At 42.0% G+C, this 72,089-nt stretch overlaps 1 protein-coding gene across 1 annotated transcript; it reads left to right on the forward strand.

Moving 5' to 3' along the window:
* Window positions 1-8,970: 8,970 nt before the first annotated feature.
* On the forward strand, window positions 8,971-48,932 carry CDH20 (cadherin 20; the record flags this gene model as incomplete). The annotated part of the gene is made up of 10 exons (XM_079783480.1): window positions 8,971-9,265; window positions 9,792-9,911; window positions 12,741-12,908; window positions 14,649-14,836; window positions 21,811-22,064; window positions 30,528-30,664; window positions 33,695-33,816; window positions 38,563-38,680; window positions 42,449-42,700; window positions 48,427-48,932. Exons 1-10 carry the CDS (start codon window positions 8,983-8,985, stop codon window positions 48,930-48,932), a joined length of 2,148 nt encoding a protein of 715 aa, XP_079639606.1. The 5' UTR covers window positions 8,971-8,982.
* Between the last annotated feature and the right edge of the window lie 23,157 nt (window positions 48,933-72,089).

Below are 72,089 nucleotides of genomic sequence, written 5' to 3' on the forward strand. Positions count from 1 at the left end.
TGTAATGCTGGATCCAGTTTGCTAGAATTTTGTTGAGGATTTTAGCATCTATGTTCATCAGGGATATTGACCTGTAATTCTCTTTCTTTTTAGTGTCTTTATCTGGTTTTCGGATTAGGGTAGTGCTGGCTTCATAGAAAGAGCTTGGAAGTGTTCCTTCCTCTTGAATTTTTGGGAATAGTCTAAGGAGGGTAGGTTTTAGTTCTTCTCTGAATGTTTGGTAAAACTCCCCGGTGAAGCCATCCAGCCCAGGGCTTTTGTTTGCTGGAAGTTTTTTTTTTTTATTACTGCTTCAATTTCCTCCACAGTTATCAGCCTATTCATATTTTTTTATTCTTCCTGATTGAGTTTTGGAAGATTGTATTTTTCTAGGAATATGTCCATTTCTTCTAGGTTGTACAGTTTGTTTGAATAGAGTTGTTCATAGTATATTTTTACAATCCTTTATATTTCTGTGGGGTCATCTGTTACATCATGTCTTTCATTTCTGATTTTGTTTATTTGGGTCCTCTCCCTTTGCTTATTGGTGAGCCTGGCTAGAGGTTCATCAATCTTATTTATCCTTTCAAAAAACCAGCTCTTGGTTTTACTGATCTTTTGTATTGTTTTTTTTTGTTTCCTTTTTTTTTTTTTTTTTTTTTTGGTCTCTATGTCATTTATTTCTGCTCTCTTTTTTTTAATATATTTTATTGATTTTTTACAGAGAGGAAGGGAGAGTGATAGAGAGTTAGAAGCATCGATGAGAGAGAAACATCGATCAGCTTCCTCCTGCACACCCCTACTGGGGGATGTGTCCGCAACCAAGGTACATGCCCTTGACTGGAATCGAACTTGGGACCTTTCAGTCCACAGGCCAACGCTCTATCCACTGAGCCAAACCAGTTTCGGCTCTGCTCTGATATTTATTATTTCCTTCCTTCTGCTTACTGTGGGCTTTTCTTGTTGCACTCTTTCTAATTCTTTGAGTTGTAGAGTTAGGAAATATATTACAGTTTTTCTTGTTGTTGTTGTTGTTGTTTTTTTGTTGTTTTTTTTTTAGGTAGGTCTGTAATGTTATGAACTTCCCTCTCAGGACTGCTTTCACTGTGACCCATAGATTTTGGTTTGTTGTGTTTCCATTGTCATTTGTTTCCTGGATGTTTTTTATTTCTTCTTTGATATCTTTGGTAACCCAATCATTGTTTAAGAACATGCTATTTAGCCTCCAAGTCCTTGATTTTTTATTGTAGTTGATTTCTAATTTTATGCCATTGTGATCTGAAAAGATGCTTGATATGTTTTCAATCTTCTTGAATTTGTAGACACTTAGCCTGTGTCCTAATATGTGGTCTATCTTTGAAAATGTCCCATGTGTACTTGATAAGAATGTATATTCCATAGTTTTGGGGTGAAATGTTCTTAAGATGTCCATTAAGTCCATCTGATCTAGTAAGTAGTTTAGGGTTGCTGTTTTTTTGTTGATTTTTTGTCTAGAAGATTTATCCAGTGATGTCAATGTGGTATTAAAGTCCCCTACTATGATTGTATTGTTGTCTATCTCTCCCTTGATATCTTCCAGAAGTTTTTTTATGTATTGGGGTGCTGCTGCATTGTGTGCATATATGTTCACCAGGGTTATATCCTCTTGTTGTATCAATCCCTTTAGTATAATGAAGTAGCCCTCCTTATCTCTTGTTATGGCCTTCACTTTGAGGTCTATTTTTTCAGATATAAGTATTGCTACTCCAGCAATTTCTACACCAGAAATTTTTAATTTCCTTTTGTCTGAAAAATATTTTTCCATCCCTTTATTTTCAGTCTGTGTATGTCCCTTGTTCTAAGGTGGGTTTCTTGTTGACAGAATATATATGGGTCATGTTTTCTTATCCATTCAGCCACCCTATGTCTTTTGATTGGAGCACTTAACCCATTTATGTTTAAGGTTATTATTGATAAGTACTTGTTTGTAGCCATTTTTATTCTTTATGCCTATGTTTCTTCTTCCCTTTATATTTCTTCTTGTTACAACAGTCCCTTTAGCATTTCTTGCATTGATGGCTTGATAGTAATAAACTCCCTTAAGACTTTTTTTTTTTTTTTTTTTTGTCTACAAAGCTCCTGATTTCCCCTTCAATTTTGAATGATATCCTTGCTGGTTAGAGTGTTCTTGGATTCAGTCCCTTATTTTGCATCACTTTGCATACTTCATTCCATTCCCTTCTGGCATGATGAGTTTCTGTTGAGAAATAATTTAGTAATCTAATGGGAGATCCCTTGTAGGTAACTCTTTGTCTCTCTCTTGCAGCCCTTAATATTCTCTCTGTGTTGTTAACGATTGCTGTTGTAATTACGACATGTCTTGGTGTGGGTCTTTTGGGGTTCATCTTGCTTGAGACTCTCTGTGCTTGTGTGACTTTTTTCTTCCCCAAATAAGGGAAGGTTTCTGTCATTATTTCTTCAAGTAGGTTTTCTAATCCTTGCTCCTCTTCTTGTCCTTCTGGCACCCCTATTATATGGATGTTGCTTTGTTTCATGTTGTCCCAAAGCTCTCTTAAGCTCTCCTCCTGCTTTCTAATTTTTTCCCCAATTGCAGTTCAGATTGGGTGTGTTTTTCTACCCTGTCTTCTAACTCACTGATTTGGTCTTATAGTCCACTATTGAAACCTTCCATTGTGTTTTTTATTGTAGCTATATCATTCTTCATTTCCTCTTGATTCTCACATATGTTGGTAATTTTCTCTTCCAGCTGGTTTAGGAATTGTATGACCCTTACTCTGAATTCTTTCTCTGACATATTGCTTTCCTCCATTTCATTTTGTTCCTTTTCTGGCACTTCCTCCTTTTCTTTCCTTGGGGGTTTGTTTCTTTGTCTACCCATTTTTCTTTCTCTTTCTGGCCTTGGGCTCCCTTCTTCTGGTCCAAGAGGTTGAAGCCCCTAGTGGTTGAATGATCCAGGTCTTGCCAGACTGTAGGTTGGGTCTGCCTTGGGTTTCACACCTTTATTGTTTCTGCTCTGAGTTGTACCCCTTCCCCCAAGGTTCTGGTCCCTCAGTTGTCCACTTCAGATTCTCGGGTTCTGAGGGGACACATGCACAGTTCCTCTGGTGTGCGACTCCCTGTGAGGGCCCATAGCCCTCTGGCATTCACTGTGCGGCCCTGGCACCCAAATCAGGATGATGCCCTATGACCTTCTGGCAGTGCACATGCAGTGTGGTCCTGTGCCCTGTGGATGGGAACACCAGGTCACACCAGCAGCTCTGACCTGGGCCATGGGTAGGGTGTGCACCAGGTGACATCCTTCAGTGTCTTTCCATTGTACTTTGAATCATCCAGACCCCCCACACACACACCTTACAAGGCCATTCCTCCCTGACCCAGTCTGCCTCTTGGCCTCCCACATCACATGCTATTCTTTCCCTCACTCTAATGTTCCAGGGGCATAGCCTGTGTCAGTTCCTATAACTTGTCAAGCTTTGCCTTATTGTTAACTCATAATGAAATGCTCTTCCCCTGGCTTCTCTCATGGCTGCCTCCTCTTCACTCAGATTTGGGTCTTTCTATACCATTCCCTAATGTAGGCCCTTCTGTTAGACTCTCTCACTACCCTTTTTTTTTTTTCACAGTTCTAATCACAACCTACAACTTATGTGTTTATTTACATGTATATTGTCTGAAGTCCCAGACTAGACTATAAAATCAGTGAGGACAAGGATATTGCTCCCATTTTATTCTCAATTCCCAAAAAGAACCTATCCTACCTAATAACAGACAAATATGCAAATTGACCACACCTTCGCTACGCCCAAGGCACACCCACCAGCCAAGCCACGCCCACCAACCAATCAGGACGAGTATGCAAATTACCCCAACAAAGATGGAGGCTAATTTGCATATCAAGACAGCGTAGTAAGAAGCCAAGAGCTGCAGAAGGGAGCAAAGCTGCGGAGAAGCAAGCAAGCCAGGGGGAGGAGAAGGGAGGAGCGGAGGCGGGGCCGGGGCCGGGGGAGAAGGGAAAAGCAGGTGGGCTAGCGGAGAAGGCGGGGCGGGGGAGAAGGGAGGAGCGGAGGCGGGGCCAGGGGAGAAGGGAAAAGCAGGCGGGCTGGCGGACAAGGCGGGCCGGGGGAGAAAGGAGGAGCCGAGGCGGGGCCGGGGGAGAAGGGAAAAGCAGGCGGGCTGGCGGACAAGGCGGGCCGGAGGAGAAGGGAGGAGCTGAGGCGGGGCCAGGGGAGAAGGGAAAAGCAGGCGGGCTGGCGGACAAGGTGGGCCGGGGGAGAAGGGAGGAGCGGAGGCGGGGCCGGGGGAGAAGGGAAAAGCAGGCAGGCTGGCGGAGAAGGCGGGCCGGGGGACAAGGGAGGAGAGCAGGCAGGGCGGGGTAGAGTGCAGCAGGAAACCCTATTGCAGGATTTTTCCTGCAATGGGAACGCTAGTTATATAAAAGATGCTTAAAAATGATGTAGTTAAGAATTAAATAAGCTGACACATGGAAAACTGTTAGCACAGTATCTAGTTTGGAGGAAAATCTTAATTGTTATCCTGCAGTAGTAGTGGTGGTGGCAGTAACAGTTATAGTGCTAATAGTGGTAGTAGTTTTCCTTGACTTCTCCCTTTCCTTGTCTTCTTTCTTCACGCACAGCCAGTCACCACATCCTGTCCATATTCCTTGCCAGTTTTTCTCAGATTCACCTCATCCTCTCCAATCTCTGTCATTACTGTGGTCCTTCTGTTCTTCATGATTAGATTCACTAAGCAGGCACTGCCTGCCTCCCTGTGGAGAGACTCATCCATCCCTCGCCCCAGGACTCAGAACATTTATCTCCTTAAAGCACCCTTTCCATCACATTGCTCCTCTGATTAAGAAAGCACTGGAGAACTCTTAGCATACAGTTTGAGGACTTTCAGGAAATAACTCCTCCTCCCTTAACCAGCCCTCCCTACAATTTCTCAAATCTAGCCCTGATCCCAACTGAGCTGGGTCTCCTTACTGGCCCTGACACACATACCACATTTGTCCTTCCCCCAGAAGTATGCCCATGCTACTGCCCTGCCCAAGACATGCAGTCACCTACTCTCTGTTCAATCACATTCAAATTCCTTAGGCCCAGTTTAAAAGCCATTTCCAGCATGAACACACCTTCTATCTACTCAGAATTCCAAAGATTTCCAGTTACTCGATATCTGTAAAACGTTTCTTCCAACTAGATACACTAGTACATGGCTACTGATAAATTACTTTAAGAAAAAAAATTTTGTATTCAGTAACTGCTTTGTATGAATGGACAATTTAGAGCCTTCTTCTCTTCTCCCAAGGAGAGAAACTGAAACATCACTCCGAGCCTTCCCTACACCTCTCCAACACTGAAAACCCAGCACAGCACTGCAGAAAGACAAGGGTACCTAACATTTTATTGGGCTACTACAGTACTATGTGTCAGTCAGTCACATTCACACAGAGATCATTTCATTGCCATAACAATGCTTTGAGGTAAGTACAGTTCACCACTTTTAGGTAATTAGCCCAGAAAACTTAGCTTACAGAGGTCATTGTCATTGCTCAAAGTTACACAAAAGGTAACAGTAAAAGTCCAGATAAAATATACCTACACCAAAATCTGACACTTAAGCAATTGGCTTTCCTTTATGTTGCCCTGCATACATGTGGCTCTGACTTTAGACTCAGCCCTGAAAGATACACAGAAGAGTCAATGATATTATGGTAGGGCCAGAAATCTAACCAAGCCTGACTGTCTCCTGATGCTGGAAATACTTAGCTGTGTAGCACTGTCTAGTTCTCATGATTAGTACTTACCCTTTTCTAATTACCCCAACCCAGGACACAGGACACCCCATGCATCCCTAAAGTCATTGTCCAACACCAGCAATTAGTGGGAGTTTCAAGCTGTTCTGGGTGTACCACCCCCACATGAAGAAGACAATTCTCTCTTCACTTACTCAGGCACTTTACCCCCTTAGTTTCTTTTCAAAGAGAATTCATCTACCTTTCATCTCTTTACACTCCAGGGGCATGAGCTTGTCACCTTGAGCTCTGGAAAATGTCTGTTTAGAGAGCCTGCCTGAGTATTTGCTTATTTCAGAAAGGATTATTGCAACAATTATCAGTTGTAATTGGTGTGGCCTCATAAAATCCACACTGGGCTTTCCAGAGACAGGCAGTGTCGAGGTAAAGCTAGGTTATATTGGCATATGCAAAGAGAGTGATGCAGAGAGCTCGTGTTTGTGCACAAATCTGTAGTTCCAAGTCATACTGAGGTTAACAACTACACGGAAGCTGTCTAACCACAAATCAAAAGCACTTACTGCACTCCTAGAATGATATGAGGCACTATGAAAGATGGCAAAAGGACTGAAACTCACCCTTGTTTTTAAGATCCTAAATCAACTAAGATTTGTCTTAATCGGTATGTTCCCATCATTCACTACTCCTTTGGCTGAAGATCTTATAGACTAAAGAATTATTAGGTTAAGTAGACTACCTACCCATCTCATTCTGTCTAGGAGATTTGGGGAAGAAAAATATTTGAGATTTGGAGAAGAAAAATGGCTGAATTTAATAAGGATATGTATATAAAACATTTTATTAAAGTGCCAATTTGCTGAGTGACTTAGAAAAGCTGTTAATGCCTCTTTGCAATTTTCCCAACCAAATATGTATCTATGGCTGGCAAACCCTAATGTTGAATGCACATTACTGTGCTGGTCATTAGGCTAGTGTCTCTCTGCTCTATATTCACCTTTCCATACTCCACTTTGTGACGCTGGTGCTGGGACTCTGCAAGCCACAATTTCTCCTCTTCCAACCAGTTCCCTGGTGGGTTCTGAGAGTAGAATGCTCTGGATGGAGAACCACCAAGGCAGGAGAGGGGAGAAGGGACTTGCTACTTTTATCCAGCCAGCAACTGATTCCAGTTTCTGGGTTCATTCCACACTCACAGCACCAGCCTCATCACTATCCCTCACAAATATCAGCACCAGTGGGTGGCATCCCCTTCTCAGAAAGCTCAGTTCTGCAGAAGGCAGCTGCTGGGCACACCTTCTCTAAGCTTCAAAATCCTCAGCCCCAGTGGACAGCACTCCATCTCAGAGGTCTGAGGCCCAGCCTCCTCCAAACATCTAGATTCTAGGAGACCCAACCTCTGCCCTATGCTCCCCAAGCTGTGTCCTGGTGTTACTATCCCTCACAAACCTCTGGGTTCCCTTTTTGCCTTTCATGTTAAATTCTTTGCTAAAATAACTAGTGTAGGTTTGTTCCCTGATTGGATCCTGAACTGTAACAATTATATTCCCCAGAAACCAATTCTCTGTAAGCAGATCCTGCCTTTTCATAGCTGGTACTCTTCCTTTCATGAGAGCAACCCCCTGATTTGCTGCAATCCCTCTCTCTACTCTTCCTTCCCTTGCTCTTACAGATGCAACAGCAAACACACACTCAGAAGCTACTTGAAAGATGCTTGCTAGCTCTTTCAAACACAGGTGAAGTGATTTCACAAACAGCTTTACTAGTAACTATAATCCTACATCTCACACTATTTTTTTCAATAACATTTTATTGAGCATTTACTACATGTGAGGACCCACACTAAGATAAAAGCCACATGGTTTCTGACTTCAATGAGCTCACAGTCTACAGAGTTCTTAAAATCTTCCAGTTCATCCATATTAGATTAAAACAAAGATAACAGATCTGAGGTTCAGCCCAGACTACTGGTATCAGCCAGCCAGATGGCTCTGAGAAGCCAGAACCTCCTCCACAGCAGCAATGATGTTTAGCCTTCAGTTACTTAATAAGCTCTCTCCATGGGCAGAGAACTTAAACTTGGCCTATGATGATCACAACTTTGCTTAGCTTTGCTACTGTTGTTGAACAAAACTATTTAGATGACAAATAGAACATCTCAAAACAATCAGCTTCTATTCTTTCTTTTTCCCCTAAATAATCTGCCAAGCCCTGAATTAACCTGCTTCATTCTAAGTGAAAGTCCTATGCCACATACCTTGAAAAGATATATATCTACATGTATATTTATATTTACATATATATGTAATCACATGCATGCATATTTATTTTTTAATTTTAAAGAAATCCTGAGATCCTTGTCCTCCTCCCAATTCCATTCTGCTGCCTGGGAACAGAGTTCCACATGGAATGGATTTTCATTTCTTTGTGGCCAGATCTGAATAAATGGCTTTCCATTCTACACAATAAGAACTGGGCACCTCTGCTTTTTAACTGCATAAATAGAAGATATGGATTGTGAAAAATAATAATACTGTATATGGAATGAGGAAATGTGAGCACTTCATATTCTAAATAGAATTCTTTCAGTCGAAAAAAATCCCCAGCTATTTTTTCGGTCAATTTTGTTCTCTTATTTCCCTTCCCTAGATAAGACACAGCTGAATTCCTACAGGCAGCAAAATCACTGTCTGCCTGGTTTGGCCGCGAGTCAATCTGAGATCAGCTCAAAGCCACAACCTCCAAACTCATCCTTGTCTGAGGATGTTGTGCATATATTTTCAGGTGTCTTCTTGGTGTCTATACCATTTAATCCTCAGAGTAACACTGTCCCAGCAGTGCTTCAGGCAGCCTTCTGCAGCTTTACCACTGGACTGTGCATTTTAAAAAGCCAACAGGTTTCTGCCATCTCTGCTACATGCCTGAAGGTTTGAAGGGAGCAGAGAAGAGTTGGGCATACTAATACCCTTTTCTTTATGCGCGTATATCATCCTAAAAAAATAGCAGTAAGTTTAGGATACTAAATGCAAAGTAGAAAAACTACTTATTCATCAACCTATATTTGCTCTTTGATACAATCATGTTCAATGAATATTAATTCTTTGTAGGCAGACACTGTAAACATTTGAATGAAAAAAATTTCTATTTGAAAGGAGATCATATGTTAGGACTAAATTGAAAATTTATTTCTGACAACTGTTCATTATCCATAATGAGATTTTGGTGCTTTTCCCTCCTAGCTTCATTCAGACATGGACAGGGGCGATGGATCCATCAAATACATCCTCTCAGGAGAAGGTGCAGGCATCGTGTTTACCATCGACGACACCACTGGGGACATTCATGCCATTCAGAGGCTTGACCGAGAGGAAAGGGCTCAGTACACTTTAAGGGCTCAAGCCCTGGACAGGCGGACAGGCAGGCCAATGGAGCCGGAGTCAGAGTTCATCATCAAAATCCAAGACATCAATGACAATGAGCCCAAGTTTCTGGACGGACCTTATGTTGCCAATGTGCCAGAAATGTCACCAGTGGGTAAGGTGGAGTTCACTGATTCTCATAGAGTGATTCCGCTATAGAAGGTCCTCTTGTCTAAATACAGAAAAGATTGTGCAGAATAGCTCACAAACTATGAAACTGAACCAAAAGTGACAATCAAGTCCATAGGCAGGACACTACCTAAACATTGAAAACAGCCATAATAAAATATAAAATTAATAACAAGGCTAGTGTTGTTATTCAGTTCTAGTTCTTCAAAAACAAAGATGGATGGATGGATGGATGGATAGATGTTTGGTTCATAAAGGAGAAGCATTTTGGTATAATTAAAAGAGTAGTGAAGAACAAAAAAAAACTGAGTTGTCCTTATTGGTTATTAAGAATTTAAAACATAATTACCATCCCTAATTTCCAAAGAGGTACAAGATAGGAGTTATGGAAGCTTGACCTAGAAAAGGAAGCAAACATAACATTAGCAAATGCTTTAAGATTGCCCATTTGGGATTGTGTCCAGCCTTTAGCAATTAAATTTGAACAGATTTCCACTATTTCTCTTCCCCAGGGACCTCTGTTATCCAAGTGACAGCCACCGACGCTGATGACCCAACCTATGGCAACAGTGCCCGGGTAGTATACAGCATTCTCCAGGGCCAACCATACTTTTCTGTGGACTCCAAAACAGGTATTTGATGCAAGTCAAGTCAGGAGTATTTGTTTTATTCCCTAATAATTTATAAATTATTAAATAATAATTTATTCCCTAATAATTTATTATAACATAGTGTACAGAGCATGATTGGAGAGACCAAAAGGCCTGCCTATAGATAATTACCTTCTCATTAGCCTTCAAAAAATCCTATGGTTGTATTTATTCCCAGGGATTAAGGTCTTTTATAACTCTAAGAAGACCTGAGAGGATTGACATATTAACCTGGCTCAATATAGAACCAGGATCACTGATTTTGAAACTAGAAAGAGCCCGTAGAGAATTCATCCAATCTATCACCAATTCACTTACTAGATAAGGAAATTGAGAATTAAGACCTAAAAATGTGCTTCTAGTTGTAGGTATGTCCCCTGACATGTAGTCTGATTTCTTTCGACTGAACCACCCTGTACTAAGCAGAGGAAAAGGCCAGAATGAATGGGCACTGGTACAGACAGGTTTGATAAGGGAAAAGAGTGAAGAGCATAGGATGTTACCCCCTTCCCCCGCCCCCCCCCCAAAAAAAAAGGCATATGCTGAGCAGGAAGCTCTAATAGGAAGAACAGCACAGAGAACTGGGTGGGCAAGGAGCAATGTGGCAAAAAAGGACAAATACATGGAAGCTTGGTTTCGTTTTGTTTTGTTTTGTTTTTTTTCTTCAGTTTTACCTGAGAGCTTTCAATGCAGAATTTGTTTTATCTGTGAAGAAGTCCCTTTAATACTTCTGAGTTGGGCAGAATAATGAGTACATCCTTATTATCTTGCACTTGTGCCAGGCTTTCTCCCTTTTAAAATACTTCCATATCTGAGTCTCCAGATATTCCTGTGAACTTATGAAACATATGGAAGTATTGTTATTCCCATTTACATACAAGAGAATTGAGGCCCTAAGAGTAAATAATTCTTAGGAACTTGAGTAAAGAAACTTATAGCCGCAGAGGTAAAGTCAATGGTCCATGCTCAAAGTCATCTCTTTATTAGAAAGAGAAAAAATGCATTTCTATGAGCAACCTGATACTTTTTTTTCTCCCCAGAAGTCCTAAGGGGAACCAGGCATTCAGAATATCATATCATTAAAGTAAAAAGTGAAGGACTATAAATTAGTAGGAGGAAAGAAAAAAAGATTGTAGTTAAGGACTTCTATAAAGCAGTAACTTTAACAATTCTAAACATGGGGAAGAGTATAAGGGTGCCACAGGGAAGATAAGTACAGACAGGAAGAGGGTAATGTGTCCTTTATATCCTAAGAGGAACCTTACATTAATTTGACAGCTCCCAGGGTGTATCTTTAGTGTCAAGGTCAAAAATACATGAAAAGATAGTTATTGTTGTGCCCATAGGGCATTTAAAAAAAAGAAAGAGCTGCATATTTCACTTTAGAATGTTGTTACTAAATGCAGTATATACATTATAAGAGTTAAACTGCGGACTGGTTTATGGTCCCAATCCCTTCCCTTAGCATGTAAAGGTCTATTTAGCCAAGGGTCATGTTGTAAACCTGCAGTAAACAATTCTTGAATCTTTGCCTAGGGCTTAAAAAAAGGTAGATAAAACATGACCACACATCTTGGCAGGATCAAAACACATTTCACTGGAGTTTGATTTAGACCTGCTTAATGAAACAGTTTTAGCACTGTGCTATGCTCCTTCTTACTGTCTGGGGAAGTTCATTTCTTATGCATGTTCAATATAAACAACTCACAGAGCAACTTTCATGTCCTAGCTCATGGAATTCAGTGAAGCACAGATGCTAGCAGTATATAACAAAACAGAATGAATATACAACAAAAGGAAAATCAAATTAGAATTCCAACCCTGCTTATAGGTATTGGGGAGGCAGGAAAAAGCAGACTAGGAGTGAGTTCCCTAAAGAAGAGTCATTCATTCTACAAGGGCTCTCGGGGATGAAGAAGAATTGATCTAAAATCACAGATTTGTGGAAGAAATCAACCAATGAACTTGTATGCATTATGCATAATCCCTGGACACAGACAATGGGGGGGGGGGGGTGCAGAAGGCTAGAAGAGGTTAATGAGAGGTTAATGGGGGGGGGAAAGGAGGACCTATGTAATACTTTCAACAATAAAATTTTTTTAATTAATTAATTAAATAAAATCATAGATTTGCAGACACATGAAGCTCTGTTTTCTGGGCCCTAAGCCCGTTTCCTTTAGTGAGATGGAGCAGCCTGACAGCGCCATGACTGCTAGCTCAAATCTGACAGAGAACCGTTGCTGCCACCTCCTGTTATATCTCAGTAATGCAGACAGAGGAAATCAGCCCTCTGCTCTTCCCACTGGAACTGCATTTATTCATCATTTGTGTAAGCACAGCACTTTCTTGAAGCTGGGATTCTGACATCAAGTTCAATAAAATACAGGTGACTTGCATATCGACTCTAGATATTAACAGTGCACAAGGGAGAAACCTAGAACCCAATCTTAAAAACTGGACTTGAGGTTTTGTTTTTAAAAACAAAGTCATTTCACCCTGGCTCGTGTTTCTCAGTGGTTACAGCATCAGTCTGCACCCCGAAAGGGTCCCAGGTTTGATTCCCAGTGAAGGGTCCATAGATGGCTGTGGATTCCCTCCCCATCCCTAGTCCAGGCACATGTGGGAGGCAACCAGTCAATGTGTCTCTCACATCGATATCTGTCTCTCTCCCTCTCCCTCTCCCTCTCTCCCTCCCTCTCTTCCTCCCTTCTTCCGTCCCTTCCATTCTCTCTGAAAAGCAAAAAAAATATCCTCAGGTGAGGATTAACAACAAAAAATTAAAAACAAAACAAAATCATTTCTATCCTGCAGGTGTAATTAGGACGGCACTCACGAACATGGACCGAGAAGCCAAAGAATACTATGAAGTGATTATTCAAGCTAAGGACATGGGAGGGCAGCTTGGAGGATTATCTGGGACCACAACGGTCAACATCACCCTCTCAGATGTCAATGACAACCCACCCCGCTTTCCCCAGAGTGAGTATCTAACCAATGAGAGTACAGGTTCTCAGGCCAGAGGGGTCACTTGTTACAGAGATGAAAGAGAAAGACCTGGGTTCCTCTTTAAGTTTAATTATTCATGATTCCTGCCCTACAATTATCATGCAATTCTCACGTAACCATTTCCCTTCTATGTCCCATAGCACTTTTTCACTATCACCTCCCTAGGAGCCCTTTTAGACTTTTTTTTCCTAATTGTCATGCCCTGTCCCTTCATAAAATTAAATATGAAGGAATTAGGTTTTGTTGGGTAATGGTGAGCCATTGTATTACCCAAGGTTTTTTCACCTCTCCCCCAACAAGAACCAATTCCTGTACCCTAGGGGGTGATACTCCCGGGCTGAGAATGCACACAGGACACTAAAGTAGTGACCCACCTCACCACCTAACCAATCAATTCACAAGCAGGTACAAAGTACCTGCTTTGTAAGGGCATTGGGCATGAGGGGCACAAGATACTTGAAACCCAGGCCTGGGTTTCTACACTCATCAAAAATTAACCAAGAAGCAGCATTTGCTGTACCACTTGGTTAGGGCAGAAGGAAGCCTTCACAATAAACTAAGATGAATGAAGGCTTCATAAAAGGATGAGAACTCAACAGGGGGCTGAAGAATATAATGCATGTAAATAGGCAGAAAGGAGAACATTCAGGAAGGGAGAAGCCATTCGTTCAAAATTATTTGGTTTAGGCACTCTTCTTTGTATGGGATATAGAACAATACACAAAACAAATGAAATTTCTGCTCTCCTAGAGCTCATTCAAATAGAAATCTGAATGTAAGGATAGAAATGTATATAAAGACCTGGAAATAAAGTTGCAAGTATAATTTTATGTTTAATGAAATGAAGACCTGTCTTTTGTGTTTCAAATGTGTTCTATGTCCAATGAAAGTCACTGACAAGTTTTTGAGCAAGGATAGACACAAAAGAAAGCCTAGTTAGAGAGCCATGCGTAGGTTGGCAGGGCTGGAAACTAGAAGCAGGAGAGTCCGTTAGGAGTCTTTGAGAGCAATCCAGATGTAAAGCAATAAGGACTTAAGGAAAAGGCAGAAGGAGAGAACTGAGACAAATAAGAAAACACAGATTTCTGCTTCTTGATTTTTCTCTCTTTCTCAGAAGGAATTAACATTTGGGGAAATAGTCCATTAGGAAGAATTGAAAGATTGAAAAGTGAGATACTTCTTGCCACTCTAAAAGGAAGATTCACTGAGATAAGAAATAATTTTGGGCCTGGCCAGCATGGCTCAGTGGTTGAGCTTCGACCTATAAACCAGGAGGTCATGGTTTGACTCCCTGTCAGGGCACATGCCCACATTGTGGGCTTGATCCCCAGTGTGGGTGTGCAGGAGGCAGCTGATCAATGATTCTCTCTCATCACTAATATTTCTATCTCTATCTCCCTCTCCCTTCTCCTCTGAAATCAATAAAAATATTTTTTTAAAAAAAGAAGAAATATTTTTGGTTTTGTCCTAGCCCACTCTTAGGATTACAATCAAGCTACTCTGGCCCCTCCTTACCAAACGTCTAGTACAGTCTGACCTAATACCATTTGCTCAGCCTCTTCGGATCTCAGTTTTCATCTGTAAAACTCAAGTGTTAGTTGTTGAACCAGGAGAAAGATGTTGAGTACAGCATGCCTTATATGATGGGATACTGATGAGGCATTTTTTATAGTGGCAGATTACAAGGCTGCAGGTTCTAACCTTTCTTCACAGAACATTATCAGATGAGTGTACTGGAATCGGCTCCCGTTAGCTCCACTGTGGGGAGAGTGTTTGCCAAGGACTTGGATGAAGGAATCAATGCAGAGATGAAGTACACTATTGTGGATGGAGACGGTGCTGATGCCTTTGACATTAACACAGATCCCAATTTCCAAGTTGGCATCATAACTGTGAAGAAGGTAATCCAAATCATTTTAATGGAGTCTTTGAACTGTATCAGGGCTGTTGTACTATTAAAATGTATTGCTTCAAATACTATGATAAGCACTCTTTTCTACCATTAAAAAAAAAAAAAACTCTTACTCCTTTTGCTTACATGTAAACACTGGCTGTGTCATCATTTTACAGAGAGGATATAAGGTCGTGATAAAAATAAATTATAAATGTCATTTCTCCTAGCTCACTACTTAGTCACTTAAAAAACTGTTATAGCTTAATTCCCTAATGATGTTAATGATTTAATCAATATTTGTATTTGAATGACTTATTTTTTACCACAGTATGCCACAAATACATAAATAATAATAAAGCATTTATAAATCAATAAATAACATGTAGGGATTTTTAATTGCTATTTAAAGATCCACAGACTCTAATTAGACCTGGAAACGCTTTATCAAACATAGCTGCTAAGTGAGATTATCCCTTAAAACTCCTTTGCTTCATGTTAAGTTACCAAGTTTTCTGAGTATAAGCTATCAATTTTTTGTGTGTGTGGTATAAAGCACATATGAATGAATATCTTTAGATGAAAACTAAAACTTTTTTAAAATTAAAGTTTTAACATCTTAGTAAATATATATCTGAGGAAATACATTAATGCAAAAATTCATTGATTTAACCTTCCTTCTCTTCTATTTTAAATACACTCAAAAACCCAAGATATCTTAAATTATTTATTCAACAAATATTTGTTGAGTGTCTACCTATGTGCCAGGTATTACTCTAGGCATTTAATATAGAGAGTAAATAAAATAGCCAAAAATCTCTGCGCTCATGGAAGAGGGAGAAAATACTCAAAATAGCAAGTAAGTCAATAAAGTAATCCTATACAGTAAAAGCCTAATATGCTAAGTGTCTGGCTGTCCATTTAACCAATCAAAGCATAATATGCTAATGATATGCTAAGGACACTCAACCACTTGCTATGATGTGTACTGACCACCAGGGGGTAGATGCTCCGACCGGTAGGTTAGCTTGCGGCTGGGGTCTGGGTGATCATGACTGAGTGAGATGGGCTGGACACGCCCTGGAGCCCTCCTGTGGTCCCTCCCCAGCTGGCCAACCTCCTGCGTTCCTCCCCAGCCCCAATAGTGCACTGGTGGGGTCCCTCGGCCTGGCCTGTGCCCTCTCACAATCTGGGCTGAGAGACCCCCCTCCAAGTGCACGAATTTCGTGCACCGGGCCTGTAGTATATTAGAAAGCGATAAGTGCCAAAGGGAGGGGTAGAATAGAACAAAAGTGGTATCAGAAGAGCCAAAATGACTTCAAATTTAAATCAGGTGATTGGGATTGGCCCCCCAGAGAAGTGATGTTTATGCAAAGACTTACTTATGGGGGAAGAGTGCATCAAGTTGGGCAGGTTGACGATACACAACCCTGGGAGGTGCCCTATAAATGACTTTCCATAAGAACTGTACATGGCAGCCCGGAGATGAGGAAATGGAAATGAAGATATTGAGGAAAGGCGACAACAAATGCAAAGGCCCTGAGGCAGGATTTTGCTTGGTTTATTTCAAGAACAGGGAGTTTGATAAGACTAAGTGGAGGAGAAGACTAGTGGAAAATGAAAAAATTCAGAAAACAAGAGGGCCAGATTGTGTAAGACTTTATAAACCGATGTAAGGACATGGACTCTTACTCTGAGAAAAGTGGAAACAGCTGGAGGATTTTAACAAATGTGTGACATGACTGAACTTCCATCAGAAAAAAATTATTCTGTAGGTTCTGTTGAGTAGACCATAGGGGCAAGGATGGGAACAGAGAGACCAGCTGAAAGGCTACTGCAATGATACACACAGGAGAAGATGGTGGCTAAGCCTTGGATAGTAGGAATGGAGGTGGTGAGAAGTAATAAGAATCTGTATATATTTTGAATGTACAGCCAACAGGATTTCCTAACAGATTGAATGCGGATACAAAAGAAAGAGAGGAGTCAATTGAGCAACAAGAAGAATAAAGTTGCCATTAACTGAGATGGGAAGTCTACAAGTAGAGAAGGAGGCAGGGGGTGGCAAATGTTGGATTAAGTTCTGGACATGTTACATTTGCAATGTCTGTTAGACACCCCATTGGAGATGTGTAGTAGCTGTTGGTTACAGGAGTCTGGATTTTGGAGAAGAGTCTTGGGCTGGAAATATTAAATGTGAGAGTTATAAGCATATAGATGCTACTTAAAGAAAATAATACAGGTTGATATTCCAAGGGACTGAGCACAGATGGAGAAGACAGTGAAATGAGCCCTGCAGCACTGCAGCATGAGGTCAAGGAGAAGAGCAAGGTCAAGCAGGGAGACTGAGGAGACATCAGAGAGGAAGGGTGAAAACCAAGGAAGGGTGGTGTCCTGGAAGGCACGAAGAAACTGTTTTCAAGAATAATCACCTGTGACAAATGCTTCTGCAGGTCATATAAGAACACTAAAATTGACCAGAGACATTAGGAACATGGAGGACCTTGACAAAAGTAGCAAAGTTATAACTTACAATGTAGCACAAGTTAATGTGTTTAATAACTTTATTCTATGTTGTTCCATAGAGTTGAATTAACGCTGTTTTAGAAGGGAAGAGTTTATGTTTGTCCTGTTTTATTTAAGGTACAATAAAATAAAGCAAAAGAACAAATACATCCAGCAAACCACCAACCAGAAATCTTTATAACCAGCACACAATGACCTCAGAACAGTGCAAAATGCTGAGATTAAATAAATCTGGAATCATCAAATAAATGTGGATGTAATTTAAATTTTTATAGTTTCTTATTTTATTCTCATTCTTTGAGAATAGCATATGTTAGAATTATAAAAAGATTTCTGGAAGTAATACCAACTTAGTGCACGACACAGGATTAAGAATATTCCCTAATACATGATATGGCTCAAGTTAACAGTTAATAATACATTACTTATCATGACTGGTAACTGTAAACAAGATAAATGCTCAAATTTTTAATAACGGTGGATCCTTTAAGCAAAATGCCCTTTAAAAACTAAGCAATCAGAAAAAAAAGCTTTTGGAATTCTCAATACATTTCAAATTTTATATTTTAAAATGATATATAAGATAATTCTAAATAACAATGTAACAATATTAATTTATATCAATTTATTATCATACTAGGGGCCTAGTGCACAAATTCATGTACCTTGAAAGGAACTGTGGGACGCGAGGCTGCGGTGGGCACAGGGGCGGGTCTCGGCCCATCCTCCACGCCCCTGCCCAGCCCCTCCCGCCGCAACCCCTGGTCCCCTGTCCTCCAGCAGCCCCGCTCCCACAGCCGCCACTCCCACACTCTGACAGCACCAGCCCTGCTCACATCTGGTGACGGCGCAGAATGATTGGGGCCAGTGCCAGCAGTGGGTGCAAGCAAGGCCGGCGCTGTCAGCGAGTGCAAGTGGCGGCTGCTGCCCCAACTGCCCCTCAGGAACAGGGGGAGGTGGAGAAGCCCTGAGGGGCAATGGGGGCCAGCAGTCACCGCTTGCACCCACTGACAGTGCCGAGCAATCGGGGCTGGCGCCGCTCTGGCACCCACAGCAGGTGCAAGCAGGGCTGGCACTGGCATCAGGTGCAAGCACCCAGTGGGACCACGGCACACAGAAGCAAAGAATTTTCAGTAACCACCAGAGGCTTGCCCCAATGACAGCAACTGGCACCCCGCCTTGGTCTGGCGCCCCGCTCACCTGCTCCACCATCCCACCGTGGCTGATGCCTGCCATGTTCCGCACGCACCCCCTGGTGGTCAGCACATGTCATAGCAACCCGTTGTTCCGCCGTTAGGTCTATTTGCATATTACAATTTTATATATATAGATAGCTTGTACCTTATTATGAGATATTCTTTTAAAAATATTAACTATTACAACTTTGTATCTGAAAGGAACCCCAAAATGTCATTACTCCAGCTCCCTTACCTAGAGAAAAGATTAAACCTCACAAGATAAAGTACTGTCTTTCACTGTCATTACTAAAACATGTTTAATCAAAACAGATATTAGTTTTGCCAAGGTCATTCATATTTCTCTTCTGAACTTATGAGGTGGCAGAAAATGAAATTAAGAAAGAGGTCAATAAGTTGGGTAGATGGACAAGTCAAATATAATAAATAGTTTAAAGGCTACTGACTGTTCAAGCCATTCATTTAGAACAATTCACTCAGATCCCTAATCCACACCCATCTTCCTACTTTGTTACTACTAATCCTATATAATAAAAGGCTAATATGCAAATTGTCCCCTCCAGAGTTCTACGTTCTACCAGGAGACCAGGAGTTCAATCTCTCACTATGATGTGAGCTGACCACTGGGGGGGTGGGGGGAACATGGGGAGGGGCGGGGTGCGGAACATGGCGGGCAACCAGCAGCAGCAGCAGGGTGTTGAGGAAGCGAGGGAAGGAGGAGGCGGGGAGGCCGAGAGACGGGAAACCTGATCAGGCCTGATCGCTGGCCAGGCCTAGGGACCCTACCTCTGTACGAATTTCATGCACTGGGCCTCTAGTGTCTTATAAAATGGGGGGGAAAATTCTGCTTTTGATTAATTTCCCTAAAGCCTATCATTCATCTAAAAAGCACATACTGCCCTAACTGGTTTGGCTCAGTGGATAGAGCATCAGCCTGTGGACTGAAAGGTCCCAGGTTCGATTCTGGTCAAGAGCATGTACCTTGGTTGCAGGTACATCCCCAGTAGGAGGTGTGCAAGAGGCAGCTGATCGATTTTTCTCTCTCATCAATGTTTCTAACTCTCTATCCCTCTCCCTTCCTCTCTGTAAAAAAGCAATAAAATATATTAAAAATAAAAATAAAAACACATACTTATTTTTTAAAAAGAGAAATTAAGCTAAATGGATTGAATTGGATCTTCATAAAACCATTCTGATTACTACCCAGGATCTTGGCTCTTTTGGCTTTTAAGTAGTCAATCAATTGATTTTCAGTCTCTTAACAGCTTGAAAGATAACTTGAAATATATATTTTTAAGAATGTTCTTTATTCTATGAGCATGCTGTTATGTCACTCGTCTTCAGCATCCCTTCCATCTTCCAGCACACAATAAGCAATAGTTTTGAGTCCATTATCCTCTTAGGCAGGCCACAAAGAGCAAAACTCCTATATTTCACCAAACCTAAAATGTACACAAAATGTAAATTCCATTATTGTTTATATCTCTCTTAAAAAAAACTCTTGCCAATTTAAATGATGCAATGCTTTCTTACTCGTTAGCTTATGGTTTTTTAAAAAACTTTTGCAGACACAGACATATTTGCTTCACATTCCTATTTGAACCAAGTAACCTGCCTCCCTAGTTCTTAGTCAAAAGGTAAGGTTTTCATTATGGGTATACAATGTATGGTGCTAAGAAAATAAAGAATAAGTAGAAACCTAATAACAGCAGCAAAACAAACGAAAACATTTTGTTAGAATTTGAAAATAAATTTAGTTAAAGCAACTACTACTGTTTCTCAAAAGCAAAGCAGTTGCTTAAATGGACACATGCCTCTTTCTAACAAGAAATGTGCTTAATTCAGAATATTTTATGGAAAAAAAGCATGAATGAATATTTACTAGTAGCTACAAAATTTTAAATCATCACCAAATGCACATGTGACTTTTAAGCTTTACTAACTGCTTTGCTATCCTCTGTAATTATTTTATAGGACTAACTTTCCATGATATTTTTATTGATGATATTTTGAGGTAACTGTTGCTTAAAACATTTAAATAATGTCAGTGAAAAAGGAAGAAAGGAAGGAAGAAAGAAAGAAAGAAAGAAAGGAAGGAAGGAAGGAAGGAAGGAAGGAAGGAAGGAAGGAAGGAAGGAAGGAAGGAAGGAAGGAAGGAAGGAAATATAAATTGATTATTCTTAAGATATGGCATTCAAGTTCACATTCTGCCATTCTGAAGGTAGGTAGGGCTAGATCGAAAAAAAGGAACCACCAAAAAAATTAGATTTTATGACATGTAGTTTATTTTGTGGGTGATCCCTGGATGAGGCATTTAAAAATCTAGAGCAGCATTTTACTCTGACACTATGTGACCATGTTGGCTCAGTTCAGTCTTTGAATTCTCTTAGTCTGTTTCTTCACCTGGAAAATGTGGCATTGGATTCAATTTTTAAAAGAGATTTTTTAAAAGATCATCTATGCCTTAGCCAGTTTGACTCAGTGGATAGAACGTTGGCCTGCGGATCAAAGGGTCCCGGGTTCTATTCCGGCCAAGGGCTCATACCTGGGTTGCAGGCCCTGGTCAGAGTGCGTGCAGGAGGCAACCAAGAGATGTGTTTCACTCACATCGGTATTTCTCTCTCTATCTTTTCCTCTTTCTTCCACTTTCTCTAAAAAAATCAATGGAAAAATATCCTCGGGTGAGGATTAAAAAAAAAAAGAACTTCCATGATATAAACTAAATACACAAATACTGATCTGACACAGTGCCCTGAGAACTCTTGTTGAAGGTTGTTTATGATAGTTTCTTGGAAAAATCTCTATTGCCTTTGTACTTGGGAATTTTCTTTTTAAGGAAGAAAACAAAAAAAGCTTAGACTTCAGTTGTATGTATAGTCTGAAAGAGAACGTGAACCCTCTCAATTATCATGACATCTTTTCAAGTGAATAAACATCTCTAAAGACAAGGGGACCATGCTGATAAACAGTAGACCTATTTAGAGTCAGCCTTGCTCAGAGCACAGTGGCTTTCTTAATCAGCACACTGGCTTTCTTCACTATCTCTGAAGCATCTAGCATCTTCTTACCTTCTTTACCCAAGTTGTTAGAACTGACATGAAGGCCAAGAACTACAGAACAAAAGAAAAATCCCCTTTACTCTTCCCCTTTTACCATTTTAATGAATTGAGGAATCTACCCACCAGCCATCAATGTCAGTCATCCTTTGGAACCTTGATATATATGCTGCTGGCTAACCAATTTTCCTGCCATTACTTTTCAGCCCCTGAGTTTTGAAAGCAAGAAAAGCTACACCTTAAAAGTGGAGGGAGCCAATCCTCACCTAGAGATGCGGTTTCTGAATCTGGGCCCCTTTCAGGACACAACCACAGTGCACATCAGTGTGGAAGATGTGGATGAGCCCCCTGTATTTGAACCTGGCTTTTATTTTGTGGAGGTACCTGAAGATGTGACTATTGGAACAACCATACAGATCATTTCTGCCAAGGACCCAGATGTGACCAACAACTCAATAAGGTTTTGCCACAGATTATACCTTTCATGGAATCTTCCCTTCCCCAGCATCAAATTTTCTAGCACTTTTCCCCTTTGCTTTTTCTATCTCTGGAGACTCTCCTGATTCTTTAAATTCATTCTGTTTAAATAACATAGTCTTTTCATGTTATTTAGAAGTGAAGTATCATTATATCTACAACTTAGTGTCAAATGGTTCAGCAACACACGCGTGTGCGTGTGCACGCGCGCACACACACACACACACACACACACACACACACACACACACATACACACCTTAGTTCTCAATCCCAGCCCTATTGACATTTTGGGATAGATAATTCTTTGTCATGGGGCTGTCCTGTGCATTATACAATGTTTAGCAGCATCTCTGGCCTCTAACCACTAAATGCCAGTAGGACCCTGAGTTGTAACAACTTAAAATGTCCCCAAATATTGCCAAATGTCCCTGAAGAGAGTGGGTTACAAAATTACCCCAAACTGAGAATTACTAATTCATATAAAGCACAGACAATACATAGGTGTCAAAACATTAAAAACTGTTGAATCTTAGTGGTGAATATAAAGGTAATCATTGCACATTCTTTTGACTTTGATGAACCTTTGACTTTTTTACTTTAAAAAATGAGAAAAAATAACATACAATATATATTTCCAAATACTATAGAAAAAACACACATAGAAACTATTCGTGTTGCCATTGGCTTCAATGCCATGTAGACTAGTCAGATAGGGCTTTCTACTGCAAGCCCACATATCCATCTCTCCAAAATGTGGTTTGAACTTAAAGATTCCAACCAAGATGCTTCCCCCTCAAGAAGGAGCAGGACAGGAGAGCTGCTCTTATAGCCATGGCCATTTCCAACAACCCTGGAACCAAAGTGCAAACAGCTGGTGGACAGGTTGACACCTCAACCTTCCAGAGCAACTGCCAAGCCTCTGAGGCGTGACACAAAAGATCAGGATTCCAAAGCCATTTGAAGCCATCTGTCATGTTAAATGTTGGAAGTCACACAAATGGATCTGAGGCTTTAGTGCAGATAACACATTTTAAACACTCCCTAATGTATTGAATGCCTTTTCTGTCAGCTACTAGTACTTCCCTCACCTGGTGCTATTTTATATGTAAAGAAAATGTGCTTTTGCAGCTTAACAAAGATGGTTCTTCCCTGAGAATAACTAAACTAGGGGAAATTTGCTTCCTCTAACCAATTAGTAAACAATTTACATTTTTCCTTTTTTTGAATTATGGTATTTGATTTTTAGTAAGTAAACTAATATTTATGAGTTATAACAACTTTATATGAGTGATATTTCTACCTTAAGCTTTTTAAATGTACAACAGGATGGGAAGAAGTTAGTGAAACCATATCATCCCTAAAACAATCATAATATAAATGAAACTGATTCTATTATAAATGTATATTTTAAGGAACCAAATACATACATACATACATATATATATATATATATATATATATATATATATATCCTATCTAATAAAAGAGTAATATGCAAATTGACCATCACTCCAAGACACAAGATGGCCGCCCCCATGTGGTCAAAGATGGCTGCCCCCATGTGGACACAAGATGGCCACCACAAGATGGCCTGCAGGGGAGGGCAGTTGTGGGCAGTTAGGGGTGACCAGGCCAGCAGAGGAGGGCAGTTGGGGGAGACCAGGCTGGAGGGGAGGACAGTTAGGGTCGACCACACTGGCAGGGGAGGGCAGGTAGGGGTGACCAGGCTGATAGTGGAGGGCAGTTAGGGGCAATTGGGCCGGCCGAGGAGCAGTTAGTCATCCATCAGCCTGGCAGGGGAGTGGTTAGGTGGTGATCAGGCTGGCAGGCGGAAGTGGTTAGGGGCAATCAGGCAGGCAGGTAGGCAAGCAGTTGGGAACCAGCAGTCCTGGATTGTGAGAGGGATGTCCAAGTGGGACATCCAGAGGGATCGGGCCTAAACGGGCGGTCGGACATCCCTCAAGGGGTCCCAGATTGGAGAGGGTGAAGGCTGGGCTGAGGGACACCCCCCCCATGCACAAATTTTGTGCACCGGGCCTCTAGCATATATATATATATATATATATATATATATATATATATATATATACACACACACACACACACACACACACACACACACATATATATGTGTGTGTATGTATGTATATCCTATCTAATAAAAGAGTAATATGCAAATTGACCATCACTCCAACACACAAAATGGCTGCCGCCATGTGGACACAAGATGGCCACCACAAGATGGCAAGCAGGGGAGGGCAGTTGGGAGGGACCAGGCCTGCAAGGGAGGGCAGTTGGGGTCGATAAAGCCTTTAGAGGAGGGCAGTTAGGGGTGACCAGGCCGGCAGAGGAGGGAAGTTGGGGGCAACTGGGCCTGCAGGGAAGGGCAGTTGGGAGGGACCAGGCCTGCAAGGGAGGGCAGTTGTGGGCGATCAGGCCAGCAGGGGAGGGCAGTTGGGGGGGACCAGGCCTGCAGGGGAGGGCAGTTAGGGGCAAGCAGGCTGGCAGGGGAGCAGTTAGGCATCAATCAGGCTGGCAGGGGAGTGGTTAGGAGGTGATCAGTCTGGCAGGCAGAAGTGGTTAGGGGCAATCAGGAAGGCAGGCAGGCGAGCAGTTGGGAGCCAGCAGTCCTGGATTGTGAGAGGATGTACGACTGCCCGTTTAGGCAGTTGGACATCCCTCAAGGGGTCCCAGATTGGAGAGGGTGCAGGCTGGCTTGAGGGACACAACCCCTCCGTGCACGAATTTCGTGCACCGGGCCTCTAGTGTGTGTGTGTGTGTGTGTGTGTGTATATATATATATATATATATATACACACACACACACACACACACACACACACACACGCACACAAATGCCTTCTGATCAATTAATCTATTCATATCAAAGAAGATACTAGAGGGAAAACTTTAGAGAATAAAACTTCATTGGGGGAGGAGGTTGGAATAAGCACAAGCTTGAAAAAAATCAGATCTCATTACTAAAAGAGTCAACTAGACTATTCAGTGGATATTTCCACATGTTCTTTCCAGATTGACTTTGGACTCCTACATGGTAAGCACTGGAAATATGGTTTTGTTCTGAGTCACATTACTAAATGACAAGAGACTGAATGCTGTCAGGAAATACACACATGCACCAATCCTAGAGTGAATGTGCATTTTTCAGGACTAAAGTTGTTATCTTAAGATATCTAGGAAGGAAAGAGAAACAGCAGGCCTAGATCCACTACTGGTATGGAGCAAATGAGGTACAAAATGAAGGAATCCTACCTGGATAACAAGAGTGCTGCTTCACATGATGGGCCATTGAAAACCACTAGTTGGCCAGCATGACACACAGTTAACATCATGGAAGTCCATAATGAAATGCCTGTCTATTCTAACGGATCCCAATCAGAAAGAATCCAAGAGTGACCAGGCTGGAGGCACAGAGCAGGGTCCATTGAGCTTCTTCCATGGTGGGACTCTAGGTCCTGAGAGAGAAACTGGCAAGAACAAGGCAACAGCCACAGGCTTGGGGTTAATAGACAAGGGTTCAGGCACAGCAGCAAAGCAGATTCCACTTATCAGAACCAGTTGCAAAGAAGGGGCAGAGTTCATATTGCTATATAGAGGGTCCCTGATTCTTTGTACTATCCCCCAGGAACAAAGAATGGTCCCTGAACCCAAGCAGAAAATCAGGGGTCCTGGACTCTCATAGGGAAAAGCACCTAAAAGTCTAATGTCTGGCTATCATTTAATTAAACCATTTGGGAATTACTTTCCTATGTTATCTTTCCCCAAATTGTTCACTTATCCTTATTTTTCTTATAAAAATTATCTTGTTTTGAAATAATTTGCATATGTTATCTGTTGCTTGGCTATCTAATTCATCTTCTGCATTTTTATTACAAACTAGAGGCCCGGTGCACAAATTCGTGCACCCAGTGAGGTCTCTCGGCCTGGCCTGCGGGATGGGGCCAAAACCAGCTCTCCGACATCCCCTGAGGGGTCCCGGATCACTAGAGGGCACAGGCCAGGCTGAGGGACCCCACCGGTGCACAACTGGGGCCAGGAAGGAACGTGGAATGTTGGCCAGCCTGGGAGGGACCACAGGAGGGCTCCAAGGCATATCCGGCCTGTCTCATTCAGTCCCAATCAGCCGGACCCCAGCAGCAAGCTAACCTACCAGTTGGAGCGTCTGCCCCCTGGTGGTCAGTGCACATTATAGCGAGCGGTTGAGCGGCCTTAGCATATCATTAGCATATTACGCTTTGATTGGTTGAACAGACGAACGGACTACTATACAATTAGCATATTAGGCTTTTATTATATAGGATAGATGATATTTATAGTCCTAAAAAGAAAATAAATATCAAATTACCCAAAAACCAACATATTACCTAAGGTTTAAATATTATGAACAAATAGCCATTTAACTTTTTAAAAAGATTATTAGGGCTTTTATAATCTCCTTTTAAAGAAGCCTGTGGTGTGTTCAGGCATATATACTGGTCATTATTTACTAACTAGAGGCCCAGTGCACGAAATTCATGCAGGGGGGGGATGTGTCCCTCAGCCCAGCCTGCACCCTCTCCAATCTTGGACCCTTTGAGGCCTAAACGGGCAGTCGGACATCCCTCTCACAATACAGGACTGCTGGCTCCCAACCGCGCGCCTGCCTGCCTTCCTGATTGCCCCTAACTGCTTCTGCCTGCCAGCCTGATCACCCCCTAACCACTCCCCTGCCAGCCTGATTGCCCCTAACTTCCCTCCCCTGAAGGCCTGGTCACCCCTAACTGCTCTCCCATGCAGGCCTGGTCTCCCTCAACTGCCCTCCCCTGCAGGCCTGATCCCCCCCAACTGCTCTCCCCTGCAGGCCTGGTCCCCCCGCAACTGCCCTCCCTTGCAGGCCTGGCCCCTCCCAACTGCCCTCCCCTGCTGGCCATCTTGTGTCCACATGGGGGCAGCCATCTTTGACCACATGGGGGCAGCCATCTTGTGTGTTGGAGTGATGGTCAATTTGCATATTACTCTTTTATTAGATAGGATAAACCCACAAACTAGTCTCCACATTTAGTTAAATGTACATGAAAAATACAATATTTGGATTTCCTGAGATTTTAGTAATTGCTCAAGGAATTTCTGGCAAGCGGGAAATTGAACCATTTGCAACTGAAATAGGCTTCTGCTGTGTGAGAACAGCCAGCCCTCCAGTGCCATCCTGGAGTGTGTATGGATTAGTGAGCCTGCCCGTGATTCCCTGCCTCCAAACTGCTTCCAAATCCAGTGAATGTCCTGAGCCAAGCAAATAAGCAGGAAGCTAAGAGAACACCAGCCATTGTTCGCTCAAGAGAGTTGTGTATGTGTATGTGGTGCACAGTCTACCCATAATAGGTGAGAATATTATGGTTGGAGAAAGGAAAATCACCTGCATAATTCACCAGTATGTCCCAACTTCCTCATTTTCCATCTGTATCTACACCTTTTGTTTATTCTCCTGTCTCCTGAAATTCAGTCCAGTGTCATATTCAGAGTTAGAGTTATGGATGCCATCACTGCCTCAACTCAGGCCCAGTTGGGGAAGTCAGGAAGGGACCACCCTTAATGAGGGAGCTTCCACTCAGAGTGTCATGAAGCAGGACTGCCATGGGTTCTTTCAGTTAGTTATTTCTGCCATTCCATCTCCCACACCATCTGTGACATTTGCCATGGCTTCGTAAATCTGAGTGCAGAAAGCTGGTCATCAGAGTCTGCTCTCCCTAGGCATCATGCCTACAGCCTGGAGAGCTGCCATGAGGGTTGTGGCTCTGTGAGCCAAATGGCTGCTTTACTCACGTGTGGGGAGTGAAAGAAAAGACTGTCATGAGCCAACCAGTATTTTTTTTCCTAAGACAAATTCAACTCTTAAAATAGCAGGTAAACCTTATTTTATTTATATATATATATATATATATATATATATATATATATATATATATATATATATATATATATATATTTTTTTTTTTTTTTTTTTTTTTTTTTTTTTTACTGAATTTTAGAGAGAGAGGGAGAGGGATAGAGAGATAGAAACATCAATGAGATAGGAAGTCATCGATTGGCTGCCTCGTCCATGACCCCCACTGGGGATTGAGCCTGCAACCTGGGCATGTGCCCTGACCAGGAATTGAACCAACGACCTCTTGGTTTCTGGGTTGACACTCAACCACTGAACCACATCAGCCTGGCAAATTGGTAAACTTTAAAACTAAATCACTAATTATACCTAGAAAAAATGCTCATTTAATTTTAAATGAACTTTGTAGGCATGTGTTTGTTCTTTATTAAAAAGTCAACTGTTTCCTATCATGGCTTAATCTATCCTCAAGAAGAGATCAGGTTGTGTTTCCTCAAACAGTATCATTAGTTCCATGTGCAGGAAGGCACCTTGGCCTGGTAGTTAGAAGTAGGAACCTGAAACTCAACTGCCTACTCTTGATTCCCAGCTGTGAGACCTTGGTCAAGGGACTTAACCTCTCCATTCCTCAGTCTTCTCACCTGTAAAATGGGGATGATTATAGTACCTACCTTGTAGGGTTATTGTAAGGATTAAATGAGTCAATATAAGTAAGGTGTATAGAGTGAATGCCTGACTACAACAGCGTTCATTAAATAGGGTCACAAGCAGAAAGAGATGTTAATTTGCTTCCTTAAATCTCCCAACTCTTGGACAGCTATAACTGAAATGATTCCAACTTCTCTAGCTCTTAATTAATTCATAATTCTCTGAACAGCCATCCTGCAGGAAAAAACTACGTATTTCAACCACAACATTTTACCAAATAATACACATGCATATTCCATATATTTATTTACATATATTTGGGACAAAAGTTTTACCATCAACATTTACTCTTACTGCATGTGAGAGTCTGGCATGCATACATATTATTTCATTTTCTTTCAACACTAGTCATAATCCACCATATTGGCTTAACTAACCTGCAGTCTGAAAACAATACACTAATGAAACTGCTTACTCCCATCAAAATGCAGTTTCCTAGTTACCCTATTGCTGGCAACTTTAAATAGAATTTTGAACCCAATACATTAGTGTGTGTGTGTGTGTGTGTGTGTGTGTGTGTGTGTGCTTTCAAGTTTTACTTCTACAAATTATCAACTGTATAACTGTTTGAAAGTGACTTAACTTTTCAAAGTCTTAGTTTTCTCTAATAATTAAATAATACCTACCTCCTAGAAATGTTGTAAGAATTTAAAAAGAAGCTATAAAATGTCTGGTCTTCAATAATGGCAGCTATTATAATTACTGGCCATTACCAAGGACTACATTAGGTTCTCAAGGATAGATCTCAATCATGGCTATATATCACAATCTATTGTGAGGATTTTAAACATAAAGATGCCTGAAACTCCCTCCACACTTACTGAATCTCCTAAGATGGGAACCAAGTAAGATGATGCAGGTGAGATAACAAAAAGAGTTGGACTGCCAAATCATTTTCAACAGGAATTATAGATCTTACCCAGTAGCAAGGTAAATAATTACTCAAAGGATACAGACAACAACAAAATGCAAGCCAAGCATTCTTTCTTTGGAAAGGTCTGAAACCATCAGGCACAAGTGCCTATAAATATCCTTCTTTTCCAGTGTACGAATACATGTTGGTCCACACTGAACACGAAAGGTATAAGCAATGGATGTTGCTATTCAGTGCACTGCCTGAACAGAAGGAGCCATCTTGGATAAGAAACATCTGTTTTTTAGACTCCATTAATTACATACCAGTAACTTACATGACATTTTCCAGCAAGCTGTGCCCCATAAATTCATAAATTCCAGGCTTATTTACAATAAGCAACCTAAACAGACCTGATCTTTCCTGTTAAAAACATTCCACAGGTAAAGACTCTTCAGTGAGTAAATACATTATTATGTTTGCCAACAGGTCAGTCATTAGCACGTTTATAAAGGACCTGACACAAATCTCTTCTTTTCAATAGTTGATATTAATTACAGGGAATCGAATCACTGAACTATATGTTTTCCAGCTCCAATTTAGCATTTCAGAACTTATTTGAATAAATTCTTTTTGAACAAAGATACACAGGGGTTGTTATTCAGAGTGTCCCAAAAAGCCTTGGGCAGTTCTCAGCTTTAAATAGCTGAAATTGATCTTTAAATAGCTTACAACTGCCCTAAGGTTTAGCACCATGTTCTATTTCACTTTGTGAATCAGGAAATTAAAGCAGTAATGGTTTGTTGTGGTTTTTTTATGGGGGGAGGAGGGAAGGAGGGGTTGGGGAGGGAGGTGCATAATAAAACAGTAAATTCAGTCTTCCAAGTGTCCATGACTAAGAACTAGTGGTGTCAGGTTTCACATGGTACTCACTCAGTTCTCTCATGTAGTATATTTATCCAAATGCAATGATGTGTTTAATCTGTGGTGTTTTTTTGCAGATATTCCATTGACAGAAACAGTGACCCTGGAAGATTCTTCTATGTCGACATTACAACAGGTGCCCTAATGACCGCAAGACCCCTTGACCGGGAAGAATTTTCTTGGCATAATATCACTATCCTTGCTATGGAAATGAGTAAGTAACACAAAAAACTGGTCTCTATATAGTGACAAATATAAGCAATGTAGAATGTGGAAGTTTCTAGAGCTGTTGGAATAAGAATTGTATTATTTATAGGAAGAAACAAAAATTATCATAGTTCATACAAGTGAGTGAATGTAATTAGTTCAAATACTTATTCAGCATCTGCTGTATAGCTAGTCCTGGCTAGAGATTTTTTTAAAAAGGCACAGCCCAACTGGTTGGCTCAGTGGTTGCACATTGACCTATGAGCCAGGAAGCCATGGTTCGATTCCCAATCAGGGCACATGCCAGGGTTGCAGGCTCAATCCCCAGTAGGGGGCATGTAGGAGTCAGCTGGTCAATAATTCTCTCATCACTGATGTTTCTATCTCTCTCTCCCTCTCCCTTCCTCTTTGAAATCAATAAAAATACATTTTTTTAAAAAGCATGTAAAAGCAGTAAAAAAAACAAACAAAAAATAGCATCCTTAAACCAAGAAGCAAGACTCATATGAGGAAAAGGGACAGTTCCTGAAAAATCTAAGAGGCTTTCAGTCTTTGACAAGATTGGGAATGCACAAAAGGTAGAAAATATTATTACTGGATGAAAGGAAGCATTTATAACATATGAGCCTTATTACACACATACATGCATACAAGAATTTCAGACATGTTAAAAATGAAATGCAGATTTATTAACATGAACTTAAAAATGGAATGGAAAAGAAACAAAATTGCGATTAGCAGGTTTATTATAAGCTTAGCAAAAACTAGATTATTTTCTACTACATTTACTTTTTTTCATAGCACCTAGTGATGGCTTGGAGAAATGCCAGACCCTAATGCATTGGCAGAAGCACATACAGCCATTTAGGAAGGCAGTTTGGCAATTCATCTTTTGAATTAAGATTCTCTAAAATATTTGTACTCTTTTTAAAATATATTTTTATTGATTTCAGAGAGGAAGGGAAAGGGAGAGATAGATAAAGACGTCAATGATGAGAGAGAATCATTGATTGGCTGCCTCCTGCATGCCCCCTTACTGGGGATCGAGCCTGCAACCTGCCCATGTGCCCTGACCGGGAATCAAACCCTGACCTCCAGGTTCATAGGTCGACGCTTAACCACTGAGCTATGCCGGTAGGCAATTTGTACTCTTTTTCTCAATAATTCTACTTCTAATAATTATCTTAAAAGAATAATCATATACTAGTATATCAACAAAGATTTATATACTGAAATGTCTACTATATTATTATTTAAAATTAGGATTACCTTAATATCTAATAACTAGAGGCCCGGTGCACAAATTCATGCAGTGGGGTCCCTCAGCCTGGCCTGCGGGGATCAGGCAGAAACTGGCTCTCTGACATCCCCCAAGGGGTCCCGGATTTTAAGAGGGCACAGGCCAGGCCAGGGACCCCACCAGTGCATGACTGGGGCCAGGGAGGGGTCACGGGAGGGCTCCAGGGCATATCCAGCCTGCTCGCCCAGTCCTGATGGGCTGGACCCCAGCAGCAAGCTAACCTACGGTCGGATCATCTGCCCCCTGGTGGTCAGTGTGCATCATAGCAACTGGTCGAATGGACACTTAGCATATTAGGCTTTTATTATATAGGATAGGAGTTTGACTAAATTAATTATGGTATAACCATACAGTAAAATGAAATTATCCCTGGCCAGGTGGCTCAGTCACTAAGTCATTTGGAGCATCATCCTGTACACCAAAGGTTTCAGGTTCAATCCCAGGTCAGGGCACATATCCAGCTTGTGGGTTCAATCCTTGGTTGGGGCACATAAAGGAGGCAACCAATGTTTCTCTTTCTGTTTTGCTTTCTCTCCCGCTTCCTCTCTAAAGTCAATGAAAATGTATCCTGGGGAAAATAAAAGTAAATAAAATGAAAGTACCATGTAGATATTAATACCTGGGCTCAAAGCATATTTCAAAGACACAAGATAATCTTAACCTAAAATATTAAAAGTTCTGAATCCAACTTTTTTATATCATTTGACTACTGTATGTATGTGTGTGTGTTGTGTCCACATTTTTGGACACATATGCAATTTTACATATATCATAATAATGAATATGTCTGATAAGGACTGTGGATCATATTTATCCTTGTGTTTTTCTGGAATTTTCATTATAAAAAAAGTTCTACAGTTTAATTTTAAAAATTTAAATATGTCCATATTTTTGGCCAAGCAATAGAAATATTTAGGGGGGAAACACAGTAAAGCATAAGTATTTTTAAGAAAGAAAAAATGAACCAGAAAAATAGGCATTCTGAGATTTAATAAAGTTATTTACTAAGAATAATTTCTGTGTCTTATAATTTCTATTTTATCTTCTTGGGATGGTGACCAAAAAAAAAAAAAAAGACAGTAGGGGAACTATTGGGGCCATGAAATTGTCTTTGTGTGGCAATGCCAAGCAAAAGACTGACCAAAAAGACATTTCCCCATGAATGACAATGAGTAACTTCTTCTGCCCCAACCAAAGATATGGATTTGGGTGTGTTTGATCCTGTAATATCCCCCTAGACCCTAAGCAGAAATAAACGTGTAATGTTATCTGTATTCCTGTGAATAACTTGAAACCTCCTGAAATATAATTCAAAAAATAGATAATTTCATGGGAATAAAGCCAAGCCATGTAGTATACCTCCAATTAAAATGGGTTACTTCCAAGACCAGACAGAACGGACCTCCTTTAATTCCAGAACCTGATATCTGAGCCAAGTAAGAGGTTCAAAACCTTTTAAAGACTCATTTTGTGGTACCTGCTTCCCCTCGAGTCTGGCCCTTCCCCTCATCCTGATACCACACACTCTCTCAGACATACACCCTCTCTGTCCATGCTTGTGTTCTAGCCACACTCTTACTAGGTAACACATGCATCCTCTGCTTGTGCTGCCATTTCCACGTACTTTTATCCAGTCCTTAAAAAACCAGGCTGCAAGGGAAACAAATACCTAACTGGCAACAAGCGCTTTCTTGCACTGCTAACATTCACCTTTGGTTTCCTTTGTGTTCTCTTTAGACAATCCCTCCCAGGTTGGAAGTGCTTCTGTCACAATCAAAGTCTTAGATGTGAACGACAATGCTCCAGAGTTCCCCAGATTCTACGAAGCCTTTGTCTGTGAGAATGCCAAATCAGGGCAGGTAAGGCAGCCTGAGGCACCTTGGTTCACTCCCCAATGTGGAAATGACTTACAGATGACCAAACCTGCAGTCAAGTTTAGACTCCAGATCCCCCAACTTCTTATCATGCTGCAACACTTTATTTGTTAAGACAACTGTATTTGGAGTCTCCATTACATTTTATGATCTAAAGACTGCTTTGATGATGGTTTGATTCACGGGCTAGCCTGTAATAAGTTATCTTGTAACTGAAGTGTAAGACCAACTGTAATAACATGAGCTCTGGGTCCTGGAGGTGAGAGACCATGAAGACCAGAAGAAAGAAGAGTCTTCTCTTTTCCTCGGTTAGCACTAATCCCTAAAAATGTTTACAGTAGGAAAACTGTATTTTTTATATCCTCCCACCCCATTTCTTAACTTCTAGCAACAGGTACCCTTGTTTCGGGGCTGCCTGCCAGATTCTCAGAACGCTTTGTGACCTAGAATTACCTATTCCCTCTCCTCCCTCAATTAAAACACTCATTTTGTTAGCGCTGTTCATGTCGGGTAAATTTTGAGATAAAATTAATCTGAATGGGCAAATTTCTACTTATTCGAAATAACTTTAGGGGGAAATTGCATATTTTTTAAACCTGCTTTTAAACCTACATGAATATTTTGTTGATCAAACTCCAAGTGGTATAGCTGAGAAACATCTGAAACTCTGCTTAGAGTGGTCATGTATTAATATATGTGTAGGGCAGTCGCCCACCTGAACCCATCCCCTCCATACCTCAGATCATAGGCCATCTCCCCCTTCTGCTCCTCCTTTGTAAGATGCTTTCCTCCTCTACACCTATGACCCAACAGATTTCCTAACGGTCCTATTTCCCTCTGGAGGACATTCTGTGGCCCTATGGATTCTGATGGTGGGGTGCAAACGGGTCAGGATAGTTTCAGAATGAAAGTTTGTGACATGCATGTCTATAAGAAGAATTCATACTTTGGCAATTTAGGACTTCCAACTGTAATGCAGTTTTCGTTTTCACTTCTCTCACTTTCCTGCATCATCACCTCCAGCATCCTGTGGCAGAGAGAGACTATGTCTGTACAACCCAAGCTTACATTAGCTTCCTGACCTCACCAAAGACTGACTCACATCTCTACCATTCTACTAAGAGCAAAAAGTGATTCCCATACCCCAGGAAAATGTTTCCTATAGTTAATTTGATCTAAATTATTCCACCCATTGACTCTGTGTCCATGTTCTATAGCACTTCTGAAATTTTTTCAACAAGTCTATGATAATTGTATTTCCACACCTATTGAATTTCTAGTCTAAAAAGACCAGAAATATTATGGAACTAATAAAAGTTACAATGAAGACTTTTATAGCACAAGAAATAATCCATATTATTATAAGAAAGGAGGTATAAAGACTACATATACATGCTTGAAGTTATGTAAAATTATGTCTGTTATGAACAAAGGTTGAGAGACAAGATATAAAAATAACAATAGTTACTATGTGCAGATGGGTTTTGAGTGAGGGGGTCTAGGTCTTTATGTTAATAAGTTTTGTTTTATAATTTATTATAAAAACAGTGTGTGCAAAATCTTATATGGTAAGATACTATAATATCACAAATGTATAATACTTTAAGTTACAATATGACAAGAGGCTAATTCTTTTTTTTTTAATTTATTGATTAGAGAAAGAGAGAGGAAGAGACAGACAGAAACATCAATGATGAGAGAGAATCATTGATCAGCTGCCTCCTGCACAACCCCTACTAGGGATCAAGCCCAAAACCTGGGCATGTGCCCTTGGTCAGAATCGAACCTGGGACCCTTTAGTCCACAGGCCGACGCTCTATCCACTGAGCCAAACCAGCTAGGGCTCAAGAGGCCCATTCTTAATCTATAATAAAAAATAAAAGACAGTGATAAGTAGCAAATTAGTAAATAGTAAATTAAACCCCTCTCCCTCCAAAAATGAAACATTCTTTTCTTAAAGGGCTTCAGAATAGAAGTTGCATTCTGACAGGTTAATAGCACTTTAACCACCTTTCATTTTAGCACACAATCACATCTCCCTTTCTACATCTCTAAATCTAGCTTTTAATGGTCTTTTATAAAGTCCTTTGAAGCACAGTTTATCTGTGACTTAAAATTCAGGTGATGAGCCACAAATCTGTCATATCTGTCATCTTTAGCCCAAAATAATGAAAATCCTACCCTTTGATTTTGGCTTTGGGACATGTTTTGAAGATTTTCAAAAGCACACAGGCCAGGAGGTATGTCTGGTTTATAAAGAATCAGCCTCCTTGAGTTAGACTTGTTGCACACTGTCATCAGCTCTGCATCTGCCAGGTTGGGATATGTGCTTTCCTCTTAGAGAGCAGCCATGAAGGAAGCCCATGAAGAAATCAGATGACATACTTGGTGAGAGCTGAGGGCAGAATGAAACCTGCTGAGCGGAATACTGCATGGAGAGTGGAGGGCAGGAGAGCAGGCCATGATGCTCCTCACACTCAGCACACTTTGCTCACTTACGCTTTAAAGCCCTGTAATCAACCAGTACTATGCCTCAGGCCCCCATCTCACCAATATATATACACGACTTCACAAATCAGATATTCTGAAATGACTTTCCAACTACGTTTACCAAGTTATACATAATCACCTATTTATAACATGCATCGACAAATATGTTATGTCTTTATATGTTTGGCACTACGGGCAAGATGGAATGTACAGGATTTGTCTGGGTAGGGATGGGACAACAGGGTGACCTGTGTATGTGAGCAGCACTGACACCAGGCTAGACTATGGGGCAAGTTTATCTTTAGTACTCTCCTGACCCCTCTCCTTTATTGCAGCACCATTCCCCCAATTTTTAGATTCAACGGAGGCCAGTTAACAGTTGGATTCACCAGAAGGCATATACTGAGACTGTGTTTGTTTTAGTAGAAGATACTTATTAAGGAGTGCCCCTGGGCCAAAGCCTGTGGAAGGGAAGGACTTTGGCAGGACTTGGCAAAAGGAGAGTCTAGTTGCAATGCAGACCCACTGCATTGCACGTTGCTTTAGAACTAGAGTTTTCCCGAGTTGAGATGGGTTGGTCAGACCTTTCTACTATTACATCAGTCACTGGATGTGGGTTCCCCTGGAAGATTGTAGTGACCAGGGATAGGTGGCTATCAGGAACTGAGACAGCCCCAAAGAGACAGACAGGTGAAGGCTGGGACACCAATTCCTTCACTGAAGGGAAATCTGAGCTGCACACTGTCCACAAAAAGTTCCCTTGCTGGAGCTTCCCTGTTACTTAATCCTCAGCATACTGTGAGGGTAGCATTTGCTCCCTTAACTTACAGCTGAAGAAATGAAGACTAAGCAAGCCCACCTGACCCAGCTGACCTTTGCTGTTCTGGTTTCTACCCTGGCAGAAACACTGCTGGTTTTTAACAGCAGGAACATCACGTCTACAGGGTCAGGCCCATGAGGGGTGGGAGAAGTCTTTACTATTGGCTGATAGAGAAGCAAACACAAAGGAAGGAGATCACCCATTCAACACCCTTCCTATATCCCCCCCAAGTCAGCCTGCCAATGGTTCAATTGTGCATTTCATACTGCTTTCTTAGTAGCTTTTTCATCATGGTCTTCATAAAGCAACTTACTACTTTGAAAAGCATTGTGGAAAAGACAAAGTTTTGGCCAAAGAACTCCAGAGGAAGCCACTCCACCTCTTCCTCTCCTCAGCCCCAAGATTTGCTTCTGACTCTAGTCTGTTATTTATTTATATATATACTAGTAGCCTGTTTGCACGAAGATTCGTGCAATAGTCCTTCATTCACCTGGCTGCCTGCACCAGTTTTCTGCCGGCACCGGGGACCCAGGCCTTGGCTGTGGCCACCGCCTTCTGCCTTCTTTCAGGGTCGGGGCTTGGCCCCGGGCGGTGGCCTTGGGCTTGGCCGCACCCAACATCCCTGCTAAGGATCGCAGGAGCCGTCCCCCAGTGGTTTCCTGCGATCCGTGCAGGCTCCCCGCTGGTGCCCAAGGCCGAGAAAGCCTCGGGCGGCTTTCCCGGCCTTAGGCTCCGCCACACCCCAACGTCCCTGCAACGGTTTCCTGGTGGGCGTGGTTGGTGGGCATGGCTTGGTTGGTGGGCGTGGCTTGGGCGTAGCGAAGGTGCGGTCAATTTGCATATTTGTCTATTATAAGGTAAGATATATATCCCACACTGGAGGTCTTGTGCTCTACACTTTATCTAGCTCCCCTTCCTACCACCAAAGAGTGACTGCCCTGTGACCATAGCCAATGTTTATGTTTACTTCCCTTCTAGGTATTGGTCATTTTTAAATAAGGGTCTCTCAAAGATAACAACTTGACCCTGAAATATTAACCCCAAAATGGGGTTAAATCAGTGGGGTGAGAGGATGAAAAACTGAGAGACAAGCAGAACCTTGTAGAATCCCAGAGTTCATTTACTCAACATCTTCTATTTAGACTGCCTAAAAATGGCTGGCCTTGGTATGAGAATATGTTATGTCAATGTCTAACATCTGAGGTATTGAGGTAATATTCACCTTGTGATGGTAATGTATTCAAGCCCAACAATAAACCAAAAATAAATCCTGAGTTATGGAGATTTTCCAGGTAAGTTTTAGAATAACCTTCTCATTAGGTAAAATAATCTGCTGTTGGATTTCAGGGCTTGGGATCTCACTGGGCACTGAAGCTTTTTCTTTTGGCTCCAACTCACCTGAGTTCATGTCCCTCCCTCAGCTGATCCAGACAGTGAGTGCAGTGGACCATGATGACCCACACACTGGTCAGCACTTCTACTACAGCTTGGCTCCCGATGCTGCTAACAACCCCAACTTCACTGTAAGGGACAACCAAGGTAATTAGGTGGATGGTTGGCTACCAATGTTTTCTACAGCTTGGGCTGGACACTTGGGGTTACACCATAAGAACAGTGTCAAATCCCCCTGCTCTTTAATATCAGGGAAGACAGTAATACTAAAGTGTAGTGTCTTTCAAAGTTCTTTTTTTTTTTTTTTTAGAACATAAAAGACAAAGAATCTGAAACTTTCATTCAGTCAGTTTACAAACACTTGAGTGCTGGCTCAGCCCCAGACACTGTGCAAGACACATAGCCTTCCTTCAACCCCACAGCCATGTGACTATAGGGAGAATCTGAAAAAAGATGATAGAAACTGAATGAGATAAAGAGAAAATCCTGAGGGAACATTTCTAAGCAAGGATCAAAAGGGGAAACAGTAAAAAGCTCCCAGAATAAAAGGGAGGCAAAGGCTAAGTAACAGAGATAGCAAAGGGCAAACATGGGGTCACAGAGTAGTTCTGGCATTAAAACAACTTTATTGCTTTAGGGAGACACAGCTAAGTCTTCCCTATTCCAGAAAACACTCCCCACTACAGTTTTGTGGGAATGGAATTCCAGACATTCTTCTACAAAAGCATCAGATGAGCTAAGGGGTTTACAGTCCCAGCACACTCTGCACTGGGCACAGATGGGAAAATGAGGGACTTCTGTTCTCTAGCCAGATAATTTTCAAAGAAAGGTCAGAGCAAATTAAAACATAATTTAAATCTGCCAAGTGAACCCCGTCTGTTACTAACTCTGCTACCAACTAGTTGTCCTGGCCTTGAGGAGGGAGGTCTGCAGTCACCTCATTTTCATTCCAATCCTAAAATATAAATTGTCACTTTATAACAATCTAAACAACAGTAACAAAAAATCGTGATTAGGCATGCCTGGTCTTATTCTCAAACATCAATTATTTGAGACTTAAAGTATTAATTCCACCCCATATGATATTCTGTTATTAAAAGTTGAGAACATCAAACCTGTGTTCTTCTAAATGGAAAGCATCCTTCCAAGTCATCCCTTTAACCTTCTTCATGTTATCATAAAATCACTATGCTAATTCAGGAAGGAAAGATCATATAATTTGTAACAACAGAACTACTACAATTAAATATCCTGATATTTTCATTGGGTCAAATTTTGAACTATTCATTTATATGATTTATAGGGGAACCCTTCCTGCAGAAAGTGGTTCAGCTCCTTCAGGATTGGTTTCACAGTGGAGACTCTAGAGGGGGGAATAACACATTATACTGTTTCTTCAAATTTCCCACTGTGTTACTCTGTTCTTTCACTCTGGTATTTGTCAGAATCAATGCAGACACAATATGCAGCAAAATGCTGCATATTTTTTAAAGATTACTTTGGGTACCAATTCATGGAGCCAATACCTTAAAAAGATAGGCAACTGGAACACGATCACTATAAAAAGAAATGACTCATCTCTTGAAAGGTTTTCCAAAATGAAAGTTAGCACATCTTTAATAGAAAGAATAAACTTTTAATATCCTCATGACAATTTACCCCGCAAGTATTCTTTACTGAGGCTCATTAAAAAACTGACCAACATCTGACATGGTAGAGCTATTGGTAAGCCCCCAACTCCCATGCCCAAAACATGATATCCTTTTATGAACATAACAGAACACTATCTCAAATAAAGCCTTACTTTTTTTAATTCCCAAAGCATTATGAAAAGTATTGTGTGTATACAGCACTTTGCCATCTCAAATGCATTCCCCATACTCTGTTTTATTTGATACTAGAGGCCCAGTGCATGAAATTCGTGCACTGGGGGAGGGGGGTGTCCCTCAGCCCAGCCTGCACCCTCTCCAATCTGGGACCCCTGTGGGATCAGGCCTAAACCGGCAGTCGGACATCACTCTCACAATCTGGGACTGCTAGCTCCTAACCGCTCACCTGCCTGCCAGCCTGATCACCCCCTAACCATTCCCCTGCCAGCCTGATCGATGCCTAACTGCTCCCCTGCTGGCCTGGTCGCCTCCAACAGCCCACCCCTGCCGGCCTGGTCGCCCTCAACTGTCCTCCCCTGCCGGCCTGGTCACCCCTAACTACCCTCCCCTACCAGCTTCGTTGCCCCTAACTGCCCTCCCCTGCAAGCCTGGTTGCCCCAAACTGCCCTACCCTGCCAGCCTGATCACCCCTAACTGCCCTCCCCTGCCAGCCCGGTTGCCCCTAACTGCCCTCCCCTGCAGGCCTGGTTACCCCCCAACTGCCCTCCCCTTCTGGCCTGATCACCCACAACTACTCTCCCCTGTTGGCCATCTTGTGGTGGCCATCTCTGACCACATAGGGGCAGCCATCTTTGACCACATGGGGTGGCCATCTTGTGTGAGGGTCAATTTGCATATTACCTCTTTATTATATAGGATTCATAATAATCCTGTAAGGTTTGAAGGGAGTTCCTAATCCTGATTCTATCTCATTTGGTATATAAGAAATCAAATGTCCCAAAATATTAAGATTGGGACTGGAAGCTGGGACCTGTTTTAGCCACAAATACACTCAAAGTTTTGTGTCATCTTGGAAACAAATACTTTTCCCAAATGGGTTACTAAAGCCCTAGTTATCATATTCAACAAAAATTCTACAAGTGGCTGTTATATCAGTATTGATTTTTTTTGGTTCTTCTCCCTTCTTGGACATAATAAAGGCTTATGGTTTTCTACCCTTTTGAATTTGGGCATATTTAGGTGATGAAAAAAAATGAGTAAAAAGGCTCTTAGAATTTTTTGTGAAGTTCTATACTCTTCCCTGTTAGTATGAAACACATCCAGAGGACCTTCCATGTGGATATTAGCTTTGAGGATCATTGCTTGCTATGTCCTACCTATCTTTCAATCATTTCCTCTGCTGAAAATTATCTGAGCTTTGCAAAAATATCTGATTTACAATTCAAACCCACTCAGGGAAACTTGAAAACACATATTAAAAAAACAAAAGATCACAACCCAATATATCACATTAGGCAAATATAATACACACACACACACACACACACACACACACACACACACCAGCTTTGTGGAAACACAAGTAATTTTGCTAATCCCTTTTAAAACTGGAGTGAGAAAAAAACCTAGTACTCTGATCAGGAATGATCACACTATTTAAACTTAGACCACCAAGTAGGGGGAAATAACTGTGTTGTCATATGATTAGGGGATTTCAAATAAGCTTCTATAAATGAGTAGGTTCTTCAGAAAGCACAGGAGGAGTTGGTGACTGCATTTCAGAGGCATAAAAGAAAACAGCAGAAGACATGAATTCCAGCCAAAGTGGCAAAAATCAGTGATCTGCCCCAGCCACGTGGGCTCCTCAGCATTCTTTTCCTGGAGGCTCGAAGCAGCACCAGGCCTTAGAGAGCTGCTGAGGACCTCGAGTCACCAGTGATTGTTCATTTCTGTCAAGCTTTCCCAGGGACATTTCAGTTAGATCTGAAGCCTGACAGTTCGCCCGGGGCATTTTATGTCACAAAGGGTAAGACATAATCTCAAAAAGGGTTTTTTTCTCTCCTAGGCCTTGGGGTTTTGCCTAGAAACAAGCAAAAATCTTGGTTTCTGCATCCAAATGCTGATCCAGATAAAGCTATAGCAGACGACCTGCAGGGAATGTCTGACCAACCTTTCCTTCCCACACCTGTTCCTTCCCCTCACTTTCCTCAATCCAAGAGACTAATCCACTTCTTGGTTCTTCCCCTTTCTTCTTCTCTCATTTCCCTTTCCCCTTTTCCAATCCTGGAATCCCTGTCTTCCTCAGATAACACTGCCCGCATCCTAACCAGGAGGTCTGGCTTCCGGCAGCAGGAACAGAGCATCTTTTACCTGCCAATTCTGATATCAGACAATGGGCAGCCTGTGCTTAGCAGCACAGGCACACTGACTATCCAGGTGTGCAGCTGTGATGACAATGGCCACGTCCTGTCCTGCAGCCCCGAAGCATACATGCTCCCAGTCACTCTGAGCCGGGGTGCCCTCATCGCCATTCTGGGCTGCATCTTTGTCCTATTAGGTAAGTAAGTGGCTCCCTTCCATTCTGTGGGTCCTGCAAATGCTTACTTAGATATCACTCAGTTATTGTCCTAGCACAGCTATTCAGAACTGGCTTTCCAGACCATGCTTATTGAAAAGGTGGTAGGGTAAGGCTGAGAAAAAGTAAAGAAATTGAAGACAGTCCTTTCCTAGGGGCTAGGGAATTATTTATCAAGCGTCTACTATAGGCCAGGGCACTATTCTAAGTGCTGGGATTAATAAGACAGATATGTCCCAGCCTTCACAGAGTTTACTTCAGAACAAAGCAGTTCATTCTGACATCACAGAACCAAAATGACAATTTTGGACAGGATATGATGATCACCTCTTTTAACCCTTTCATTTTGTACTAGCTAAATCACAAATTGGTAGTGATAAGCCCAAGCCAAATGTCACAGAGCCAAGACTGAAATGCAGGCAGGCCCTACACCAGTGATGGGCAACCTTTTGAGCTTGGTGTATCAAACTTCACCAAAAAACTGAGCATAACTCGGGTAGTGTGTCACTTTGAGGAAAAAACATTATTTCGCAAATGTTTCATCCTAAGGAGCAGCAAATGTTTCATCCTCGGCATGCGGCCGTGTGTCATCCGAAATGGCTATGCATGTCATAGGTTCGCCATCACTGCCCTACACTGTGCATCTTCTCCTACATGTTCATCCCAGATTCTGGAGATGGTTAAGTGTTACAGAGAAGGGGAGAGGGACAGGGTGTCCTGAGGGAACAAGAGACGGGGTAGTTGCCATTTACATAGGATAGTGAGGAAAGGCCTACCATTATGGAGACCTTTGAACAGAGATCTGAAAAAAATAACAGAGTGAAACCACATGGATATCTGGGAAAATAAGCTTCCTAGGCACTGAGGTCATCTAATAAGGAGCAGTGACTGCTAGTGAAATAAAAAGTTGTGTTGACAGGCCAGTGAGCAAGCGCTGATGGAGTACAGGATCCTTTCTTCCTCATCTCAAGCCATGCTGCAAGGCAGATAGCCAGCTCCCCTGTATATAAGACCATTCATTAATTGTTTTTTAACTCCACAAACACAAGAAATGAAATACCCAAACCAACTATTGAAACCAAGAAAGTATCCACAGATATACCCCAACTCTTCTGATTGAGTTCATAGCATACATATTTTGCTTAAAGAAAAGCAGACTTATTAGATAGTAATATTATCCACTATGAAAGAATTCCTAGCATTCTGTGAGAGAAAAAGAGTAAAGCCTTGGGGATTTAAACTTGAATAGATGTGCAGATACTCACATACCCCCTTGAGCCCAGGTTTACCTTGACACTGAGAGACTCAGTCAGACCAAAGAAAGAAGGGCCTAACTGCAAAATATTAACTCTTGATTGAATTTTAGGTAGGTCTGTGGAGTATGTTTCTAAAAAAAATTTTTTAAATACAACATGTGGTTTAATTGTGTTGTTTCAGATCAGTGCTACATGAAGGGAGAAGTCTATAAATAAGTAACCTTTTTATGTCCTTGGAGCCCTGAGAAATTGTCATGTTTCTGGTACTTGTTGGTATTAACAAATAAAACTTTCCTGCAATTCCCCAAGTATCCATAAGGTGGCATTGGGAGTCCTTGAGTGCATAACAAGATAACCTACAAGAGGACTTTCATGAAACTGGCTCAGGAGAAATTTCCAGACTGTCCTTAGTTCTGTCTTTGGAAAATGTCTACATTTTAAGTTCACATTGGCCCACAACGAGTAGAGGTGCCATCATTAAAGAAAGACTGATATGAAGAGGCTGGTGTGGAGAGGCTCTCAAGTTAGAAGTGGTGTGTAAGGCACAATTTATTGTGCCTCCCAAATCCATTATGTCTTGTTTTTGAATTATACAGAATAAATATATTGTCCAGTGCTAAACTGGGCAGAGCTGTCATAAAATCCTCATAGTTTAGGCACTCTTATTTCTATGAATACACATCTCTCATTAAATATCTCTATATATAAAAGGCTAAGTGTCCATCTGACCAGTAGCTATGACGTGCACTGACCACCAGGGGGCAGACACTCAATGCAGGAGCTGCCATGACACGCACTGGCCATTTAAAAATAAACGGCACCACAGACCTGACACCGACAAACCAGCACTTGGCTTTCCCCAACTGGGACACAGGCTCCGCCACCACCCTGGAGCAACACCCCACCAAATCACAGCTAATGCTGCCAAGACCCCATGGTGCAAAATGTGGCCCACAGCCCAGCCCAGCCCAGCCCAGAAATGATCGCTGTGGGCACCGGGTAATGACATCACATAGCAACACCCAGCTTCCTCTCCCTAGCGACTAGCCTCCTTGGAGTTTCTTCAGTCCAGGAACACAACTTGCTTTATAGGCAGGTGCAAACATTTTAAACTTTAACTAAATGTTTGTGAAGCATTTTCACGTGCCTCATCTCATTTGCTCCTCATAGAAGTCCTGGAGTAGGTAGATAGGAGACTCGGTAGAATCCTATTTTCTTTTCATTAGCCAGAAAACGGAGATTTAGAAAGTTTAGAAACTTGACCCAACTGAAAAGAAGTAAGAAATGGTGGAACTTGAAAATGACTTCAGGTTTTCTCACTGCGCAGAATATAGTCAAACACTGCTACAGTTAAATATTTTACCCTTTGTTCTCCCTGTGTGATCTGCAATAATAATCTGTTTTGTGTTAATATTGACTGCTGTGTTGCTGACAATTGCCTGAAAGAGAAGTTAGGATGCTTACCTGGGCTGGATAAAGTTTAGCTAAATCAGAAAGCAGGTCTAATTAAGCAAGTTTATTCTATATCTATATATATAAAAGCCTAAGTAACCGAATGACTGGTCGCTATGATGCGCACTGACCACCAGGGGACAGACACTCAAAGCAGGAGCTGCCCCCTGGTGGTCAGTGTGCTCCCACAGCCAACCTCCCATAGCCCTCCCCCAAGCAGGCCAACCACCGGTGGCCCCTCCCCTGGCCAACCTCCTGAGACCCCAATCAGCCCTGATTGCGGGCCAGGCTGAGGGACCCCACCCATGCATGAATTCGTGCACTGGGCCTCTAGTACATATGTAATAGACTAAGTTGACTCGTGCATGCGTGATATATATATAAAGCTCTCACTGGCACCAATTGCACGCATTTGTTTTGATCTGTCATTGTTGATGGTGAATTTGGTTGACACTTCTATTATAGAGTAAGGGTGAATAGCGATATTAAAATGTTTCTTCTAATTAATTTCCTTTCAATGTGCATGAATCCCTGCACCGGGACACTAGTAATTCATAAAAGTGAATAAGATTAAATAATTTTGATTTTGCAGGATTTTTTATTTCGCATCTCAAGTATGTATCTAGTTCCTAGAAAAATCTCATAGGCCCTATATGCTTTGCCTATATAGAATCCAAAGATTAAACATCCCTAGAACTGATTATCTTCAGTGAGGGAAGCCTTTCGGCTAAACAGAACCATTTTCACCAAAATCTGATTTTGCAATACTTGTTATTTAAATCAGATTACCTAAAAATAAATATGTAGAAATCTTTAATTTCCAAGATATAGACCAGTTCCATGAACTGCCTAATTCTTCATCACCATCAGAATTCTTTCCAGCAGATACTCAAAGACTTTTCTAATTTTCCTTCCTAGTGATTTCTTTTTTATTATTATCACTTTCTTTTTCTTAGTTTTTATTTTTTTTAATTCTTATTATTTTTTAATCTTTATTGTTGAAAGTATTACAAATGTCCTTTTTTCCCCCCATTGACCCATTCTAGCCCACCCCGGCCCCTTGCCCCAAGCCTTCAGCACACTATTGTCTGGGTCCATAGGTTATGCATATATGCATACAAGTTCTTTGGTTGACCTCTTCCCACCCACCAACCCACCCACCCCTGCCTTCCCTCTTAAATTGGACAGTCTGTTCCATGCTTCTCTGTCTCTGGATCTATTTTGTTCATCAGTTCATTTTATTCATTAGATTCCACATATGAGTGAGATCATGTCATACGTGTCTTTCTTTAACTGGCTTATTTTGCTTAGAGTAATACTCTCCAGATCCCTTCAAGCTGTCTCAAAGGGTGAGAGCCTTCTTTTTTACTGTTGCATAGTATTCCATTGTGTAAATGTACCACAGCTTTTTTATCCACTCATCTACTAATGGGCACTTGAGCTGTGTTTTCTAAAAGAACATCCCAGTGTCACCTGTGTGAAGGTTTTTCTGAGGCCCTTAGGAAGAATTAACTAGTCCTGTATTCTCTTCGCAACACTTAAAACCCTATGATAGACCTGCATTAGTCATCTGTGTCTATATCTCCTTAGACTCACGTTTGTAAGAGCAGTAATCATATTCTACATTGCTTCCCCAGGAATTGGCACAATACTTAACAAATATTTAAGTTTAGCAACTATTTACTGAATCCCACAAACAGCATGTTCACTTGGAATCCCATTTCTTCAATCTGCATCCATCCAACTCACACCCCAGCCTCCAATGACCAGTTCAAGCCTCCGCTTCCTTGGAGTCCTGTTATTCCATTGCTCTGAAATCCCACACTTATAGTCATGAGCTATATTTTTGCACATATATGAGAGTATATAATTGTTCCCTTTGTGTACTTTTATCATGCAAGCTCTTTGGGAAAACATTAAGTATTAACATCATTAATTGCAATTTACAAAAAGCACATTCTACATTCAAATTTTAAAAAGCATTATTATATTTTTTTAAGTCCATCCATTATCTCACTGGGCATACACTCTCCTCCCACCCCCCTTGGATAAGCAGGGGTCTTATTTTGCTGTGTTGTCAAGCTGTCCCTGTTCACTAGCTGTAACAATGCACACCAGAAAAACAATCAATAGTAGTTCTACAGCTAAAACAACACACTTCCTGGAAAACATTTTCAGTCACAGAGATAAACAGCTCAATAGGATTCTCTCTCTCTCTCCTTTAAACCTCGGTGAACAGACCCTGGAAAAATATATATATATTTGTTGGGATAAAATTTTATCCAAACCTTCAACCACACATCTAACAGTGTGTTGCTTCTTTGATAACACGATGAATTATATAAAATGTCATGTTCATTCCCTCCCTTCCACCAATATCATTGGCTCCAGAAAGGCAAAACCACCTCTCCAACTAGCAAAAGGCTTTTCCGAGGAGCCGAGTTTATTGGAAAACGGTGGTCAGGTATTCTCTTTTCTGGAGGAAGTATAAAAGGGTGAAAATGTTGGCAAATGCATTAATATGTGATGTTTACATAATAGAATCCTACTAAGCTGCTAATGTAAGAAAGCAGGATGCCACTTATATAATAAGGTTTCCACATTATAATGGGACAATTTGCAGCCATCCTTATAGAGTGGAAAACGTGATCTGATCTTTAGCGTGTACTCCATGGCAGGCCACAGTGCTGTGTGCTTTGTTAACGGGATTTTATACGGGATAGCTGGGGATACGCACCCACACACAATTTGATACAAAGAGGCTTTACATGCAACTTGTAGTTGAACCACTTGGGGAAAACATAGGGTTTCATTTGCCTACACCCTCAATCTAACACGCAGAATGGGTGAGAACGAGGTAGACTGTGGTTTTAAACATACCAGTGCTGTCTCCGGGCTCACCGCTGAGAAACTGGACCTACCTGTGGTTAATCAAGACCGTCTGCGGTCTGGGCGCACGTAGCGGGTCCCGGGTTAATTTCCTGTCCCTTTCCCTGGCAGTGCTGGTGCTGCTGATCCTGTCCATGCGGAGGCACCGGAAACAGCCCTACGTCATCGACGACGACGAGAACATCCACGAGAACATCGTTCGCTACGATGACGAGGGCGGCGGCGAGGAGGACACGGAGGCTTTTGACATCGCGGCCATGTGGAACCCGCGGGAGGCGCAGGTGGGCGGCGCCCCCAAGACGCGGCAGGACATGCTGCCCGAGATTGAGAGCCTCTCCCGCCACGTGCCTCAGACATGCGCCGTGAGCAGCACTGTCCACAGCTACGTGCTGGCCAAGCTCTACGAGGCCGACATGGACCTGTGGGCCCCTCCCTTTGACTCCCTCCAGACCTACATGTTCGAGGGGGACGGCTCGGTGGCGGGGTCCCTGAGCTCCCTGCAGTCAGCCACATCGGACTCGGAGCAGAACTTCGACTTTCTGACAGACTGGGGGCCCCGCTTCCGGAAGTTGGCCGAGCTCTACGGAGCGTCGGAGGGGCCAGCATCCCTGTGGTGACGGAAGCCCGCGCTCGACAAAACCCTGACGGTCGAGGCGCATGCTTCGCGGACTAGGTGCAACCAACCCACACGAGCAATACTGTGCTGGAGAAGGAGAAGCGGGGTGGGCAGGAGGACAGAATTGTTTCTGGATCAGCTTTACTACTTGGTGAGATTAAGGAAACACAAGGAGAAGGGGACAGAATCTCCAATGATCTTTTTTTTTTCTTTTTAACTTTTGGGACACTGTCTTCAAAGGCTTGGAGTCCAAGGTTAAGTGCGGCAAGCTTGGCTTTTCTTTGCCTTTCACGAAGGCCTTTGCCACTTTTCCACCACAAAGAAGCTCTGACCTTAGGGTGGCGGTTGAAAGCAGACAGAAAGTTCTACTCTCGCGTTCTTTTTTATTTTATTGTATTTTCCAATTAAGAGTTTTGCTGGCTCATCAAACCGCACAAAACAACCCCCACAAAAGAACACTGAAAAAAATAATGTTACTCGGTGGAATTAACCTACTTGTCCTGGGATGGATGGAATTTCTTTTAACCCTTTTGAGACAAGGGGAAGGCAAATCAACCTTGCATGGAGGGGTGGGGGGAGGGGTGAGAAGGAAGAGGCATTGACTTTGCACTTCAGTTTAATGGCTGAACCAGGAGTTGTTGGCATTACAAACCAATCGAACTCCATCAAGTTAGAGTGCTCTTGTTCTCTCAGCACTTTCACTGTGCACCTGTAAAATTGTTCAGAATGAAACCAGAAAACCTGCCTCTTTTGCACTGTAGATGTCTCTTCCATGTGCCAAATGTGAAGATTAGATGCTACAAATGAAAGCCAAATAAAAAGAAGTCTCTGATAAAAGCATGGGTTAGAGGGCTTTCCTAATCTGTGTAAGGTCAATCCAAGGGATGTTTACATACTGTAGATAACCTACTTGAACAAAAATCAGTATTATAGAGAATAAATGGATGTAAGAAAATTACATGTATAAGTTTTGTATATTTGTTAATAATTTTGGTAATAAATATGATGTACTGCATCTCAGTACCTTAGCACTTCTTTTAATAAAAGTTAAATAGAAGGGAAAGTCTATCGCTAATTTGTTTAATTGCTGAGCAGGTAGAAGATGCCTTGATGATCCTGTCCTGGCCTCGGGTTCTTGGGGCTGGGGCTGATTCATAAGGCAAAGCAACGGGGAAGAAGTATGAGGCTGTGCATTCTAGTTCAGTCACTGAACAGATGAACAGCTATGATTAAAACTATTAAGCCTTTCATGAACACTATTCCCCCATCTATGAGAAGAGCAGAAGCTGGTTTGAGAACATCCACAATACAGTGGTGAATTTCGCCCATATTTTTCTTTTCTTCTTTTTTATCTTATTGTTGAAAGTATTACATAAGTCCCCTTTTTTCCCCTATTGACCTCTTCCAGTCCGCTCCCACCTCCCCCCAGGCCTTCACTACCCCATTGTCTGTGTCCACAGGTTCCATATTTTTCATTTTATGAGTAGGTTTTGTACATAACCACCAATGAGATAAGCCACTCTGCTTATATTTCTGTTCTATTAGCAAATCAAATATTCACAAACAAATATGTGCATATGTATACCAAGTATTCACCGCTTACCAACACTGGATGAGCTCACAGAAGGCTGGGACCATATATTACTCATCTTCCCTTTCCCCACAATAGCTAACATGGTCCTTTGTATATAGTGGGTGCTTAACAAGTGCATTATGGGTACATAATAATAGGCTGTTTCTTTCTTTGACATCCTATTACTAAAAGATATTTTACATAATTTTCCTTGCAATTGAGGACAAATTGTAAATAAAATAATTTTCTGCATATCATGGTTATAGTAGTGGTTCTCAAGTTTTCATGTGTGTTAGAATCACTAGGAACACTTCTTTAAACAATATCTTGTTGGGCCTTACCCCACTTTGACAACTCTGGTGTATAGCTTCTCTCTCTTTTATTCTCTCTCTCTCTCTCTCTCTCTCTCTCTCTCTCTCTCTCTCTCTCCTTCTCTCTTCTCTCTCTTCTCTTCTCTCTCTCTCTCAAACATACCAAAACTAGATTATCAGCCCATTTGCACTGGGGCTCACCCCACCCATACAGTGGTATTGTAAATCTCTTTATGAGTACAAAAGACAGTTTGGCAGAAATGTGTGAGAAGACTGATGTGGGTCTGGGAGCCAGAAGGATATGCTTTATGCTTCTTAGGTGGTTCACTAACAGCCAGGCCAATTCTTATCTTCAACTTTAGCATACTAACCCTTCCCTCCCACGAAAGGCAGTTCTCTCACATCCTCTTTAAAGGTAAGATGTGATGTAAAAATAAACTTAGAAAATCAAAACCATGAACCGGAGTCCAAACTAGGCTCTAAAAAATAAGTTATTTGAATGTGGGCAAATTAACCCCTATAACATTCTCCCTTTCTGTCACTAGCCCTGAGGACAATGTTGTGACTATTTCACTTTGTGTTGCTTTGTGTTGGGGAGCACATGAGACTTGGTTGGAAAGTTTGTAAGGAGGACATTCTGAGAAAAGGAAAGTGTGTGGTAGGCCGCCTGCCCTGTTTATCAGAATTCTGTCTTAGGGGAGACTTAGGGGAGTGTCAAAGGCGGCACCCCTAATTATTCCTTGACCTTTCCAAACAAGTCTGTGCATGTGCAGACCCCTGGGTATTTACTGGAATCCTTATGCTTAAGCCCTGGATGCCCTTGCCCAGAGGACAATGTACTAGTAAACACGTGTATCCTCCCAAGATTATTCACCCTATTGATTGTATCTAAAAGATAAACTTTATCTCAAACTGCTGTTACAATAAAAGGCTAACGAGGCAGGCAATCCAGGCTGCCTGGTTGCTATAGCCCTGCCTCTCCTTCACAGCAAACATTGTGTCGGAGTAATCCATTCATCCGTTACATAGGGTCTGCTGGCCAGCCCCAGCATTACATGTGTTAAAAACTGGGAACAGAGGACAAAATGGTGGCGGAATAGGCTCACGTGTCCTGAGCCTTGTCCCGGAGCACATAGAATGAGCAGCTGAAAGGAATAACACCCACCCCGAATTGGCGAAGGAGACTCAGCTGATGAGACAATTTGCAGCCAGGAAGGGCAGAGGACCCCTGGAGAAAGGTAAAATCAAGGGTCTGGGCAGGAGAGATCTGCCAGACCTCTGAGCCCAGACATCAGAGGGAAACCGCATGGCACCGAGCCACGTCCCTTGGGACAGGCACAGCATCTGACTGTGGAAAAGAGGTCCACAGGACTGCTGGTGGCAGGGGATTCTAGATCTGGGTCCACAGTCACGAAAGACTAAGCCCAGAGGGGGCAGCCTGGAGGGCTGACCAGAACGCACAGTGCCAGCAGGAGAGGAGCACGCAGAGGCTGTCTTTCCCCTCTGTGTGGCCTGTGCTTTTCTTCACTGAACCTAGTTCATAGGACCTTTCGGATACGGACACTCACCTGTGGCTGAGGTGCAGGAGAAGGTGAGGACTTGTGGAGTCTGAGGAGAGGCTGGGGAGAGGAGAGGGTCCAGAAGAAGTGGCAGTGATTCTGGCGCTGAGTCATACCTGAGACCCGGACCTGGGCAGCCATTTTCTCCTGAAGAGATAGCCCCTCCCTCCAGTCTTCAGGCAACCAATACAGCCACACCCAGAATACACCCTGAATGGTACAAAGGATTTTTAAAAAAATCTGAATAGTCCCTGAGAGTCCAAAGGGACTGGCCTAAAGAGAGGCCTTCAGTCCCAGAAACAGGAAACAGAAACTGCAGACAGTACAGAAGACTGGGATCTTAAGCCAGCCAAAGGAGCGACACTTCACTTTTTCATTTTTATTTTTATTTTATTATTATTTTGTTATCTCTTTTTTTCTTCTTTTTTCTTTTTTGTTTGTTGCTTTATTTTCTATTTCTTTTCTTTTTTTTAAAATATATTTTATTGATTTTTTACAGAGAGGAAGAGAGAGGGATAGAGAGTTAGAAACATCGATGAGAGAGAAACATTGATCAGCTGCCTCTTGCACACCCCCTACTGGGGATGTGCCTGCAACCAAGGTACATGCCCTTGACCGGAATCGAACCTGGGACCCTTGAGTCCGCAGGCCGACGCTCTATCCACTGAGCCAAACCAGTTTCGGCTCTATTTCTTTTCGCATTATTTTTCAATCATTCTATTTTATTTTATTTGCCATTTTTTATTTTTTATACCATTTTTAAATAAATTTTTTGTAAATTCATTATTATTATTTTCTTCTCATTATCTTTCTTCTAATCCACTCATCCCCTTTCTGCTTTCCCTATACCAGTGATGGGCAACCTTTTGAGCTTGGTGTGTCAAACTTCGCCAAAAAACTGAGCATAACTCGGGTAGTGTGTCACTTTGAGGAAAAAACATTATTTCGCAAATGTTTCATCCTCGGCATGCAGCCGCCTCAGCGGCCGCGTGTCATCAGAAATGGCTACGCGTGTCAGTGCTGACACGCATGTCATAGGTTCACCATCACTGCTCTATACTGAACTGAGGTCCTCCCCATATTCATCCAATTCTTAACCTTATTTTCTGTATATAAGCTCAGCCTATACAGATTCTGTCCCCACCCTCTTCGCTGGGTGTTTGGTGTTTGCATTTTTTTGGTTTATCTGTTTGTTCTGTGGTGTTTTCTCCATATATATATATTCTCCTTTTTCTTCCTCTTTCTTTTCTCTCTTATCTTTTTTTCTCTCTTTGATATCATTTGTGCTCTCTTTTCTCTCCCCTAATTCTCCTTTCTCAGGTGGCCACTTATATTGGGGTTATTGGTGTCATGAGTACATTCGTGTTTTGTTCCCTTTGTGTTGTGTCTTGTTGAGGAAAATTTTATCCTGTCAGGCCAATGTGCTAGAGAGCGAGCCACATAACCAGACACCTGGAGAGGAAACTCCATCCACGAATGTGTCAATAATACCCCAGACCCAACTACAGAGGCAAGAAGAAGGCAGCAGTGAGGGAGAGAGTGTGAGTGAGTGGGGGAGCAAAAGGGGAGTGTGTGGTCATGTGGGGTGTGTGTGTGTGTGTGTGTGTGTGTGTGTGTGTGTGTGTGGCACAGTTAGATCCCGCAGGACTTTCAGGGGCAGGCTAACTGGGCTCACCTAACTAGGCAGCCTCTGCTACCATTGCAAACAGTACCAGGAGGCTGGCTCTTCCTCAGAGGCCTCACCTTTTTGAAGGGGAGAGTTGCTGTAACTGGGAGCCTCCACCCAGGGTGCCCTCAGATAACACCTGGGACTCTACAGCCACCCGTGCCAGAGACCTGCTACTTCAGCTGTGGTCCCACGGTCACTGAGTCTCCAGCCACTCCGAGCGCAGGTTCCTGTGAGTTCCAAAGTGTGCTCCCCTCTGAACGGCCCAACTCTTTAGCCCAGGGCACTGCGACCACACAAGCAGCAGACACGTGAGCAGCCCACCCCAGGCCTCAGAGAAACAGCCTCATGTGGCCTGCCCCTGTCCAAGGAGCAGCAGCTGTGTGAGTGGCCCGCTCCCCCGTCTGAAGAGCAGCAACCATGCAAGCAGCCCACCCCCATCTGAGGAGCAGCAGCCACACGAGCAGCCTGCCCACGACTGAGGAGCGGCAGTCCTGTGCAGCCCGCCCCGTCCAAGGAGCAGCAGCTGCATGCAGACCGCACCCTGCACCTGTCCGAGGAGCAGCAGTCACACAAGCAGCCTGCCCCCATCTGCGGAGTAGCAGCTGTGTGAGCAGCTAGCCCCCGTCCAAGGAGCAGCAGCTCCGTGAGCAGCCCGCACCCATTCAAGGAGCAGCAGCCACCCGAGCAGCCTGACCCAGTCCGAGGAGCAGCAGCCACACGAGAAGACCGCCCGTGTTTGAGGAGCGACAACCCTGAGCAGCCTTCACCGATCCAAGGAGCAGCAGCCACATGCAGCTTGCACCTGTCCAACGAGCAGCAGCCGGGTGAGCAGCCCGCCCCCGTCTGAGGAGCAGCAGCCGCACATGCAGCTCACTCCCAAACGAGGAGCAGCAGCTGTGTAAGCAGCCCATCTCCCGTCCAAGGAGCAGCAGCCACACAAGCAGCCCACCCCATCTGAGGAGCAATAGTCGTGTGCAGCCAGGCCCTATCCAAGGAGCAGCAGCCACGTGAGCAGTCCGCCCCATCCCAGGAGCAGCAGCCTCATAAGCAGCCCATCCCCATCCAAGGAGCAGCAGCTGTGCAAGCAGCCTTCCCCCACCAGCCAGAGGAGCCACCACTGCTGTGAACAGCACCCACCAGAGGAGCCACTGCCAACTAAGGAGCAGCTGCTGCCGCAACCACCCAAGGAGCAACCGCAGCCTGAGGAGCCACTGCCAACTGAGGAGAAGCCCCTGCTTGATTTGACATCTAGATCCATCGGTGAGATAAAAAATGGGTAGACAAAGAAACTCCCACAGGAAAGAAAAGGAGGAATCACCAGAAAGGCAGCTAAGTGAAAAAGAGAAATGCACTATGTCAGAAAAAGAATTCAGAATAAGGGTCATACAGTTCATAAACCAGATGGATGAAAAAATCAACAACTTATAAGAATTAAGAAGAAATGAAGAGTAATATAGCTGCAATAAAAAACACCATGGAAAGTTTCAACAGTAGACTAGGAGAAGCAGAGGACCGAATTAGCGAATTAGAAGACAGGGAAGCAAAACACACCCAAACTGAACTGCAATTGGAGAAAAAATTAAAAGACAGGAGGAGAGCCTAAGGGAGCTATGGGACAACATGAAATGAAGCAACATACGAATAATAAGGGTGCCAGAACAACAGGAAGAGGAATAGGGGTTAGAAAACTATTTGAAGCCCTGACCAATTGGCGCAGTGGATAGAGCATCGGCCTGCATACTGAAGGGTCCCAGGTTCGATTCCAGTCAAGGGCATGTACCTTGGTTGTGGGCACATCCCCAGTAGGGGATGTGCAAAAGGCAGCTAATCGATGTTTCTCATCGATGTTTCTAACTCTCTATCCCTCTCCCTTCCTCTCTGTAAAAAAATCAATAAAATATATTTTTTAAAAAAGAAAAGAAAACCTTTTGAAGAAATAATGTCAGAAAACTTCCCTGACATGGAGGGGGGGGGGGGGGGGAAGTCACACAAAAACAGACAGTCCCAAACAAGATGAACCCAAAAAGACCCACACCAAGACACATCATAATTACAATGGCAAATGTTCAAGACAAAGAGAGAATCTTAAAGGCTGCAAGAGAGAGATAGAAAGTTACATACAAGGAATCTCCCATTAGATTATCAAATGATTTCTCAACATAAACACATCAGGCCAGAAAAGAATGGAAGGAAATTTACAAAGTGATGCAAAGCAAGGGACTAAATTTAAGAATACTCTATCCAGAAAGGCTATCATTCAAAATTAAAGGGGAAATAAGGAGCTTCACAGACAAAAAAAAAACACAAAAATAAACTAAGGGAGTTTATCACTACCAAGCCAGCAATGCAAGAAATGCTAAAGGGACTGGTGTAAAAAGAAGAAATAAAAAGGTAAGAAGGAACTCAGGCACAAAAAAATAAAAATGGCTACAAACAAGTACTTATCAATAATAACTTTAAACATAAATGGACTAAATGCTCCAATCAAAAGACATTGAGTGGCTGAATGGATAAAAAAACATGACCTATATATATGCTGTCTACAAGAGACCCACCTCAGAACAAAGGACTCACACAGACTGAAAGTGAAGGGATGGAAAAATATCTTTCAGGCAAATAGAAATGAAAAAAAAAAGCTGGGGTAGCAATGCTTATATCTGACAAAATAGATCTCAAAGTGAAGGGCATAACAAGAGATAAGGAAGGCCACTTCATAATACTAAAGGGCTCGACACACAAGAGGATATAACCCTGATAAACATATATGCACTGAATGCAGGAGCACCCAAATACATTAAAAAAAAACTCCTGAAAGATATTAAGGGAGAGATCGACAATAATACAATCATAGTAGGGGACTTTAATGCACCACTGACATCACCGGATAAATCCTCTAGACAAAAAATCAGCAAGGAAACAGCAATCCTAAATGACTCACTAGATGATATGGACTTAATTGACATCTTCAGAACATTTCACCCCAAAGCCACAGATTATAGATTCTTCTCAAGTGCACATGGGACATTTTCAAAAATAGACCACATATTAGGTCACAAGCAAAGTCTCCCCAAATTTAAGAAGACTGAAATCAGATCAAGCATCTTCTCAGACCACAATGGCATAAAATTAGAAATAAACTACAATAAAAACAATCCAAAAAATTCAAACACTTGGAAGCTGAATAGCATGCTATTAAACAATGATTGGGTTATCAAAGAGATCAAAGAAGAAATTAAAAACATCCTGGAAACTAATGACAATAAAAACACAACAATTCAAAATCTATGGGACACAATGAAAGCAGTCCTGAGAGGGAAGTTTATAGCTCTACAGGCCTACCTCAAAAAAAAAAAAAAAAAAAAAAAAAAAAAAAATGGTAGTAAATCATTTAACTCTACAACTTAAAGAGTTAGAAAGATAGCAACAAGAAAAGCCCAGAGTGAGCAGAATGAAGGAGATAATAAAGATCAGAGCAGAAATAAATGACATAAAGACAAAAAAAAAACACAAAAAAAACAAACAAACAATACAAAAGATCAATGGAACCAAGAGCTGGTTCTTTGAAAGGATAAACAAGATTGGCAAGATTGGTGAACCTCTATCCAGGCTCACCAAGAAGCAAAGAGAGAGGACCCAAATAAACAAAATCAGAAATGAAAGAGGAGAAATAACAACAGAAATACAAAGGACTGTTTTAAAATATTATGAACAACTCTATTCCAACAAACTAGACAACATGGAAGAAATGGACATTTTCCTAGAAAGATACAACTTTCCAAAAACTTAATCAGGAAGAATCTAAAAATCTCAATAGGCCGATGACTATGGAAGAAATTGAAGCAGCCATCAAAAAGCTTCCAGCAAACAAAAGCCCAGGGCCAGACAGCTTCACAGGGGAGTTTTACCAAACATTCAAGGAAGAACTAAAACTTATTCTCCTTAGACTATTCCAAAAAATTCAAGAAGAAGAACACTTCCAAGCTCATTCTATGAAGCCAGCATCACCCTAATACTAAAACCAGATAAGACAAACCAATGAAATAGAATTACAGGCCAATATCCCTCATGAACATAGATGCCAAAATCCTCAACAAAATTCTAGCAAATCAGATCCAGCAGTACATCAGAAAGATCATACACCATGACCACGTAGGATTTATCTGGGGGATGCAAGGATAGTATCCACAAATCAATAAACGTGATACATCACATAAACAAACTGAGAGACGAAAATCACATAATCATATCAATTAATGCAGAAAAAGCACTTGACAAAATCTAACACCCTTTCTTGATAAAAACTATCAGCAAGGTGGGAATAAAAGGATCGTACCTCAACATTATAAAAGCCATATATGACAAACCCACAGCCAACATCATACTCAATGGGCAAAAACTAAAACCATTTCCCCTAAGAACAGGAACAAGACAGGGTTGTCCACTTTCACCACTCCTGATAGACATAGTACTGGAAGTACTAGCCATTGCGATTAGACAAGAAGAAGAAATAAAAGGCATCCAATTTGTAAAAGAAGAATAAAACTGTCCTTATTCGCAGATGACATGATACTGTACATAGAAAACCCTAAAGACTCCATCAAAAAATTATCAGACTTAATAAATGAAGTCAGCAATGTAGCAGAATACAAAATTAACGCCAAGAAATCTATGACATTTCTATACACCAATAGTGAACTTACAGGAAGAGAGATTTAAAAAGCAATCCCATTTACCATTGCACACAAAAAATTAAGATACCTAGGAATAAACTTAACTAAGGAGGTAAAAGACCTATACGCAGAAAACTACAGGACACTGAAAAAAAGAGATAGAGGAAGACATAAACAGATGGAAGAACATACCATGTTCATGGATTGGTAGAATCAACATCATTAAAATATCCATACTACCCAAAGCAATCTATAGATTCAATGCACTCCCCATTAAAATACCAATGGCATATTTCACAGACCTAGAAAGAACTCTCCAAAAATTCATCTGGAATAAAAATTAAAAAAAAAAGACCCCAAATAGCCACAGCAATCCTGAGAAAGAAGAACAAAGTAGGTGGGATCTCAATACCAGATTTCAAGCTGTATTACAAAGCCACTGTTCTCAAAACAGCCTGGTACTGGCATAAGAACAGACATATATATCAATGGAATAGAATAGAGAACCCAGAAATTTACCCAAAACACTATGCTCAATTAATATTTGACAAAGGAGGCATGAACATACAATGGGGTCAAGACAGTCTCTTCAATAAATGGTGTTGGGAAAATTAGACAGATACATTTTTAAAAAATGAAACTAGACCACCAACTAACACCATACACAAAAATGAACTCAAAATGGATACAGGACTTAAACATAAGAGGGGAAACTATAAAAATAGTAGAGGAATACACATTCAGCAAAATCTCAGACATATGCCAAAGCAATTTCTTCACCGATACCGCTCCTAGGGCAATGGAAACAAAAGAGAAAATAAACAAATGGGACTACATCAAAATAAAAAGCTTTTGCACAGCAAAAGAAACCATCAACAAAACAATAAGAAAGCCCACTGCATGGGAGAACGTATTTGCCAATGTTATCACTGATAAGGGTTTAATCTCCAACATTTACAGGGAACTCATACAACTTAACAAAAGGAAGATAAACAACCCAATCAAAAAAATGGGCAACGAACCTAAATGGAAACTTTTTGAAAGAAGACAGAAGGAAGGCCAAGAGACATATGAAAATATGCTAAAAGTCACTAATTATCCGAGAGATGCAAATCAAAATGACAACGTGGTACCATCTCACACCTGTCAGAATGGCTATCATCAACAAATCAACAAACCACAAGTGCTGGCAAGGATGCGGAGAAAAAGGAACCCTCATGCACTGCTGGTGGGAATGCAGACTGGTGCAGCCACTGTCGAGAACAGTATGGAGTTTCCTCAGAAAACTAAAAATGGAACTCTCATTTGACCCAGTAATCCCACTTTTAGGACTATATCCCAAGAAACTAGAAACACCAATCAGAAAAGATATATGCATCCCTATGTTCATAGCAGCACAATTCACCATAGCTAAGATTTGGAAACAGCCTAAGTGCCCATCAGCAGATGAGTGGGTTAAAAAACTGTGGTATATCTATACAATGGAATACTATGTTGCAGTAAAAAGAATGAGTTCTTACCATTTGCAGCAGCATGGATGGAACTGGAGATCATTATGCTAAGAGAAATAAGCCAGTCAGAGAAGATAAATATCACATGATCTCACTCATTTATGGAACATAATGAACAACATAAACTGATGAACAAAAACAGATCCAGAGACAGAGAAGCATTGATCAGACAGTCAAACCTCAGAGGGAAGATAGGTAGGGTGGGGGTAAGGAGGAGAGATCAACCAAAGGACTTGTATGCATGAATATAAGCCTAACCAATGAACACAGACAATAGGGGGGTGAGGGCATGAGTGAGGGGTGGGGGGCAATGGGGGGATAAGGACACATATGTAATACCCTTAATCAATAAAGAAATTTTAAAAAAATCTGGGCATAGCTGTTATCCTAACCACAGGGGGTATCATGCCCCACATCTTGCAAGTGTGGTACCCATGATACAGGACATGAAGTGATTAAACAGAACCTCCTGGAGCTTCCAGTCCCCTGGAGGATGTTTATTGGTGTAATTTAGGAAGTGTGAGAGAAACACAGAATAGGAGATCCATTTCAGCTCACATTCAGTAAAAAAGACTCTTCCCTCCAAATGAGGTTTTAAATTCCCTTTCCACTGCCATGGTTTACCACAAATACTGGTCCCTCTGAAAACCAAACACCATCTCCACCAGACAGAATGCAGAGTGTGTGATCAGATTAGGCAAGAGAGCTATGAAATTACTCAGCCATTCCTCTGTTAACAGGCAAAGCGGCTAGCCTATAATATATATGTTTGAGGGAAACAGCAGAATCTGTGGAAATCAATTAAGACTCTACCTAAAACTATATTCTGAATAAGAACACAAGCAAAGATAAAAATTAGCAATGAACTTTCTGAATCAAAAAAGTAGACTATCTCAACATGGCATCTAGCAAAGGAAAATTAGAGTGGCTCACAAAAGAAAGAATCTATAAATCCTGAAAACAAAATTCAAACAAACCCAAATCAGTGTGAGCACATTGCTTAAGGGTTGTTACTACTTCACTAGTGACCCAGAACCAGACCCTGATATCAGAATTCACAGTATGTCCTTTATGGTTCTGGGACTACATGAACATATACACTTTAGAAGTAGTTCTTCTTTCAGATGGACTCATTCTCAAATCTATTTGTCATCTCCACAATAGAGTTAAAGATCTTTCAAGGTATTTTTATGTATAAATACCTGAATTTGGGAGTCTTCTGCTTGACTCTAAAGGTTAAGGTTCTGCTATATGCAGTGGACAAAATTAAATCAAGAAATCCTCTTTCTTCTCTCTCTTGTGATTCATGTTGTGCCAAAACCATGAGTACTTAATTTATAGTATGTGTAGTCCTATATAATAAAAGGCTAATATGTAAATTGACAGATTGGCAGAACGACCAGTCGCTATGACGTGCACTGACCACCAGGGGGCAGACGCTCAATACAGGAGCTGCCACCTGGTGGTCAGTGCGCTCCCACAGGGGGAGTGCTGCTCAGCCAGAAGCCGGGCTCACAGCTGGCGAGCGCAGTGGTGGTGGTGGAAGCCTCTCCCACCTCTGTGACAGCACTAAGGATGTCCAACTGCCGGCTTAGACCCGTTCCCTGCGGGGAGCGGGACTAAGCCATCAGTCAGACATCCCTCAAGAGCTCCTGGACTTCAAGAGGGCACAGGCTGGGCTGAGGGAGCCCCCCAAGTTCATGAATTTCATGCACCGGGCCTCTAGTTAACTATAACAACCCAAAACAATTTTTCTTAAATATTTCTTCCTGAGTCAGGAAACTGGCAAATCCTGCCCCATGTGTTGGCCATACTCTTGGTTTTGTAAGGACTGTCATATGGCTGATGATGAGGGAGTTTCTTCCACTTTAATACTTTAGCTACTGTGGCCACTTTCCTAGTACCCATGATGACAAGAGCTACTGCCCATCCCAGAAAGCCTTAGGCCACTTCTCTGGGAGTATTAACTCTCAAAAGCCACTAAAACTACCCATAAATCTTTTCTAATTTTTCAGGAGAACTGGATCCTACCTTTTCTTTTATTATTTCCATTTCTCCTCCTTCCTAAAAGGACAACTGTTTGTGCTCACAGATTCTGTGGGTCAGGAATTCATGAAGGATACATCAATGACACCTCCTCTCTGGTTCATAAAGTCAGGACCTTAGCTGGAGTGACTCAAAGGCTAGAGGCGACTCACCCAAAGGCTGGTTGATACTGGTTACAAGTAAGGGGTCAGATGGAGCTGTCAACAAAACCTCATCATGGCTGCTTGAGCTTCCTCACATCATGGGGGCTGAGTTCCAAGAGTGAACATCAGAAGAAAACCAGGCAGAAGCTGACTCACCTTTTATGACTGCAGACATCACACAGCACTACTTCCACAGTGGTCACAAGCCTTCCCATAATGAAGATGAAGATATTAAGGATTAGGGCTTCAACATATGAATTTGGAGGACACACAATTCAGTCCATAGCAATTAATATGGTGGTGGACATTTGGGTTATTTGCAGCTTTTGGCTATTACAAGTTAAGCTGCTAGTAACATTGTGTATGGTCTTTATATAGATATATATTTTCTTTCCTTTTGGGTAAATACTTAGGATAGCTGGAATCATGTGGTAGGTATATGTGTTTGTTTGTTTGTTGTTTGTTAAATGGCTAAACTGTTTTCTGAAGTCTTTTTACCATTTTATGTTCCCACTAGCAGTATGTGAGAGTTCTATTTCCTCACTGACCCTTGGTATCTTCCGTTTCTTTCCTTTTAGTCATTACCACAGGAGTGTTATAATATCTCACTGTGGTTTTAGTTTGTAATATCCTAATGACTAATTATGTTGAACATCTTTTCATGTACTTATTTGCTACCCATATATCTTATTTGGTGGTGGATCCAAATGTATTTGTTCAGTTTTAATTGAGTTGTTTGAGTTTTCTTTTTATTTCTAGATACAAGTCCTTTATTAGGTGTATGCTTTGCAAAGATGTTTTTCCCAGACTGTGCCTTATCTTTTCTTTTTCTTAACAATGTCTTTTGAAGGGCGGGAGGTTTTTTTTATTTTTTATGAAATCCAATTCATCAATTTGTTCTCTCATAGATTAGGTCATTTCTAAGAAACCTTTGCCAACTCAAGGTCACAAAGACTTTCTTCCATGTTTTCTTCTAAAACTTTTATAATTTTAGGTTTTACATTTAGATCTATAATCCATTTGGGGTTTATTTTTGTACATTGTTAGGTATGAATTGACGTTCTTCTTTTTCTTTTCTTTTTCTTTTATTGGCATATGGATTTATTATTCTTGTGCCATTTATTGAAAAAGGCTTTTTATACTACATCACCTTTGAGCCTTGTTTTGAGTTAAACCATGTCTGACAAAAAGATATTTTCAAGTCCTAACCACCAGAACCTGTGAATATAACCTTATTTGTTTATAAGGTCTTTGTAGATGTAAGGAAGTTGAGATGAGGTCATACTGGATTAGGATGGGCCTTAATACAATGCCTGGTGTCTTTATAAGAAAAGGGAAATTTTAACCCAAAAATGGAGACACAGAGAGGAGAATGTCATATGAAAATGAGGCAGAGATTGGAGTAATGCATCTATAATCCAAGGAGCATCAGGGTGGCCGGCAACTGCCAGAAGCTGGGAAAGAGGCATGGAATGAATTCTCCCTCGGAGCCTTCGGAAGGAACCCTGGCCACACCTGGAATTCAGATATCCTGAACAGTGAGAGACTACATTTCTGTTTTAAACCACCCAGTTGGTGGTGATTTGCTATGGCAGCCCTTGGGAACAAGCCTTGTATATTATATTTACAAAGATATATTTTAAATAAAAAATAAATATGAATCCTGTATGCCCATCAATTTGGCTGGATCTATAACACACACACTCATGTGTACTAATTAATTAATTAATTCATGTGTTCATTTTGTGTGATTGTGGTTTTTTTATTTCAACTCAGCTATTTCACGTTTTGAGTGTACGGAGGCCTCAGAAGATGCCCTGTTGTCACAGGCAACAACAGTCCTCTCCAGCTGACTTGGCAGCCTGTGAGCAGCTCTCAGGCTCCAGGCAGGGGGTAGGGAGGAACGGATGACCAGATGGCTAAGCAGAGACCCATCCATTCACAGGACCCCATTGATGTGGGCAGTGCAGAGAGAATACAGAGAATGGAGAAAGGTTTGTGCCTGCTGAAAACAGCACTGAGTGCCATTGGTCCTCAGGCACCACAGCGAAAGGACAGCGTACAATGCAGGTGCCATGTCAGTGAATTCCCTCTTTCTGTAGGTGCAATGCTGCACTGCAAAATGGACGACTTAACCTTCAAAGAGCGGGCTGCATGGTTTCCTCTGTCTCTTGCCCTTGACATTCCCCAGCTGCCCCAGGAACCCATGCAATTCTCTGTGTTTCCCTCCCAGGCCCACATGCAGTGAAATTCACTCATCCTAATTGCTATTCTTCCCTGGCCGACTGAGGGGCACTAACTGTCTGACCTGGCATTTACCTCGAGGATTAGTTTTATCAACCTCACATTTTTATATTTGGCAGTGGCTTCTTGGGACTTCGACTGTTGGACTAGATGATGGTGCAAGATGAGATTCTCAAATGAGAGGCATTACCTAAGGATGAATATTAATTACCCCCAAGAGGGGACACAGGGCTTCATCAGCATGCTCCAGGCTGACATCACTGCTGCTGAGCTACAGAGCAGGGAGGGGAGAAGGAAACTGCTGACAATTGAGCACCTACTGTATGCAGACACGGTGCGAGGCACTTTCACTCAAATTATTTTACACACATTGAAATAAGAAAAGCAGAGATCTAAAACCAGAAAAGGATGTGGAGCCTTGTGTGATGTTGATGCCATTGGCTCCTCTGGATATTAGAACATATAATGAGCTCTGAACTCATTCTGAAACACCGATTGTTAATATCCCTTCTACCTGTATGTCCAGGAGGAGTGAAGGTGGCCTTCACAGAGGGCAATGAAACCAGGTGAGGACAGCTGACATGAGTCATCTGAGAAAGAGTAAGTGACCATGATTTCAAAATTCCAGTATAACATTCTTTCTAGAAATCATAATTTCACTATATATGTAAGGATTTTTGTAAAAATAGGTGTATTGGATAGGACTTCATTATCAGAGGCCCAGGTTCATCTCCTCTCGAAGGATCAAGAGGCTATTTCTGGAGGACAAGAGCATGCTGCCAGATTTACAGTGTGTCCCTTCCCCAAAACTGGGTACAAATTCTCTGTAAACTCAAGGCCACTTACCACATCTGGACTCCCACATGGATCTAAGCATATGCCATGTACACCGCAAGCACACTGGGCAACCCGGTTATTTATGGGACTTGGCAGAGAAGTCTTCGTCAGGGTGTTTAGTCACAGTCTGTGTGACAGCACCCACTGTGACAGTGAGCAGTAAAGTGAATAATCATATATCCAACTTGGAAGGTCAATTCCTGCTCATATTTCTAATTATTAAGTACACTATTATTGAGGGCCTCTCTGTGGCATAGTTTCCTACTGTGAAGGTTGACTGTTCATTACTCAAAGTTGTTCTGTTGTTACAGATGTATAATAATAGCACAAGTAGAGATCATTGTCCTGCGATCCCTTTCTTTCAAAGAAAAAAGATGAGGTTGTTGTTGTTTTTTTTTCTTTTGGGTTCTTGAAATGGAAGGCTAGTGCTTATCTCTCCCTTTTCATCTCAATGATTTCCTCATTGTTAAGTTCATTGATAAATATTAAGGTTCCATTAAGATATAAATTGATTGGGATCAACCATGGTTGGTTTGTATCCATCCTGACTAAATACTCTACTATGAAGGAAAAGAAATGATGGGACCCTCCCATTTTATCTCAAAAAGAAAAAACAAAAAGACACTTGAGGGTGCAGAAATAGGAACTCACAGCACAGAAGTCTCTATAGGCTCCTTCTAACCAAAGATACATTGAACTTAAAAATGCCAATACAGGGAAAATGCGACCATCTAAATGAGGGTCATGTCAGTTGTGTTGCTTAACCATCCTTGGCACAGTTTTCCAATAAGGCCTAAATTAATAAACTAGATAAAAAGCAAGCTTAAGTAGATAGATTATTTTTATATTCTCTACATTAACTAGTACACTTGGGAACCTAAATGATTGAATACTGATCATAAGACTGTTCAAGGGATGACCACATATCTTTTTTCTTTCTAAGTCTTTGCTTATAAATGGCATAATTACACATGCCCGTGTTCTAAGAGTTGGCTCAGCATAGTACAGTATTCAGTTGTTTGGCTAAAGTTCCATTCTGCAGGACAGAATTCTCCCTCCCCAAACTGAAAAGAATGGTAAGGTCCATGTGCAGTCACTCTGGAGCTGAAAAAATCCACATCAATGTGGTAAACATTAGGGCTGTTCACAAATGTGCCTGTTCTCCCCCTCCCAGGTGCACAGTAGGACAGGCACACAGTAGGACTGCTCTTCTCCACCCTGCTATAGTGAGACTTGGCCATGTGACTGCCTGGAGCCAATAAAACATGAGCAGGGGCCTTTACAGCCAATGCAGAATTTGCCACATTCCCTGCCCCCTGTTGCCGTAATCTTTAATGTTGGTGCCGGGATGGAGCCCCTGCCCCCTTAGGTCTCAGCGTGACTATTAAGTAGGCTCCTCCTGCTGGTTGGCAGCCTGAGATAGAGAGGAGAAATGATATACAATAGAGTCACCAACCTTTGTAGCACTGAAGCCAATGAGATTTTAGTTACTTATTACCGCAGTATAATTTAGCCTGATTAATTCAACAACAAAAATTAACTTCTCTTAAGAAGAAGTTATGAATGAAATATTGACTACTGATGCCTCATCAAAAACGCATGTTCCCCAGTTGTTTTTCCATGAGCAAGAATGGATTTCATTGACCGTTTCAATTCACTTTCTTCCATTTCTTCTCAAAATTAACAGCACACAATTCCAAGATTAGAGACATAAAATGGCACTGTACCCAGAGATAGACAGGCACACAGAAAATATGGCCATGTGACAATTTTGGAGTCATGCAACTGCAAGTCAAGGAAACTGGCAACCAACAGAAGCTGGGAGAGAAGCATAAACAGATACTCCCTCTGAACCCCCGAGGTGGAACCAACCCTACTGACACCTTGATTTTGGACTTCTGGCCTCCAGAACTCTATTAGAATAAATTCTTGAATTTTTTGCCACTCAGTTTTGGGCACTTTGTTATAGCAGCACTAGGAAATGAATACAGTGACTTTTAACTACATTTTCTCCCACTCCTCTGCCTGCTTGGCATTTTTACAATGAGTCTTTACACGATGAGTCTTGACCCGTTGGTCCTGCACATCCCTGCACTTTAAACCTTAATGATTTCCAGGCCTCTTTCTGAGTTGAGTAAACTAGGGTATGGGCCTAACCTCTTCTTTCACCAAATAAACTCCATCAAGATCAGAAGCAATGTCTTGTTTGTCTTTTACTCTCTCCTCCAACACCTTCTCAGAACTAGCACAATGCCTGGCTCACAGGGAGGCCTCTAAAATAATTGCTAAGAAAACTATAGGGCAAACAGTGGCTATTACTCCTTTTCTTTCTGTACCTCTCATCTCATACTAAACAGTGATTTAGGACAACAGAATTAGTAAGTCTGTTGGTGTTGGCTCCTTTCATGGCCACTTACCAAATGATAAACTGGGTTCCTCTGGCAGCCAATCTAAATCAGTCCATCCGTAGATGGGTGCCAACCATTCCATGGTCTGTTAATGCCATTTCCATCCATGATTACATCAGGGCAAGCAAAGGAACAGCCAATCATCAGAGCCAGGCTTGGGGTGTTTGAACTAACAGAATATCATTAATCATTGAGGGAACACCAAGAAACTCAAGTCTTAAGAGGCTTAAGTCTTAAAAGTTAATCTGAAAAAGTGATACATCGTGTGCAAATAGCCATGTCATCCATGATTGTGTACATGTACCACATCCCTCAACAGAATTTATGTTTATTCATTTGTTATTTGTGTTAATGAGTTGTCTCACAGATATGATATCTGTTGGCTTCCATATACACTTGACTTTCTTTCCAAGCATAAGGCAAAGCCAATTTCTCCTTTTGGCTGGGAAGGAGTCCTAATGACCTGAGGACCAGCACATTTCAATCTTGTGAGGACTAATTCTCTGAATTGAAATGCAACCAACACACAGTTTTCAGTCTCACATGCAGAAAAGGCCAACTTATGGTCTTCTCCCAAACTCTTTAATGCCTACAAGATTCTGCAGTCCACTTTATCATTTGAAATCATATCCTTTAAAGGCAAACAAATGGTCCTTGAAGCACCGCTTTCACCATTAATATTTGCGTGTTTTAATTAGCTCAGCTGCTTGATCACACCTTTAAGTATCTCAAAGTATCTGCTGGCTTTCTACAGTTCTCAGGAAGATGGCACCCTTCCCAAGGGGTGGCTAGGAAATCTACATGTGCTTCAAAGTTCTGTGGCTTTCTGAGACAGGCAGTTCATCTCCTTATGCCCTTTCCACCACTAACTGTTAAATTTGAAGGCCATGGGTAATTATGGATTCCACACTCAAAGTAAATCTGAAACAAAAGAAAGTCAGCTAAAAGCTAGGCCATGAATGTTTCTGTGCTCATTTCAGGAATGGACTGGTCACAAAGGCAGAGTAACCAACTGTCCACCTTGGGTCCCAGAAAGGGTCTCACATTTCTCAGCATTTCCCCCACAGATCAACTCTGAAAATGCAAATAGCCAAAAGGAGATAAATTATCTTCATCAAGACATTTTTATCCATTGCAGCATTGATTGGGGCAATTTTTGTACAGCCAGAATGAAAAAAGTTTTGACGGTGCCAGGGGAGCAGAGAGTATAGATCCAGAGAGGATCCAGCGGCAGAAGAGGATAGAATCTTCTGTTTCTGATTGGACAAAACATTGTCACCCCCATTTGAGAAAGAAGACAGCCGAGTCCCTTAGAATCAAGAATGGTATCTTGATAAACAGCCAGAAGGCACTAGATACCTGAAAATTTGTATGAGTAGAGGACAGAAGAGAAAAGAAATGTCAGTGGGAGGGTGCCAGTAATGTAGCTGGCTCCTTCACAATCATGCTTAGCATTGTCTCCACTAAGTGGAAATGCCAGAGCCACCTGTGTAGATACCACATGAAGCCACCACCTATTAGGGTTCTGAAGAAGTAGGACATGAAAGAGAGGGGTTTGCATGAGGGAAGCATGCCTGGCCCAGGAGGCATGGATGGGGGTGAGAGGCAGGGACATGGAGGGGCTCTGGATATCTGGATGAGGAACCTGAGAAATGGGAAACAGAGAGACCAGGCTCACCTCCTCACTGTTGCGAGTCGTGCTGGCGCTGATTTTATTGCTGGAAAGAGCGATTGGCAAGTAGTTGGGGAAATGACCAGAAGGAAGTTAAAGCAGGGCAGAAAATGAGCAAAGCCACAGATTTCCTGCATAAAATCCAGTGTTCCAAAACCTCTAGAGTATACTCCCAGGCCAGAGATCCCGACTGCTGCCTGCACCTGACCCACACCGCGGTAGATGTCCACATATCAGTTAGGAGTATCTGTCTGAGTTACACAAAAGTGTACTAACGGAAAGATTTCTTTTTCTCACAAACAAGTGCTCTCCTGTGTTGCCTCAAGTGACTCGATGGTGTCAAGGCCAACGTTGTTGCAATTCTCAGCTTATGAGATGGCAACTGTGCCTCCAAGGAGCAGCTGTCACACTGCGCTCAAAGGCAGGAAGCTGGGGACATGGCTAGGACGGGTTCTCTTCTGGACCTTCCTCTTACCGGGGAGGAAAAACCTTCCCTGCAAGGTCCGTGTAGACCTCTTACATTCCTGTTGATCTATAGCACACTCCTGCCCTTACACTAGGGACTATGCCCAAATTCCCTAAAATTAATAGATCGCCGCTGGTGCCTGTCCAAAATGGGTTACCCCTGCTCCTTCCTATGAGGGTGGGAGATGGGGCAGTGCCTGTGGAGGGCTCTACTTGTATTGTTGATGAAATCCAAGGGTAGACCAAGTGCTGCTGGGTCAGAGCAGAGCCATCAAGACCAGCATAAGCAGGAGACAGCTGGGACTGCCTGTAGAGAGAAAAGCCTCCATCCCACACAGGCATCCTCTCTAAATTTAGAAGCAAGAGACAGCCTTTCCAGAGGCTTCTTTGAAACTGTTAAGAAATTATAATTAGACTTTGTGCTTCTGCTAAGTCTTTCATCGCAGTAGCTCAGGGCAATTCCTTACACCGTCTCATTAATCTTCACAACACCTTTCGAGGCAGCAAGCATCTATTGTCATCTTCATTTTCAGGATGAAGGAACTGAGATGGAGGTACAGGTTAATGACTTGCTCAATGTCATTTGCTCAGTGAGTCACCAGCCAGCTGGGGATGGGACCAAAATTGATGGGTGAAAACAGCTATCTCACTCACTGGAGACCCTGGGCAAGTATGTGGAGGTCATTTACTTACCCAGATGGCATGAGCCCTGAAAGGTGACTTCGTGGGAGGATGTCAGAGCTCTGAGCAAAGAGGCAAGAAGAACAGAGTGAGAACAGTGACTCCCTGTCCGGGCACCTTAGGCAAATCACTTTGTAATTTTTGCACACTTTCCTGATTTAAAAAATAAGAATAATAATATCTATCTTCCCACCATGTGAGGTCATAGCAAGAAGATGCCATCTATAAACCTGGAAGAGGGTCCTCCCAGACAGTGAATCTGCTGGGACCTTCCAGCCTCCAGAACTGCTGCGGAGTACCCAGATAACAGAAGTGTGCTGAATGAATGAATGAGTCTGAGCTCAATCTCCAAAGCACCTGTCATTAATATGTACATGTTTTGACATTTTTAAAAAGGAATGGTATCTACCCCAACTATTTCAGTCAGCTGATTCGAAGACAAACGGAATGTTTCCAATGAAACCAGGTGAACTTGCACATTTCGTAAAGTCTAAGTCCACGGAGGGAGATGGTAGAACCAACATTTAAAATCAGCCTGCTGCTCTTGGCTCACACAATCCTAAACTACAACCAATTATACAGGACTCTTCCCAGATGCCCATGAAGTTCCTTTCTGCTATCCAATGTGCTATGAGCCTATTTTCAGCATTCACTGTATGGAATATGCTACGCACGCAGGATGCAGACATAACTAGGATGTGACCCGTGTCCTCTAGGAAATACAGCCTGGCGGATAAGGTAGACAAATGAACCACGTATTTCATTGAGAGGCAAAGTGAAATCAGACTAATAATAGACAAGGAGGGCAAACCAGGCGAGAAAAGGGGTTGGGGGAGGAGCATCCAGAAGAGGTTTGGGTTAGGCAGTGGGCTGTGTGTGTGTGTGGGGGGGGGGGGGGGGGGGGGGAGGAGGAGGAGGGGGAGACAAATGGGCACAGGGGGGCAGTGGATAAAAGCTGAAACAGGAAAATCCTTAGCTCTTCCTTTCCTTCCCAGAGTCCACCATTCTCCCCTCTGAGCAAAGTGAAGTCAAGGTGATAGAGCAGCCGAGGCTGGAGGTTGGGTTGGCTTTGTTTACCTCTGAGAGCAAGGATATTTGCGGCAAAAACATTTCCTTTGCGCACCCTGGCGCATTTCTCTCTGCGGCAATCCTACTTTCGGCCGCAGGAGGGCGCTTGTCCTCCTCCGCTGCAGCCAGTGCCGCCCCGCCTCCCAGCTGCATCTGGCTGCGGGGCGGTGTGCCTCCAACACCTGCATTCTGCAAGCAGTGCCCTGGCAGCTGGGACACCTGCAAGACGTGATCACAGGCACTCCCAACTCCCCACGTTTTATCTTTGTTAAACGAGCCAGGGTAGATGTTCCAAAACAAT

The sequence above is a fragment of the Cnephaeus nilssonii genome (genome assembly GCF_951640355.1).
Source record: "Cnephaeus nilssonii genome assembly, chromosome: 11".
NCBI lineage: Eukaryota > Metazoa > Chordata > Mammalia > Chiroptera > Vespertilionidae > Cnephaeus > Cnephaeus nilssonii.